A 72,089-nucleotide genomic window follows, 5' to 3' on the forward strand; every position below is an offset into this window, starting at 1 on the left:
GCACATGTACCCCAGAACTTAAAGTATAATAATAATAAAAAATAAAAAATAATTTAAAAAACCAAAAAAAAAATAAATAAAATAAAGTGTGGAAGAGAGTTTTGCAAGGAGATTGTGGAAGAAACTTCTTTGGCAAGGATGACTACAAAGTTGAGTGTCCACTCCAGCTCTTTGTGGGAAGGGGTGAAAGTGTTAATTTCTAACCCAAACTTTATGGGTATTGGGGGTTGGGGACTTGTTTCCACGGAATTGTGTGGACAACTTTGCAGAAGGCAGCACATCTCTGCAGTGTTTCATTACACTATGCCGTTACATTAGTTTTATACCCGGCTGGTTGATATAGTATAGATGTTTGTCACTATCCAAGTCTGATGTTGAAATGTGATCCCCAAGGTTAAAGATGGGGCATGGTGGCAGGTGTTTGGGTCATGGGGACAGATCCCTCGTGAATGGCTTGATGATGTCTTCGAGGTAATAAGTTCTCACTCTATGAGTTTGTGTAAGAGCTGGTTGCTAAAAGAGCCTAGCATCTCTCTTGTTCCCTCTCCTGCCATGTAACATGCCTGCTTCCCCTGTGCCTTCCACCATGAGTAAAAGCTTCCTAAGCCTCACCAGAAGCCAAGCAGATGCTGGTGCCATGCTTATACAGCCTGCAGAACTGTGAGCCAAATAAACCTCTTTTCTTTACAAATTACCCAGTCTCAGATGTTCCTTTATAGCAATGCAAAATGAACTAATATACTGGTTATTTCAAATGATGTGTTTTAAGTTTCAATTACAAACATAAATTGACATACATACAGTACCAAAAAACTTTTTTGTTGTTTCCAGCAATGAAGTGACAACAACTATAACTTATAGGTGATTCTGGATTGCCTATATTAACAGATGGAAGGAAAAACTTGGTCTAAAGAAATAGAAACAAGCCGCAGCTTAAAATTTACCCTGAACTGCTAACTTTATTCATCTTTCAACAAAACAAAGTAGTAGCAAATTCCTCAAGTAGACTGCAAGATGCTTGAGCTTAAAGGTCTTTTGCAGGGACTCAACTGCAAGGACTCAATCACAAGACTTCAGGCTCTTTGTTATTGTTTTATGCCTCGTGTCTTAAATGGTGCCTGGAACGTAGTAGGTGCTCAATAAGTATTTTTCAAAGAATGAATAATATTTACAAGTTTCCTCAAAAACTGCATAACAGTCTCTCCAGAGTTCCTTTGACTCCTTTTAGACTGCATCATTCATCAGGGTGCAAATCAGACACATGCTGTAGGAACCTAGTGCTGTGATGCTACTTAATACATTGCTCATGTCCCTAATGTATGGTGTGGGGACATATTTTGTCCTTGATAGTTTCTCCTTCCACCAAGATCCCAAGATCAAGGAGTTGCTCTATTCCCAGCTACCCTGATTCCATTATAAAGTGTGGAAGAGAATTTTGCTTCCACAATCCTTGTACTCTGGCTCCTTCTCATTAGCTGTTGTTTTTTGTTTTTGTTTTTTGTTTTTTTTTTATATGCCTGTTGGTCACTTGTAGTCTTATTTAGAAAAATGTCTATTCAGGTTCTTGGTGCATTTTAAAATCAGGTTATTTGGCCTTTTTTGTTGTTGTTGTTGTTATTGAGTTGAGTTCCTTATATAGTATGGATATTAACCTTTATCAGATGTATGGTTCACAAATATTTTCTCTCATCCCATAGGCTGTCTCTTCACTCTGTTGACTTTTTTCCCATGGTGTGCAGAAGCTTTTTAGTTTCATGCAATCCCATTTGTCTATTTTTGCCTGCACTGTTGGGGTCATATCCAAAAAACTTTGCCTATACCATTGTCAAGAAGGTTTTCCCCTACAGTTTCTTCTAATAGTTTTACAGTGTCAGGTCTTATGTTTAAGTTGTTAATCCATTTTGAGTCTATTTTTATATGTGGGGCAAGAGAGGAATCTAATTTCATTCTTCTCCATGAGGATATGCAATTTTCCCAGCACCATTTATTGAAGAGACTGTCCTTTCCTCATTGTGTGTTCTTGGCACCTTTGTTGAAGATCAGTTGACTGTAAATGTGTGGATTTATTTCTTGACTTTTAATTTTGTCCATAACTGTATTCTTATTCATTTACTTTCAGTGCCCTACTAAGTGGTTTTTTCCACTCTCAAGCATTTTTAGTCAACTTTCTTGAGCTTTGGCGTGCATAGAATCACCCTATTTTTGATATGGTTACTTTATAATGTTTCTTATCACCCTTTTTCTCAATCCAGACTCTACAACTACATTGACTGGATATGCAGACCACTACACAACTTTTTTCTTTATTGAATCAATCATATATTAGAAACCGACATTCAAAATGATGTTTTTCCAGCCCTGCTTAATTAAATCCACATATGTGGTGGGGATAGGGGTTTTTACCTCTCAAATCATAGGAATTAGTTACCCCATTACTACTACCAGGTTACTATAAAATGCCATATTTTATGTGGAAGAAAAATGCCAAAGGAAGCCTTCAAGCTTTAAACATCATTAAGTAATTTTATTTAAAAATATTACAAGCTTAGAACCCACAGAAATAATTATATGAGGAATAAAGTTTTAAAATAGCTATGTAGAATATAACTAAATTCATAATAACAGCTAGCTGTAGTGTAGGCATCTCAGATTTGTATATACCTAATTTAAGATATTTATATAATAGGACACCCTGAAATAGCTGCTTGGAAGTAACATGGTAATGTGACAGCCCCTTCCTTTTCAGGAGTTCTGCCTGGAATTTCCTTTCCTTTGTTTTCATGATGGACATGGAGCTGCACTCCCCAGATCTCCCTTCAGGGAACAACAGGCTGCCCAGCCGCAGAAAGTGGGGTCAGCAGACAACCTCTGTCTGGCAGCCCCTTGATGGTCTGCTTTGGTCTGGATTTCCTGTACTCAGTGACCAAGTGAGTCAGAGGACGAAGGCCTGATCATTCAGATTCAGCACAGAACAACTCTATAGGGCAATTCTTGCTCCAGAGCTCTTGTCTGGTTGCCCAAGGCTTTTTCAGTAATACATCTGTTTGTCTAACTTCTTCTTCTGCCCAATCCTCCTTCTTTTCCTTTCCCTTCACAGAAAATAAATATCTTGTACCTCACATTCAGTGTCCAGTGTCTGCTCCTGGAATACTTCATCTCTATCATTTCACCCCAACCTGAGTTAGCCTCTCCTCCCTACCACATCCCATTGTCCTTCAGTGTTAGTTGTAAGAACAGAAGGGATAACAAACGGGGGACAGGGGACAGGGGACAGGTGCAATGTGAGTTCAGCCCTCATTTCCCACCTTGCCTCCTGAGTAAGCATAGGAGGCCTAGGATGTGGCATTTGCTGAGCTGGTGGCTTATTCTGGTTTGGGGATAGAAAAGGTCATCTGGAAGTTCTATTGGGGGTACTGTGAGATGCTGGCCATTTTACTTTTTCTTGCTGTTCACTTAAGGCAAAGCTTTGCTCCAAGTGTTCAAAAATGAAGCTTTCACTTCATGCAATATACCAGGTAGCAATCTGCAAATGCACCACCCCCTGAATCTAAAGTAAAAGTTGAAAAAGAAAAAAAAAAAAAAAAAAAAAAGGTGAGGTTGGCATTTTCTTCTCTGGCCCATAGATCCCTACCAGGAGCGCATCCTGTGCATCCCTGAGGTCAAGCCTCCAAGCCCTATTCCCAACCCCTGCTCTCTCATCCAACCCCAGCCCCCATCCTAACATCCTTGAAGATGGAGAACTGAGCAGCTCTGCAGGGCCAGGCTACCAGGAAAGGGCTCAGACCCCTGGCTGTGTGTTTGCCCTGTATCTCCCTCGTTTCTCTTTCCCCTGTCCCCCTGGGTGGCTGGAACTTCAATCTGTTTTCTGAAGCTTTTCTCAGAACAGAAATGCCTTATTAATGCATCTGGGAGACAGCCAAGGAAATGTTTAAAGTTCTGTCTTAGGATACAGAGTTGGGGGCCGTGGCAAGAGAAGACCCAGACCCTGGAAGATGATGCTGCCCACGACTCTCTTGACTCTCAGGGTGTCAGATTTGCAGCCATTATCTTTCTGGTGCTCTGATTCATAGTTGCCTATTCATTAGCACACTGACAATCATAAATATTTATTTTAAAATACAGAACTTGGCCATGAAGGAATTAGGGAAATGGCATTATTTCCTGTTCAACCAGATTATTTGCCCATGGATATTTATCTTATTGGAGAAGCGAAGAGACTTACCTGTCTTGCAATAACAAAAAGGGAGATTCACTCAGTTATACCCTTGGGGGTGGTGGGGGGCAGGGAATAAGGCAGAAGGCAGCACTAGGGCTAGAACCTGCTAGCTGGATGTTTGCAAGCTACAGGGACCTGACTTGACCCTGGAAGAGGGGCTGGGGAGGGGAGCACAGGCTGTGGGTGAAATGTAAAAATCTGTTTTTCCATGCTGGCTAATTAAGATCATTTTGTATGAAGCTATAGCTCCTGGCTAAACTCCAGGAGGCCTGCTCTTACTTCTTGCATCTGTGCCCACATTTTAGAGGTTTTCTGCATGGTCCGTCTGACTGTGTGATCCTGAAGAACGTTCTCAAGAAGCTGTTGAGCATGTGCAGCAGTGAAAGAGGCTACTGCATATGCGCAGAAATGAGACACAAATAGCAACACTTCAGAGACTGTAGACAACATGATTCTTCTGAAGACCCCATGCTTAAAGCTTCTCCTGTGGAATCTAGGGATTTTCTGTGGGGATGCAGTTTAGGTGTCACCTGTTGGGGAATTGAGAGTTGGTGAGATCACTCCTCAGAGCCTGTGTGCCCTAGGACTTTTCTGGTTTATGCTTATTTTAAGAGTAGGTTTGGGAATTAAATCGTCAGAGCTGGTCCAAACACAGCCCTGCTGAAAGCCAAACATTTCACAGGCGTTTGGAAGAGGTGCTGTTATAGTTGATGAGGATAATTGTCACCGCTTTTCCCTCAAGGTTTTTCAGACCAAGGTGATCTCTTCTGTGCTTAGGTTACGGAAGTCAGGGTTTTCAACCAGGTACCAGTGAGCATCTAAGCAGATTCAAAGATGCTTCCCAAGATGAGTGCTGGAGAGAACACACCACCAAGGTTGTTTACCTTAAATGGCAACAATCAACCCTTCTTTCCCTGGGTGCTGAATAACCCATGACTATCTTTCCAGGTAACCAGAGGAACTCCCTGTACCCAGTTTCCTCATCTATAAAAACAGAGATGATAAGAATAATATTGACTTCACAGGGGAGTTGTTGTGAGTGATAGATGAGGTAATACATGAAGTTACTTAGAGGCCAGGCGCAGTGTCTCATTCCTGTAATCCTAACACTTTGGGAGGTTGAGGCGGGCAGATTGTTTGAGCCCAGGAGTTCGAGACCAGCCTAGGAAACACCACAAAACTCTGTCTCTACAAAAAATACCAAAATTAGCCAGGCATGGTGGTGTGCACCTGTAGTCCTAGCTACTTGAGAGGCTGAGGTGGGAGGATCACCTGAGCCCAGGAGGTCAAGGCTGAGGCTGTGATGAGCCATGATCACACCATCAATGAGACCCTGTGAAAGAATGAAAGAACAAAAAAATGAAAGAACCAAAGAACCAAAGAAAGAAAGAAATTTCATCTGCTACACATGGCTGCTAACAGGATTTACCACTGCCTCTGTTATTCAGCATTGTGAATGATGGTGGTCTCCACTGGGTTTGGCAGTGCTTTCCAAATCCAGCCAAAAGCTTGGCTAACGCTATCAGTATTTGAGAGGGGTATGTTAACTAATCATGCCTTGATTCTCTAGTTCTACTCTCTTATTACCAGATAACCAGAAAATCACATACTTGGATAGATTGTTTTGACTTCCTACATTTAGTTATTTCTACCCTACCATATTCTACCAATGATTTGAAGCCACATATGCATAATGAAATATATGTTTTAAAGATTCATATCCAGGGAAAACTCAGAGGAAGAGATTTAAAAAATTATTTTATGTTCATAGGTTTTTGGGAAACAGGTAGTATTTGGTTGCCTGAGTAAGTTCTTTAGTGGTGATCTGTGAGATTTTAGGGCACCCATCACCCAAGCAGTATACACTGAACCCAGTTTGTAGTCTTTTATCCCTCACCCCCTCCCACCCTTTCCAAGTCCCCAGTGTCCATTGTATCATTCTGATGCTTTTGCGTTCTCATAGCTTAACTCCCACTTAAGAGTGAGAACATAAGATGTTTGGTTTTCCATTCCTGAGTTACTTCACTTAGAATAATAGTCTACAATTCCATCCAGGTTGCTACAAATGCCATTAATTCATTCCTTTTTATGCCTGAGTAGTACTCCATTGTGTGCGTGCGTGTGTGTGTGTGTGTATACCACAGCTTCTTTTTTTTTTTTTTTTTGAGACGGAGTCTCGCTCTGCCCACAGCTTCTTTATCATTTTGTTGATGATGGGCATTTGGGCTGGTTTCGTATTTTTGCAGTTATGAATTGTACTGCTATAAACATGTGTGTATAAGTATCTTTTTTGTGTAATGACTTCTTTTCCTCTGGGTAAATACTCAATAGTAGGATTGCTAGATCAAATGGTAGTTCTTTTAGTTCTTTAAAGAATCTCCACACTATTAGTTCTTTAAGTAATCTCCACTACTTTTAGTTCTTTAAAGAATCTCCACACTATTTTCAATAGTGGTTGTACTAGTTTACATTCCCACCAGCAGTGTAGAAGTGTTCTCCTTTCACCACATCCATGCCAACATCTTTTATTTTTTGGTTTTTAGATTATGGCCATTCTTGCAGGAGTAAGATGGTATCGCATTGTGGTTTTAATTTGATCATTAGTGATGTTAGCATTTTTTCATATGTTTTTTGGCGATTTGCATATCTTCTTTTGAGAATTGTCTATTCATGTCCTTAGCCCACTTTTTGATGGGATTGTTTATCTTTTTCTTGTTAATTTGTTGGAGTTCCTTGTAGATTCTGAATATTGGTCTTTTGTTGGATTGTGAAGATTTTCTCCTACTCTGTGGATTGTCTGTTTACTCTGCTGACTATCCCTTTTGCTATGCAGAAGCTCTTTCGTTTAATTAAGTCCCACCTATTTATCCTTCTTTTTGTTGCATTTGCTTTTGGGTTCTTTGTCATGAAGTCTTTGCCTAGGCCAATGTCTAGAAGGGTTTTTCTGATGGTATCTTCCAGAATTTTTATAGTTTCAGGTCTTAGATCTAACTCCTTCACCCATCTTGAGCTGGTTTTGTATGAGGTGAGAGATGACGATCCACTTTCATTCTCCTATATGTGGCTTGCCAAGTATCCTAGCACCATCTGTTTAATAGGGTGTCCTTTCCCCACTTTAAGTTTTTGTTTACTTTGTTGAAGATCAGTTGGCTGTAGGTATTTGGATTTATTTCTGGGTTCTCTATTCTGTTCCATTGGTCTATGTGCCAATTTTCATATCAGTACCATGCTGTTTTGGTGACTATGGCCTTCTAGTATAGTTTGAAATCAGGTAATATGATGCCTCCAGATTCTTTTTGCTTAGTCTTGCTTTGGCTATGCAGGCTCTTTTTGGGTTCCATACAACTTGTCTTTTCTAGTTCTGTGAGGAATTATGGTGACATTTTGATGGGAACTGCATTGAGTCTGTAGATCGCTTTTTGGCAGTATGGTCATTTTCACAATATTGATTCTACCCATCCATGAGCATGGGATGTGTTTCCATTTGTTTGTGTCATCTATGATTTCTTTCTGCAGTGTTTTGTTGTTTTCCTTGTAGAGGTCTTTCACCTCCTTGGTCAGGTATATTCCTAAGTATTTTAGTTTTTTGGCTGCTATTGTAAAAGGAGTTGAGTCCTTGATTTGATTCTCAGTTTTGCCACTGTTTGTGTATAGCAGAGCTACTAATTTGTGTACATTAATTTTGTATCCTGAAACTTTGCTGAATTCATTTATCAGTTCTAGGAGCTTTCTGGAGGAGCCTTAGTGTTTTCTAGGTGTACTATCATATCATCAGCAAACAGTGACATTTTGACTTCCTCCTGACCGATTTGGATGCCCTTGATTTCTTTCTTTTGTGTGACTGCTCTGGCTAGGACTTCCAGCACTATGAACGCCTTTAGGCACATAAACTAGAAAACCTAGAAGAGACAGATACATTCCTGGAAAGATACAACCCTCCTAGCTTAAATCAGGAAGGATTAGAAACCCTGAAAAGGTCAATAACAAGCAGTGAGGCTGAAATGGTAATTTTAAAACATATTAACAAAAAGTAGTTCAGGACCAGATGGATTCACAGCTGAATTCTATCAGATATTCAAAGAAGAATTGATTCCAATCCTATTGATACTATTCCACAAGATAGAGAAAGAGGGAATCCTCCCTAAATCATTCTATGAAGCCAGTATTACCCTAATACCAAAACCAAGAAAGGACATAACCAAAAAAGAAAACTACAGACCGATATCCCTGATGAACATAGATGCAAAAATCCTTAACAAAATACAAGGTAAATGAATCCAACAACATATCAAAAAGATAATTCACCATGACCAAGTGGGCTTCATGCCAGGGATGCAAGGATAGTTTAACATACTCAAGTCAATAAATGTGATATACGACATAAACAGAATTAAAAACCAAAATCACAAGATCATCACACTAGATGCAGAAAAAGCATTTGACAAAATCCAGCATCCCTTTATGATTAAAACCCTCAGCAAAATCGGCATACAAGGGTATACCTCAATGTAATAAAAGTCACCTATGACAAATCCACAGCCAACATAATACTGAAAGGGGAAAGGATTCCCTCTGAGAACTGAAATAAGACAAGGATGCCCACTCTCACCACTTCTATTCATCAGAGGAAGAGATTTAAAAAAAAATTTTTTTTTCAGACAGTCTTGCTCTGTCACCCAGGCTAGAGAGCAATGGTGTGATTATGGCCCACTGTAGCCTTGATTTCCCAGGCTCAAGCAATCTTCCTGCCTCAGCCTCCCAAGTATAATTGATCATATAATTGATTTACATTATAAATAAAATTGAGTGTGGAAATGAATAGCACACAGAAACGATCAACATAAAGATAAACCTGGGATGCAAATTTGCTTTGAAGTTTCTTGGAGAACAAAGGAAAAAGAGAAATGGGATTACCAACAATCTATGCTGTCCAGAAGAAGAAAACACACTTATTCTTCAGGGACAAAAACCCCCACAAGTACATATCCTCATGCTTGGGAAAAAACGTTTTTCATATGAACTACTGGTTTTTCATATGAACTACTGAGAACTGCTGTGCCTAATGTCCTCATCACTCCTGAATGATGAATGTAGTAGCTAACTTGGTATGAGATTACTAGAATGTCCTTCAATGCAATCCAAGTGAATAATGCCAAACATGCTGAAGGTAACGGGAAGCTCAAAACAAGGTGTTACAATCTGAGACCTCTCTTCGGATCCAGCTTAATCCAGGGAAAAACAGACTATGAAGGAGACAAGGGGGGACTGGATGTCCTTACAATTCTCTTCCATTTTATATTGTTTCTCTCAACTGTCTAAACAAAAACCCAAAAAACAAAAAGAATGCAGCAGACAATTTGAGATTATAGTTTTTGGTAGGAGGCTACATTCTATTACAGTTTAACATTTAGAACTTTGTCTTTCATTGGGAATTCGTAATAGCTAATGTATGATAAAATTGCTTTATCTTTTACAAACTGTTTTTAAAGACATAATTTTCAGTAGCCTTTTTACTAGATTCACCTGCTATGTTTTTCTTAGAACTATGTGCTAGGAAGAAATTGATAAACTGGTATGCTTTCAGGTATTAGATAATAAGAGTTTGGTGCCAGAAAACTTGGGAGTGAATTTTAGATTTCACATCAGTTGCTGTCTTTCACCTAGGTTTTCTAGAATAACAATTTTTCTCTTTTCTTACTTAGCTCTTATTCTGCTATCATGGTTTAAAGGATCTTGTACTATTTGTGTCATTTATTCTAAGCCACCTCAGAACCTTTTTCAAAAGAAGGAGAGGCATGAGTTTAACATTAAATCCATGACAGCATTTTGTGATGCAAAGGAGAACATTTAAAATTCATTCACTAAATGTTTTAATCAATATTGGTTTTGGCTGGAAGTAACATAGAACCCGACACAACTTTGACTTAAAGCATTTGTCTCACACATCAACGAGCCTAGAGAAAGGCAGTCCAAGTCTGATATGGGTGTTTAATGACAAAACCAAGAACTCAGAATCTTTTGATCCTTCAGCTCCACCACTTATATGCATGACTTTCATTCTCATGGCCAAAGGTAGCTGCTCACCCCTCACCACCAACGTACCATGTGTGCATACACACTTCCCATAGTGGCTAGCATAGCATAGGTGCTAATAAATAATTTTTGATGGAAAGAATAATATGTATTCCATAACCTGAAAGGACTAGAAGCATATTTTCCTCTGTTTGCACTTTCAACAAACAGACTACTTGATTTTTAAACTAATGGATGGTGTTAGGATTATAAAGCATTAATTACAATTCAGAATATGATCATTTAAATTTCACAATAGTAGTTCAATTTTGTAACTGTTACATTTCACATCAGGATTATGAACTCTGCCAGAGGTACATATTTATGATCAAAGGGAAAATGCAATATTATCTGTCAATCAGCTTTTTTTCTGTACATAAAAGTTTTAAAAAATTGAAGCCAGTTTAAATGTGAGGCATTAATTTCCTTGTTGCTCTCACATGAAATTTAGCAACAATTTGACTTTTACCTATGACATTTACACAAATCGAGTTATATAAACATAGCTTATGTTAGAGATCTTGTATCAGGTTATATCAGATAAGAGCCTTAAAAATAATATTTAACTAAATAAAACTAGTTAAATCATGAATAACACTTTATGCCTTCATATCTTCTGCAGTCTATTTTTGTTTTTTAAGTAAAAGCTTCTGCCCTGAATCTATAATCCCCAAAACTTGTATGTTCTGAGCTTCTTGGCAACTATGGCTTTTGAAACAAGAGTGAATTTTTTTTCTTTTGAGACAAGAATGATTTTCAAAGTAGATCCTTTTCTTTAAACAAATAATTTTATGCCAGTTAACAGAAGGCAATACATTTAAATATAAGTGTACATCATTATAATATTTAACATTGTTTTCTTATACATATTCACTAGTTTATTCTATCATTGAGTACTTACTGTGTGCCACGCACTGGGCTGGATGCTAGGGGATATTTTGTTTTATTTCAATGGTAATAGTTGACTTTATGTCTATGAGCATGTGAGTAGAGCCGATGAAATCCTGACATTCTGGGATATTTGATCCAACACAGTTTTGTTTTTTTATACTATTTTGTTAAGATTATCTCCTATAATGATGCCACCAGGAAAACTAACTTTTATTTACTTTTTTTTTTTGAGAAAGGGTCTCACTTTGTTGCCCAGGCTGGAATACAGTGGTGAAATATGCCTCACTGCAGCCTCTACCTTCTGGATCAGGTAATCCTCCTGCCTCAGCCTCCTGAGTACCTGGGACTACAGGCATGTGCCGCCACACCCAGCTAATGTTTTGTATTTTGTGTAGAGATGCGGTTTTATTTTGTGGCTCAGGCTGGTCTTGAACTCCTGGGTTCAAGCGATCTGCCCACCTCGGCCTCCCAAAGTGTTGGGATTACAGGTGTGAGCCACTGCACCTGACCAAAAGTAACTTTTGAACTGGAAAACCTTTAATAAAGTCATAAGGTTTTTGGTGGTGTAAGTTTGCACAAAGAAAAGTTTCTCCCATTGTAAACATAGCACAGTAAACATCAAAGAGGGACTTGGGTTTGTTTCTACTCTTACCATATAATGGAGTAGACAGGGGAGCATCTACCTGTCTCTTTTTTGTTTTGTTTTGTTTGTTTTTTATTAGTGTTTTTTTTTTTTTATTACACTTTAAGTTCTGGGGTACATGTGCAGAACTTGGAGGTTTGTTACATAGATATACATGTACCATGGTGGTTTGCTGCACCCATCAACCCATCATCTACATTAGGCATTTCTCCTAATGCTATCACTCCCCTATCCCCCCACCATCCGACAGGCACCGCTGTGTGATGTTCCCCACCCTGTGTCCAAGTGTTCTCCTTGTTCAGCTCCCACTTATAAGTGAGAACATGTGGTGTTTGGTTTTCTGTTCTTGTGTTAGTTTGCTGAGAATGATGGTTTCCAGCTTCATCCATGTCCCTGCTAAGGACATGAACTCATCCTTTTTTATGGCTGCATAGTATTCCATGGTATATATGTGCCACATTGCCACATTTTCTTTATCCAGTCTATCATTGATGGGCATTTGGGTTGGTTCCAAGTCTTTGCTATTGTGAACAGTGCCACAGTAAACATACGTGTGCATGTGTCTTTACAGTAGAATGATTTATAATTCTCTCGGTATATACCCAGTAATGGGATTGCTTGGTCAAATGGTATTTCCAGTTCGAGATCCTTGAGGAATTGCCACACTGTCTTCCACAATGGTTGAACTAATTTACACTCCCACCAACATGTAAAAGCATTCCTATTTCTCCATGTCCTCTCCAGCATCTGTTGTTTCCTGACTTTTTAATGATTGCCATTCTAACTGGCATGAGATGGTATCGCATTGTGGTTTTGATTTGCATTTCTCTAATGACCAGTGATGATGAGCATTTTTTCGTATGTTTGTTGCCTGCATAAATGTCTTCTTTTGAGAAGTATCTGTTCCTTTGCCCACTTTTTGATGGGGTTGTATGTTTTTTTCTTGTAAATTTGTTCAACTTCTTTGTAGATTCTGGATATTAGCCCTTTGTCAGATGGGCAAAAATGATGCAAAATTTTTCTCCCATTCTGTAGGTTGCCTGTTTACTCTGATGATAGTTTATTTTGCTGTGCAGAGACTCTTTAGTTTAATTAGATCCCATTTGTCTATTTTGGCTTTTGTTGACACTCCTTTTGGTGTTTTAGAGATGAAGTCTTTGCCCATGCCTATGTCCTGAATGGTACTGCCTAGGTTTTCTTCTAGGGTTCTTATGGTTTTAGGTCTTATGTTTAAGTCTTTAATCCATCTTGAATTAATTTTTGTATAAAGTGTAAGGAAGGGATCCAGTTTCAGCTTTCTGCATATGGCTAGCCAGTTTTCTCAACACTGTTTATTAAATACGGAATCTTCCCCATTGCTTGCTTGTGTCAGGTTTGTGTCAGGTTGTAGATGTGTGGTGTTGCTTCTGAGGGCTCTGTTCTGTTCCATTGGTCTATATATCTGTACTGGTACCAGTCCCATGCTGTTTTGGTTACTGTAGCCTTGAGGCATAGCTTGAAGTCAGGTAGCATGATGCCTCCAGCTGTGTTCTTTTTGTTTAGGATTGGCTTGGCTATGCGGCCTCTTTTTTGGTTCCATATAAAATTTAAAGTACCTTTTTCCAATTATGTGAAGAAAGTCAATTCTGTGAATACCTTGACGGGGATAGCATTGAATCTATAAATTACTTTGGGCAGCATGGCCATTTTCACAATATTGATTCTTCCTATCCATGAGCATGGAATGTTCTTCCATTTGTTTGTGTCCTCTTTTTTTTCCTTGAGCAGTGGGTTGTAGTTCTCCTTGAAGAGGTCCTTCACATCCCTTGTAAGTTGTATTACTAGGTGTTTTATTCTCTTTGTAGCAATTGTGAATGGGAGTTCACTCATGATTTGGCTCTCTGTATGTTATTGGTATATAGGAATGCTTGTGATTTTTGCACACAGATACAGATTTTGTATCCTGAGACTTTGCTGAAGTTGCTTATCAGCTTAAGGAGATCTGGGGCTGAGACAATGGGGTTTTCTAAATATACAAACATGTCATCTGCAAACAGAGACAATTTGACTTCCTCTTTTCCTCATTGAATACCCTTTATTTCTTTCTTTTGCCTGATCGCCCTGGCCAGAACTTCCAATACTATGTTGAAAAGGACTGGTGAGAGAGGGCATCCTTGTCTTGTACTGGTTTCCAAAGGGAATGCTTCCACCTTTGCCTATTCATTATGATATTGGCTGTGGATTTGTCATAAATAGCTCTTATTATTTTGAGATATGTTCCATCAATACCTAGTTTATTGAGAGTTTTTAGCATGAAGGCATGTTGAATTTTGTCAAAGGCCTTTTCTGCATCTATTGAGATAATCATGTGATTTTCATCATTGGTTCAGTTTATGTGACGGATTATGTTTACTGATTTGCATATATTGAACCAGCCTTGCATTCCAAGAATGAAGCCAACTTGATCATGGTGGATAAGCTTTTTGATGTGCTGCTGGATTCAGTTTTCCAGTATTTTTTGAGGATTTTCGCATTGATGTTCATCAGGGATATTGGCCTGACATTTCCTTTTTTTGTTCTGTCTCTGCCAGGCTTTGATATCAGGTTGATGCTGTCCTTATAAAATGCATTAGGGAGGATTCCCTCTTTTTCTATTGTTTGGAATGATTTCAGAAGGCATGGTACCAGCTCCTCTTTGTACCTCTGGTAGAATTCGGCTGTGAATCGATCTGGTCCTGGACTTTTTTTGGTTGGTGTGCTATTAATTACTGCCTCAATTTCAGAACTTGTTATTGGTCTATTCAGGGATTCAACTTCTTCCTGGTTTAGTCTTGGGAGGGTGTATGTGTCCAGGAATTTATCCATTTCTTCTAGATTTTCTAGTTTATTTGCATAGAGGTGTTTATAGTATTCTCTGATGATAGTTTGTATTTCTGTGGAATCAGTGGTGATATCACCTTTATCACTTTTTATTGCATCTGTTTGATTCTTCTCTCTTTTCTTCTTTATTAGTCTGGCTAGTGGTCTATCTATTTTGCTGATCTTTTAAAAAAACCAGCTTCTGGATTCACTGATTTTTTTTTTGAAGGGTTGTTGATGTCTCTATCTCCTTCAGTTCTGCTCTGATCTTAGTTATTTCTTGTCTACCACTAGGTTTTGAATTTGTTTGCTATTGCTTCTCTAGTTCTTTTAATTGTGATGTATGGTGTCAATTTGAGATCTTTCCTGCTTTCTCTTGTGGGCATCTAGTGCTATAAATTTCCCTCTACACACTGCTTTAAATGTGTCCCACAGATTCTGGTACATTGTGTCTTTGTTCTCATTTGTTTCAAAGAGTATCTTTATTTCTGCCTTCATTTAGTTATTTACCCAGTAGTCATTCAGGAGCAAGTTGTTCAGTTTCCACATAGTTGTGCAGTTTTGAGTAAGCTTCTTAATCCTGAGTTCTAATTTGATTGCACTGTGGTCTGAGAGACTGTTTGTTATGATTTCCATTATTTTGCATTTGCTAAGGAGTGTTTTACTTCCAATTATTTGGTCAATTTTAGAATAAGCACGATGTGAGGCTGAGAAGAATGTATATTCTGTTGATTTGGGGTGGAGAGTTCTGTGGATGTCTACTCAGTCCACTTGGTCCATAGCTGAGTTCAAGTCCTAAATATCGTTGTTAATTTTCTGTCTCATTGATCTGTCTAATGTTGACAGTAGGGTGTTAAAGTCTCCCACTATCGTATGGGACTCTAAGTCTCTTTGTAAGTCTCTAAGAACTCGCTTTATGAATCTGTGTGCTCCTGTATTGGGTGCATATATAAGATAGTTAGCCCTGCTTGATGCATTGATTCCCTTTACCATTATATAATGCTCTTGTCTCTTTTGATCTTTGTTGGTTTAAAGCCTGTTTTATCAGAGACTAGGATTGCAACCCTCCTTCTTTTTGCTTTCCATTTGCTTGGTAAATATTCCTCCATCCCTTTATTTTGAGCCTATGTGTGTCTTTGCATGTGAGATGGGTCTCCTGTATACAGCACACCAATGGGTCTTGACTATTTATCCAATTTTCCAATCTGTGTCTTTTAATTGGGGGCATTTAGCCCATTTACATTTATGGTTAATATTGTTATGTGTGAATTTGATCCTGTCATTCTGATGGTAGCTGGTTATTTTGTCCGTTAGTTGATGCAGTTTCTTCATAGTGTCGATGGTCTTTACAATTTGGTATGTTTTTTCAGTGGCTGGTATCGGTTGTTCCTTTTCATGTTTAGTGCTTCCTTCAGGAGCTCTTGTAAGGCAGGCCTGGTGGTGACAAAATCTCTCAGTATTTGCTTGTCTATAAAGCATTTTATTTCTCCTTCCCTTATGAAGCTTAGTTTGGCTGGATATGAAATTCTGGGTTGAAAATTATTTTCTTTAAGAATGTTGAATGTTGGCCCCCACTCTCTTCTGGTTTGTAGGGTTTCTGCAGAGAGATCTGCTGTTAGCCTGATGGGCTTCCCTTTGTGGGTAACCCGACCTTTCTCTATGGCTCCCCCTATCAGTTTCTCCTTCATTTCAATCTTGGTGAATCTGACGATTATGTGTCTTCAGGTTGCTCTTCTCAAGTAGTATCTTTGTGGTGTCCTCTGTATTTCCTGAATTTGAATGTTGGCCTGCCTTATTAGATTGGGGAAGTTCTCCTGGATAATATCCTGAAAAGTGTTTTCCAACTTGGTTTCATTCTCCTCTTCACTTTCAAGTACACCAATCAAACGTAGATTTGGTCTTTTCACATAGCCCCATATTTCTTGGAGGCTTTGTTGGTTTCTTTTCACTCTTTTTTCTCCAATCTTGCCTTCTCAGTTTTTTTAATTGAATTGATCTTCAATCTCTGATGTCCTTTCTTCCACTTGATCAATTCAGCTATTGATACTTGTGTATTCTTCATGAAGTTCTTGTGCTGTGTTTTTCAGCTCCATCAGGTCACGTATATTCTTCTCTAAACTGGTTATTCCAGTGAGCAATTCATCTAACCTTTTTTCAGGGTTCTTAGCTACCTTGCATTGGGTTAGAACATGCACCTTTAGCTTGGAGGAGTTTTGTTATTACTCACCTTCTAAAGCCTACTTCTTTCAATTCGTCAAACTCATTCTCCATCCAGTTTTGTTGTCTTGCTGGTGAGGAGTTGTGATCCTTTAAAGGAGCAGAGGCATTCTGGTTTTTGGAGTTTTCAGCCTTTTTGTGCTGGTTTCTCCCAATCTTTGTGGATTTATCTACCTTTACTCTTTGATGTTGGTGACCTTCAGATGGGGTCTCTGAGTGGATGTCTTTTTGTTGATGTTGCTACTATTCCTTTCTGTTTGTTAGTTTTCCTTCTAACAGTCAGGCCCTCTTCTGCAGGTCTGCTGGAGTTTGTTGGAGGTCCACTCCAGACCTTGTTTGCCTGGGTATCACCAGCAGAGGCTGAAGATCAGCAAAGATTGCTGCGTGTTCCTTCCTATGGAAGCTTCATTCCAGAGGAGCACCTGCCAGATGCCAGCCAGAGCTCTCCTGTATGAACTATCTGTAGGCCCCTACTGGGCAGTGTCTCCCAGTCAGGATACAGGGGTGCCAGGGACCCACTTGAGGATGTAGCCTGTTCCTTCTCTGATATTGAACGCAGTGCTGGGTGATCTGCTGCTCTCTTAAGAGTTGCAAGGCAGGGACGCTTACATCTGCTGAAGCTGTCTCCACAGCCGCCCCTTCCCCCAAGGGCTCTGTCCCAGGGAGATGGGGGTTTTATCTTTAAGTCCTTGACTGGGGCTGCTGCCTTTTTTTCAGAGATGCCCTGCCTAGAGAGTCAGTCTGGTGGCAGTGGCCTTGCTGAGCTGAGGTGGGCTCCGCCCAGCAAGCCTCAGCAATGATGGATGCCCCTCCCCCCACCAAGCTTGAGCATCCCAGGTCGACCTCAGACTGCTGTGCTAGCAGCAAGAATTTCAAGCCAGTGGATCTTAGTTTGCCAGGCTCCATGGAGGTGGGACCTGCCCAGCCAGGCACCAGAGAGAATCTCCTGATTTGCTGGTTGCAAAGATGATGGGAAAAGTACAATATCTGGGCTGGAATATTCCTCGCTATACAGTCTCTCACAGCTTCCCTTGGCTAGGAATGGGAAATCCCCCGACCCCTTGCACTTCCTGGGTGAGGCGACACCCCACCCTGCTTTGGCTTGCCCTCCGTGGGCTGCACCCACTGTCCAAACAGTCCCAATGAGATGAACCGGGTACCTCAGTTGGAAATGCAGAAATCACCCACCTTCTGTGTCAGTCTCACTGGGAGCTGCAGACTGGAGCTGTTTCTATTCAGCCATCTTGCCAGCAACCCCTTTGTTTGTTTTTTTGAGATGGAGTTTCACTCTTGTCACCCAGGCTGGAGTGCAGTGGCATGATCTCAGCTCACTGCAACCTCTGCGTCCTGGGTTCAAGTGATTCTCCTGCCTCAGCCTCCCAAGTAGCTGGGATTACAGGCCCCTGCCACCACCCCGGCTAATTTTTGTATTCTTAGTAGAGATAGGGTTTTGCCATGTTGGCCAGGCTTGTCTGGAACTCCTGACCTCAGGTGATCCGCCCTCCTCAGCTTCCCAATGTGCTGGGATTACAGGTGTGAGCCACCATGCTTGAGCTACCTGTCTCTTTGTTAGCCTTTTTTTTCTGATTTTTCAGTTTTTATGGAATATTTGACTTCACTTTGCTAGGACTGTTTCTTGTGCTAAAAGCAGTGATCCCCCAGAGTAACTGTCAGAACTTCTACTGTAAATTTCCAAGTTCCAAAATAATGCCTGAATATGTTTGGGGCCCTTGTGTTTGATCCACTGCCTTTCCTATTGTCTTATATGAATCAATTGCTTTTTTAATGTTTGATTTTATATCATTGTAAATTTGAATGGTACAGCTTTTCTCCCCAAATAGCCTTTTTTTTTCTTTTTGTTTATATAGTCTATTCAGACCATATTATCTACAGTCACAGTGATATATTGAAAATGAAATCAGCATCTCTCTGTGAGAAAAGCAAAAGAAAAACAAATATATTCCAAAGGATAAGAGTGTTGTGATTAGGTGAATTCATGTTGACAAATTCTCACAGAATTTGGAATTTAAAGCTACTTGGTTTTCCTGCAAACTTGGGTTTCTGTTTGGACTCAAGGAAAGTTGTGATTTTGTATCAGGAATAGTTTATTTGACTTTTCCTTCATTGTTAAGGTAGAAGTGACTCTTTCCAGCTTTCCACATTCTAGGTGGATGAAGCAATGACAGATCGACCTCTGGGTGTCCCAGGAGGCTGCCTTGAATCAATGAGCTTCTTGGACCTTTGGCTCCTGTTGACTTTGGCCAATGGAATCACTAAGGCAGGGAGGAGGGAAGAGGCAAGTGACAATCTGTAGATCTGTCTCAGTCTCTGCTTCTCAAGGCTCTTTCTGTCTCAAGGTTCAAATAAACATTTCTCCACCTGCCACTTCAGGTCTTTGGGCAATAATGGTGCCTTGTTGCTTCTAGACCTGAATTATTTAATTATCTGTTGTGATTTTCCTAAACCCTCCTTACACATTTAAAAATAGTCCCTTCATTAAAGTCTCCTTAAAATACCCAGTTTGCATGTGCCATCTGTTTTCTGCTGGGATCCTGTCAGAGACAAGAGTTGGACTTTATTTTCCAAAATACTAATGTTTTTCAGCTGCAAAAATGATTAATGTCATTGTAAAAAAAAAAAGTCAAATAATTACAGACTTTTTTAAAGTATAAGTAATCTTAAGTCCCATGGCCCCAGAATAAATATTCTTAATATTTTGGTATACATTTTAAAAAACTCTCTCTATATACTTATATATAATTTTTATAAATTGAATCCCATTATATATTCTTTTTATGGTATACTTTTTTCCCATTTAACATTATATTATGGGTTTTTTTCATGTCAACAAGTTATAGACCAATCTCATCATATTTAATGGCTACATAGTACTTCATTAATTGGATGTGTCACAGTTATTCAGTGAATCTCATATTAATGGAAATTAACATAGCATATATTATACTGATAGTGGATATCATATTGAGTAATATTCAACTGGAGAATAATATAATATTCTGATAAACATCTTCCTGTATGTAGTTTTATAAAAGTTATTTGCCTATTTCCTTTTTAACTCTTTAAGATAAATCTCTGGAAATGAAATTGCCATATAAAAGTGTGACAGTCAAATGCCCTCCAAAAATAGGGTTACTGTATAAACTTTCATTTTACATCCAGCTAAATAATAAATAATAAATAGCAATTAAAATTTTAGTATAAATATGTCCAGTATAATACTTGGGACATAATTATACTTTGAAAAGTATTTGTTGTTTATCTGAAATTCAAATTTAGCTGCGTGTCTTGTATTTTTATTTGCTAACTCTGGCAACCCTACTCCAAAAAGCAAGAAACAACTTGTACTGTTTATATACACCTTCACCAACTTTGGGCATTTCAATTATTTTAATCTTTGCCAATCTGATAAAAGAATCTCATTGTAGTTTGCACCTCTTTACTTACTAGTAAGAATGACTATCAGGTGAGTTTGATCATATGTGAATTCTATCTCAAATAACAGTTATTAAACATGATTGAATTGAATATGATTAACCCAATCAAAAGCTGAAAAAAAAAGATTGAAGATCTTTTCACATACTTAGCAACCATATTCTATTTTGAATTTATCGCTCATTCTTCCTGGCTTATTTTTCTAATGGGCATACATTTAAAATGTTTGACTTTTTAGATCTTTTTCAATTTAACAAACCTCTGTTATCTAAGTTACAAATATTTTATCTCTGCTCTTATACTTCAATAGCACATAAGTTTAAACTTTTTTTAATTAGTCAAATCCATCAGTCTTTTTATTGGTGATTTGAAGTTATAAAAACCTTTTTATAATATTCTGTGATTATAATAACCGTTTTCTTTTAGCATTTTTTTTTAAATTTTACTTTTAAAGTTTACATTCTAGTCCCACCTGACCTGCAGTTCCTGGCATATACACTGATGTAACACATACAACTGACTACTTAACGCCTCCTCCTCAGTTTCTGATGGGTATCTCAGAGCTCACTTGGCCAAATCTGAATGATTTGTGTCCCTTCCTCTACGAATCTTCAGTTTCTTCAGTCTTCCTGTCCTTAAGAGATGGCACTGCTGTTTCTGCAGCTACTTGAGCCAAAAACCTATCCTTAGTCCTCCCTTTCCCTTACCTCCAACATTCAGTCCAACAGCAAGGTCTGTCACTTCTACCTCCAAAACACATCCCAGATTCGTCCATACTGCTAATGCCTCCCAAACCTAGGCTGACAGCGTCTCTTTCCTGGACTGCTGTAACAGTCTTGTCACTGTGATCACTGTTCCACTTCCTCCCTGCCACCCCCACAATCCATTCTTTCTATAGCAGTCAGGGAGGTTTTAAAAAACTGCACACCCAAATTACATAACTCCCCTGCTTGAATCTCTATCATCACTTAGGAAATAAAATCTACAGTCCTCACTGCAGTCTTCAACTCTCCACAATGCCCAGTGCCACTAATGCCTCTCAGACCCCAGGCCTTCTCCTTTCCCTCTGGCTCCAGTGTTCTTCAAATACCTGCTTTGGGGCCCTCTGCTACTTTTCCTGCCTAAATCTTCACAAGGCTGGCTGCTTCTTTCCATCTCAGTGAAAATATCACCTGCTCGCCTGGCGCTCCCTGACCTACCTCTCTAAGGCAGCCTCCGTTATTCCTCCTTCTCTTCCGTTTTATTAAGTAATACCCCTCACCATTAGCCAACATTTAAAAAAAAATTTATGCTGTCAGAAAGTAAATCAAATGAAAAGACCTCATGAAGCAGTGGGACCCCGTGGGAGGGCTTTAAATACAGGCTGCCATGAGGAGATGGGCCAGGGGTCAGCCTGTAGCTCTCAAGGCCAAGGTCAAGTTCTGTGCCTCATAGCTAAGTCAGAGCAGGCATTCCTCATCGAAGTCTAATTTTGCCTATTAGAAAAATGCTTGAAAAGAGCTGACTGCTGACTCCCTTGGAATGGGGACAGATGGGAAAGGTAGGGTGGCGCACATAAGACCCAATGGGGAGGAAGCTCTGCATTTCCTCCGTCTTTTTTGCATTAAACTTAGAAGGAAAAAAAAAATCCTATAAATATATATCTTCTCTTCTGAATTTCCTGCCTGTCTGTAGCCAGCTCTCAGCAAGAGAAGCCAACTTCTCTTAACCTCAGTGCATAAGGCCAATAGGCTGACAGCTGGATCTCAATATTTACATTCTGTTATCACATCTGTTGAGGAACCCCAGGCCTCAGTAGCCAAACTGAATTATTCTGGTTTTATCTCCCTACTACTAGGTTCTGAAAACATACGTCCTCTTTTTGAAAGCACAGGTTTTGTGAAGGTCAACATCTGCCCCCTAGCCCGACCCCCCAAAATGCTTTAAAGCTTTTTCAGCCCAAGAGTTAACCCTTGCCTACCTAGATCCACTGCCGTTCAGTGTATTTGAAGTGCACACTGATTGACACGACATGTTGGAAGCCAACAGTAAAACAATCTGCCATCCGTAAGGCACATCTCCAACATGTCAGTAAACAAGGAGAACAGACATTAAGTGAACATGAGCATGAGTCGGCTGTCAGCAACTGCAAAGGGAAGACACCTTGAAGTCTGGAGGCCTGTCTGTGACTTAGATTTTGTAAAAAAGGAAGTGACAAGGGAAACTTTAAGATAGGCGGCTGACCACCCAGTGGAGAGAGAGTGCTCCACAAACCATGAGAAAGTTGCCTGATACACACTTTCATTGGGGGCAGGGGGGAGGGGAACTCTTCACAACTGTAATCTCAGCACTTTAAGAGGCCTAGGCAGAAGCATTGCTTGAACCCAGGAGTTCAGGACCAGCCTGGTCAACATAGGGAGAACCCATCTCTATGGAAAATTACAAAAAATTGGCCGGGTGTAGTGGTGCATGCCTGTAGTCTCAGCTACTTGGGAGGCTGAGGCAGGAGGATGTCTTAAGCCTAGGAGGCGGAGGCTGCAGTGAGCCATAATTGCACCACTGCACTCCAGCCTGGGCCACAGAACGAGACCCTGCCTCAAACAAAACAAACAAACGAAAAACTTTATGCAAATATTCTTGGCTGAATATTGCCCACAGTAACAAATGCTGGACAGCTTAAATGATTTGTTGTGTTCTGGAGTCATATTTTTTCCTTCCTTTACTTTCCTTTTTCTTCTCATATTCATATCTTCATAAGATATGCATAGATGCAGTGTAGCCCCAATCCAGACCTATTTCAAGTGGCTCATGTTCTGCATTGTATAGGGGTTGGTTTACACAGAGACAATGCTTAGCAGGCAGCCTTGCTAAAGAATTTGCCTGCCAGGCGTGGTGGCTCATGCTTATAATCCCAGCACTTTGGGAGGCTGAGGCAGGAGGATGGCTGAGCCCAAGAGATCGAGACCAGCTTGGGCAACATAGTGAGACCCTGTTTGTACAAAAAAAGAAAGAAAAAATTAGCCAGGCACGGTGGCTCATGCCTGCAGTCCCAGTTACTCTGGAGGCTGAGGTAGGAGGATGGGTTGATTCTGAAAGGTCAAGGCTGCAGTGAGCCATGATCACACTGCTGCACTCCAGCATGAGCAACAGAGCAAGACCCCATCTCAAAAAAGAAGAGAAGGAGAATTTCTGTCTCTGTCAAATAATGTCAGCATTTATATGTCTGTTTTACAAAACGTGAAGATGGAAAGAAACATCTTTGGTTTTTCAGTTTGGTCTCTCAACGTAGTTTCTCCTTCACACACGCCAGGCATCATTTCAAGCATGTTTCCTCCACATTCACTCTCCCTCGATCCCATGTTCAAGGTTGCCACGATCAGCCACTGGGGTCAGAGTGGAACTTGTTCAGAGGCTGATTCACAGAGCCTGTGGACCCGTGCTCCCTCACATGCTGGGTCAGCATCCAACAAGCGGGTTTATTTGTCCATGCTCACAAAAGGGAGGGGCAGAAAAGCTCTTCAAGTTTCACTTGGCGGCATGAGGGCCAGAGCGACTTCCTTGTTAGTCCTGAGTAAATGAGAAGGTACCACATTTCTAACTACCAGTTAGCGCTTTTCTTTATTTTCTAATTTTTATTTATTCATTCATTTATTTTTGAGGCAGGGTCTCGCTCTGTCACCCAGGCCAGAGTGCAGTGGCGCCATGGAGTTTGAACACACTTTGATACAAACTTTTGCCGTATTTTGAGCTGCAGCAGCAATTAATTGTATTCTGCATCTTAAACATGGACCTTAAGGGACACTTAAGGGAACTTTTTAAGGGTCATATTTGGGTTTTGCAGAACTCCTCTGTTTAGGGAATTCTCGATCTTGTGAGAGTCATAGTGGGAATGCTGCTGAAAATTTCCAATCCTCATGTTCTCAGCCTCCTAAGCAGCTGGGGGCAGGAATGTGGCCTAAGCTTACCTGACTGAATCTCCCCATGCATGAATCAAGTGCGAGGGACATAAGGCCAAGGCAGCCTGGCCAGCATGAGGGGACAGCATGGGCCTGGCTGTGTTGGCCGTGGGGCACTGAATGGCACCCAGGGGACATGGGGAGGATGCCCATTGACCCCACAGCCTGGTTCTTTGCAGTATTTAGGTTGGTCCCTGCTGCTTCCTATCATCCCTGGCTCCTGCTCATTCCCCAAAGCCAGAGCTCCAGCATCCCCTGCAATCATTTGAGCTTTCCAGTATCATGTCAATACTTTCCAAAAATTGTCCAGGGTCACAGGCCAGGGAAGTAAAAGAACATTATTTACAGGGCAGGGCTCCAAAGCTGGTATATCCCTGGGAAGTGTCTTGGCATAAACGCTAGTTGGATCTCAAGGCCCTGCCTTCACCCACAAATTCTCTTCTTCACCAGCATTTTGCATCTGCCTAAAAAGGCAGATGATCACCTCAATTCTTTTTGGTAACAGCCTAAATCAAAAACATCATCATTAAAATGAAACAACACAAAACTAAGCACCAATGTTCAGTTACTCCTCCTACCTCCCAAAATGGTGAGCTCAGATTTGTGGGGTGTTTAAGAGATGGGTTCTTGTTTATTTTTATTTTTAAAATAGAGACAGGGTCTTGCTCTATTGTCCCAGGCTGGCTTCTAACTCCTGACCTCAAGCAATCCTCCTACCTCAGCCTCCCAAAGTGTTGGGATTACAGGCATAACCCACCACACCCGGCCAAGAGATAGGTTCTTGACGCTCAAACTGTCATTTCATTTCCCCTGACTCTCTCACCAGTATAGCTTTAGTGGTTTTAAATGTCCTAACTTATAAATAACATAGATAATATATATTAGGTATTTTGTCACTTTTACTTTTAGGCCAACTCTCTGCAAGCTGTTGCCTCTTTTCTCAATAGCTAATTTTAATTATAATAAAGATTTTTTGAAGCCATGTCCTAAGCACTTTGTATTTCCAAGAGGGTTAAGAAGCTGCAGTGCTCATACACCTAGCAAATGGAGGAGGCAGGGTCTGAGAAAGGTTTAATCAGGGTTCTCCACTTGCCTGTAGACTCATAGACTGGTTCTGCACGAAACGTGTCACGTGCCTATTTTTTTAAGTGTGAAGGAGGTCTTTTGTAACCGGGCAGGCACAGATGCTACCAGTGTGAATTATATCCTTTGGTTCTCTGTAGAGATGAACAAGCACTTGCTTTGTCCGATGTTCAAACTCAGGTTTCTCTAAATATGACCTTTATTTTCAGTGGTGTTTTACTCTGCTTTTCAAAATAATAATTGTTTGAATGGGAAATTAATTAAGGTAACAACTTCCTCCCCTAGCAAAGTCTCCAGAAGATCCCTGTGAGCTCCTAGGAGAGCTTATACCCATGTCCAGCTAATGATCTTACTTCCATCATGCTCTTTTTGTCTCCTACTCCAGCCTTCTTCTGCTGGGCAGTGACTATTGGCCAGTGCTGTCCCCTCGGGGGGGCCCCGCTGCCCTGGGTGTGGACATCTAATCTGCCTGCTGAAACTGCTGCCGTCAGGTGGGGCCCCTTCAGCACTTACTTGCCTTTCCTTTCAGTTTTCTACATTTTCTACATATGAAACTCTCCATCTGGAATGTTTAAAAATTACAATAATAGAAACTAGAAGGAAAAGTTGATTCATATACTCTTGATTAAATTTAAATATGCTATTTATGTTTTTAAAATCTTAAGTGTTTGGAATTGTTCTGCCTCTCAGAAATGAAGTATGACCTTTTTTGTTCTTCTTGTTTCTTTTTTCCTCTCTTCTCCTCTCCTGTTCTTTTCTTTTCTTTGAGACAGGGTCTCACTGTCTCTTCCAGGCTGCAGTGCAATGGTGTCATCTCGGCTCACTGCAACCTCTGCCTCCCAGGCTCAGCAATTCTCCTGCCTCAGTCTCCTGAGTAGCTGGGATTACAGGCGTGCACCACCATGCCCAGCTAATTTTGTAGTTTTAGTAGACACGGGGTTTCACCATATTGGCCAGGCTGGTATTGAACACCTGACCTCAAATGCTGCACCCACCTCGGCCTCCCAAAGTGCTGGGATTATAGGCGTGAGTCACCACGCGCAGCCTTTTTTTTTTTTTTTCTTGAGGCAGCTTTTAGCAGTTTACTTTGTTATACTAAAAAACTAAACTTTTTTTTAGTTGACACATAGTAGTGCACATATTTACAGAGTACATAGTGATGATGGGGTACAAACAATGTATATGAGATCATGGTAATTAGCATACCCATCATTGCAAACACTTACCATTTCTTTCTTTCTTTCTTTTTTTTTTTTTTTCATGAGACAGGGTAACTTTTTCACCCAGGCGAGAATGCAATGGTGTGATCTCAGCTCACTGCAGCCTCAATCTCCTGGGCTCAAGCAGTTCTCTCACCTCAGCCTCCTGAGTAGCTAGGACCACAGGTGTGCACCACCATGCCTGGATAATTTTTTTATAGAGACAGGGTTTTACCATGTTGCCCAGGCTGGTCTCAAACTCCTGAGCTCAAGTGATCCTCCCACCTTGGGCTCCTGAAGTGCCAGGATTACACGTGTGAGCCACCCACTGAGAGGCGAAGTCAGCTGGACTTCCTGGGTCGAGTGGGGACTTGGAGAACTTTTCTGTCTTACAAGGGGATTGTAAAATGCACTAATCAGTGCTCTGTAGCTAGCAAGAGGTTTGTAAAATGCACCAATCAGCACTCTGTAAAATGGACCAATCAGTGTTCTGTAAAATGGACCAATCAGCAGGGTTCTAAAAGTAACCAATCACAGGGAGGATTGAGAAAAGGGCATTCTGATAGGACAGAAATAGGACATAGGAGAGGACAAATAAAAGAATAAAAGTTCACCACCCCAGCCAGCAGCAGCAACCTTCTTGGGTCCCCTTCCATGCTGTGGAAGCTTTGTTCTTTCACTCTTCGTAATAAATCTTGCTGCTGCTCACTCTTTGGGTCTGTGCCACCTTTAAGAGCTATAACACTCACTACGAATGTCCACGGCTTCATTCTTGAAGTCAACAAGACCACAAACCCACCAGAAGGAACCAACTCTGAACACATCTTGGGGGCTTGTCTGGGATATCGCCATGTGGTGAGTACCATAGGACCCCTTTCACTTGCTATTCTGTCCTATTTTTCCTTATAATTTGGGGGCTAACCACCAGGCACCTGCCGGCCAGTTAAGAGCCACTAGTGCAGCTGCCGGACTAAAGACATGGGTGTCAGGCTTTCTGGGAAAGGGCTAACAACCCCCGACTCTTCGGAGTTGTGAGCGTTGGTTTGCCTAGAACCAGGTTCCACTTTTCCTGTACTTCTGGGCTGAGCCGAGGGTCAACAGAGAGGAAAGCCTTTCAGCACCAGGGTCCTGACAAAAAGTTGGTTGACCCTGCAGCCATGAGCGGAACTCTCAAAGTCATGTTGCCCAAGCGAGACTTGCCCATCTATCCTATCTATCCTGACCCTTGCCTCCCGGGTCCTAACACCTGCCAGACAAACTTCCTCCTGCCTCTCTTCTCCGAGGCTAGTCCCGCTTCTAAAAACCACTCCCTGTCTCTGGTGCTTTTCTAGTTTCTCCTATAAGAATGATTTCCAGTAAAAATTTCAGGACTCTGTTCCTTTCTTTTGGCACCCAGGCTTACCAATCAGAAAGACATAATTTTTGCCCAAAGCCCCATCGGAGGGGGGACTATCTGGAATACCATCTATCCTTTTAGGATCCCTCCTCAGACAAGCAGGCCTAACAAAGGCTATTCCCGAAGCTAAAATATGGGGAGCCTCAGAAATTATATCCTTTCTATTCATATGATGAGAAGTGAGGAAAAAAGACGTCACTCTTCCAACCCTAGAGATCCCTTCCTTCCCTCAGGGTATGGCCCTCCGCTCCATTTTGAGGCATAACATCTTTATAGGACAAGGGTAAAGTGCCAATACCAACAGGAGAAAACATTTAGGACTCTAACAGGTGTTTGAGAATGTGTTGGTAAGGGCTACTAAATCCATTTTTCTCAGTCCTCTTTGTGGTCTAAGAGGAAAGGGAAGAGTGCAGGTTTTCGAGAATGCGTTGGTAAGGGCCACTAAATCCGACCCTCCTTGGTCCTCTTTGCAGTCTAGGAGGAAAACTAGTGTTTCTGCTGCTGTGTCAGTGAGCACAACTATTCCGATCAGCAGGGTCCAGGGACTGTTGCGGGTTCTTGGGTCGGGTGGAGACAAACAAACCAAAACTGCAGGCAGTTTTTTCTTTCAGATGGGAAACACTCAGGCATCAACAGGCTCACCCTTGAAATGCATCCTAAGCCACTGGGACCAATTTGACCCAGAAACCCTGAAAAAGAGGTGGCTCATTTTTTTCTGCACTTTGGACTAGCTCCAATATTCTCTCTCTGATGGGGAAAAATGGCCACCTGAGGGAAGTCTACAATACAATATTATCCTGCATCTTGACCTTTTCTGTAAGAGGGAAGGTAAATGGAGTGAAATACCTTATGTCCAAGCTTTCTTTTCATTGAAGGAGAATCCACAACTATGCAAAACCTGCAATTTACATTCCACAAGAGGACCTCTCAGCTTACCCCCATATCCTAGCCTCCCTACAACTCCTCTTCCTATTAATGATGAGCCTCCTCTAATCTCCCTCACTCAGAAGGAAACAAGCAAAGAAATCTCCAAGGGACCACAAAAACCCCTGGGCTATCAGTTATGTCCCCTTCAAGCTGTAGGGGGAGGGGAATTTGGCCAACCCAGGTACATGTCCCCTTCTCCCTCTCTGATTTAACACAGATCAAGGTAGACATGCGTCGGGGGTGGCTTCCCCAGGGGAAGTTTTCAGATGATCCTCATAGGTACACAGACGTCCTACAGAGTCTAGGGCAAACCTTCAACCTCACTTGGAGAGATGGCATGCTATTGTTAGATCAAACCCCGGCCTTTAATGAAAAGAATGCGGCTTTGGCTGCAGCCCAAGAATTTGGAGATATCTGGTATCTTAGTCAAGTAAATGATAGAATGACAGCCAAAGAAAGGGACAAATTCCCTACTGGTAAGCAAGCCGTCCCCAGTATGGATTCCCACTGGGACCTCAACTCAGATCATGGGGACTGGAGTCATAAACATCTGCTAACCTGTGTTCTAGAAGGACTAAGGAGAATTAGGAAAAATCCCATGAGTTATTAAATGATGTCCACCATAACTCAGGGAAAGGAAGAAAATCCTACCACCTTCCTCAAGCGGTTACGGGAGGCCTTAACAAAATATACTCCTGTCACCCGACTCACTCGAGGGTCAATTAATCCTAAAAGATAAGTTTATTACCCAATCAGCTGCAGATATCAGGAGAAAGTTCCAAAAGCAAGCCCTGGGCCCTGAACAAAATCTGGAGGCATTATTAAACTTGGCAACCTCGGTGTTCTATAATAGGGACCAAGAGGAACAGGCCAAAAAGGAAAAGCGAGATCAGAGAAAGGCTTAAGGCTGCATCCTTAGTCATGGCCTTCAGACAAACAAACCTTGGTGGTTCGTAGAGGACAGAAAATGGAGCCGGTCAATAACCCAGTGGGGCTGGTTATCAGTGTGGTTTGCAAGGACACCTTTAAAAAGATTGTCCAATAAGAAAGAAGCCACTCCCTCACCCATGTCCACTATGCCGAGGCAATCACTGGAAGGCACACTGCCCCAGAGGACAAACGTTCTCTGGGTCAGAAGCCCCCAACCAGATGATCCAACAACAGGACTGAGGGTGCCCAGGGAAAGCACCAGCTCATGTCATTACCCTTACTGAGCCCCGAGTACGTTTAACCATTGAGGGCCAGGAAACTGACTTCCTCCTGGACACTGGTGTGGCCTTCTCAGTGTTAATCTCCTGTCCTGGATGACTGTCCTCAAGGTCCGTTACCATCCGAGAAATCCTGGGGCAGCCTGTAACCAGGTATTTCTCCCACCTCCTCAGTTGTAATTGGGAGACTTTGCTTTTTTCACATGCCTTTCTTGTTATGCCTGAAAGTCCCACACCCTGATTAGGGAGGGACATATTTGCCAAAGCTGGAGCTATTAGCTACATGAATATGGAGAACAAGTTACCCATCTGTTGTCCCCTACTTGAGGAGGGAATCAACCCTGAAGTCTGGGCATTGGAGGGACAATATGGAAGGGCAAAAATGCCCACCCAGTCCAAAATCAGGCTAAGAGACCCACCACTTTTCCTTATCAAAGGCAATATCCCTTAAGGCCTGAAGCTCATAAAGGATTACAGGACATTGTTAGGCATTTAAAAGCTCAAGGCTTAGTAAGAAAATGCAGCGGTCCCTGCAACACCCCAATTCTAGGAGTACAAAAACCGAATGGTCAATGGAGACTAGTGCAAGATCTTAGACTCATCAATGAGGCAGTAATTCCTCTATATCCAGCTGTACCTAACCCCTATACCCTGCTCTCTCAAACACCAGGGGAAGCAGAATGGTTCACTCTTCTAGACCTCAAGGATGCCTTCTTCTGCATTCCCCTGCACTCTGACTCCCAGTTCCTCTTTGCCTTTGAGGATCCCACAGACCACACGTTCCAACTGATGTGGACGGTCTTGCCCCAAGGGTTTAAAATAGCCATCGTCGTTTGGTGGCCCAAGATCTAGGCCACTTCTTAAGTCCATTCACTCTGATCCTTCAGTATGTGGATGATTTACTTTTAGCTACCAGTTCAGAAGCCTCATGCCAGCAGGCTACTCTAGATCTCTTGAACTTCCTAGCTAACTAAGGGTACAAGGCGTCTAAATCGAAGGCCCAGCTCTGCCTACAACAAGTCAAATATCTAGGCATAATCTTAGCCAGAGGGAATGAGGGCCCTCAGCAAGAAACAAATACAGCCTATGTTGGCTTATCCTCACCCTAAGACATTAACACACTTGCAGGGATTCCTTGGAATCACTGGCTTTTGGCAACTGTGGATTCCTGGATACAGCGAGATGGCCGGGACCCTCTATACTCCTTGATTAGAGAGTCAAGGAGACCCAGAGGGCAAATACTCATCTAGTAGAATGGGAACCAGAGGCAGTAACAGCCTTCAAAACCTTAAAGCAGGCCCTAGTACAAGCTCCAGCCTTAAGCCTTCCCACAGGATAAAACTTCTCTTTATATGTCACAGAGAGAGTGGGAATAGCTTTGAAGTCCTTACTCAGACTCATGGGACAACCCCACAGCCAGTGGCACACCTAAGTAAGGAAATCAATGTAGTAGCAAAAGGCTGGCCTCACTGTTTATAGGTAGTTGCAGCAGTGGCCATCTTAGTGTCAGAAGCCATCAAAATAATACAAGGAAGGATCTCACTGTCTGAACTACTCATGATGTAAATGGCATACTAGGTGCCAAAGGAAGTTTATGGCTATCAGACAACCCACCTGCTCAGATATCAGGTGCTACTCCTTGAGGGACTGGTGCTTCAAATACGCACATGTGCCACCCTCAACCCTACCACTTTTCTCCCAGAGCATAGAGAACCAATTGAACATGACTGCCAACAAATTGTTGCCCAGACTTAAGCCACCAAGAGGATATCTTAGAAGCCCCCTTAGCTAATCCTGTCCTTAACCTATATACTGATGGAAGTTCATTTGTGGAGAATGGCATATGAAGGGCAGGTTATGCCATAGTTAGTGATGTAACAGTACTTGAAAGTAAGCCTCTTCCCCCAGGGACCAGTGCCCAGTTAGCAGAACTAGTGGCACTTACCCGAGCCTTAGAACTGGGAAAGGGAAAAAGAATAAATGTGTATACAGATAGCAAGTATGTTTATCTAATCCTACATTCCCATGCTGCAATATGGAAAGAAAGGGAGTTCCTAGCCTCTGGGAGAACCCCCATGAAATACCACAAGGAAATCATGAAGTTATTTCACGCAATGCAAAAATGCAAAGAGGTGGCAGTCTTACACTGCTGAAGCCATCAAAGAGAGAGAGGAAGAGACAGAGCAACAAAGAGGAGAGAGAGAAAGAGAGGAAGAGACAGAGAGACAAAGAGGGTGTCAAAGAGAAAGAGAGAGATAGAAGTAGTAAAGAAAAAAACAGTGTACCCTATTCCTTTAAAAGCCAGGGTAAATTTAAAACCTATAATTGATAACTGAAGGTCTTCTAGGTAACCCTATAACACTCCAATACTACCTTGTTGTCAGTGTAAACAAGGGCATAGCCTGAAAGCACTGAGGCCCACTGATAACCCAGATAGTGTTTCTATCAAAAATCCTTAAGCGAGTAACCCACAGATGGCCCAAATGCATTCAATCTGTAGCAACAACTGCTTTGCTAACAGAAGAAAGTAGGAAAATAACTTTTAGAGGTAACATCATTGTAAGCACACCTCACCAGGTTAAAACTATCCTAAGTCCAGGAAAAAGAAAAAAAAAAAAAGGTAGCTTCTAACTCAAAAATCTTAAAGTATGGGGCTATTCTGTTAGAAAAAGATGATTTAACCCAGCAGGTTTCCTAACAGGGGATGTAAATCTTAATTAATTACCATAGAAAGGTCTGACCAGATCTAGGAGGAACTCCCTTCAGGACAGGACAATAGATGGTTCCTCCCAGGTGATTAAAGGAAAAAGACACAATGGGTGTTCAGTAAGTGATAAGGAAACTCTTGTAGAAGCAGAGTTAGGAAAATTGCCTAATAGTTGGTCTGCTCAAATGTGCAGCTGTTTGCACTTAGCCAAACCTTAAAGTACTTACAGAATTAGGAAGGAGCCATCCATACCAAGTCTAAGTTAATATGGACTGCACGAGGTCATATTAATAGCAAAGAATAATTGAAACCCAAACTTACAAGGTTTTCAACAAAAGTAAAGTTTGCTAAAAGTTAACTGTGTAACATGTATTATCCTAACTTCCAATCATGTGGAAATCAGACCCTATCAGTGCTCCTCAAAGCCCAAGTCTGTCAGCGCGGGGCCATACAACTAATACCCCTACTTATAGGTTTAGGAATGGCTACTGCTGCAGGAACCGGAATAGAGGTTTGTCCACTTCACTATCCTACTACCACACACTCTCAAATGATTTCTCAAACAGTTTGTGAGAAATAACAAAATCTATCCTTACTCTACAATCCCAAATAGACTCTTTGGCAGCAGTGACTCTCCAAAACCGTCGAGGCCTAGACCTCCTCTCTGGTGAGAAAGGAAGACTTTGCACCTTTTTAGGGAAAGATTGTTGCTCTTACACTAACCAGTCAGGGATAGTACGAGATGCCACCTGGCATTTACAGGAAAAGGCTTCTGAAATCAGACAATGCCTTTCAAACTCTTATACCAACCTCTGGAGTAAGGCGACATGGCTTCTCCCCTTTCTAGGTCCCGTGACAGCCATCTTGCTGTTACTCGCCTTTGGGCCCTGTGTTTTTAATCTCCTTGTCAAATTTGTTTCCTCCAGGATCTATACCATCAAGCTACAGATGGTCTTACAAATGGAACCCCAAATGAGCTCAACTCATAACTTCTACTGAGGACCCCTGGACCAACCCACTGGCCCTTTGGTCTACAGAGTTCCCCTCTGGAGGACACTACAACTGCAGGGCCCCTTCTTCACCCCTATCCAGCAGGAAGTAACTAGAGCAGTTGCCGCCCAATTCCCAATAGCAGTTGGGGTGTCCTGTTTAGACTGGGGATTGAGAGGTGAAGCCAGCTGGACTGGGTCAAGTGGGGACCTGGGGAACTTTTCTGTCCTATAAGGGGATTGTAAAATGCACCAATCAGTGCTCTGTAGCTAGCAAGAGGTTTGTAAAATGCACCAATCAATACTCTGTAAAAATGCACCAATCAGAGCTTTGTGGCTAGCAAGAAGTTTGTAAAATGGACCAATCAGCACTCTGTATAATGGACCAATCAGTGCTCTGTAAAATGGACCAATCAGCAGGATTCTAAAAGTAACCAATCGTGGGGAGGATTGAGAAAGGGGCATTCTGATAGGACAGAGACAGAACATGGGAGGTGACAAATAAGGGAATTAAAGCTGACCATCCCAGCCAGCAGTGGCAACCTGCTGAGGTCCCCTTCCATGCTTGGAAGCTTTGTTCTTTTGCTCTTTATGATAAATCTTGCTGCTGCTCACTCTTTGGGTCCGTGCCACCTTTAAGTGCTGTAACACTCACCGCGAAGGTCTGCAGCTTCATTCTTGAAGTCAGCAAGACCATGAACCCACTGGAAGGAACCAACTCCGGACCCATCACCAGCTATCATTTATTTGTATTGGGAACATTCAATATCCTCCTTCTAGCTATTTGAAACTGTATAACATATTGTTAAGCATAGAACACTAGAATTTATTCCTATCTAGCTGTAATTTTGTATCCTTTAACAAAAAGAATATTTTTTTAAAGGATCTCTCTTGTGTAAAAGGATCTCTTCCTATCTCCTTCCTCTCCCTAAACTTCCCAGCTTCTAGTGCCTTTTACTTCTGTGAAATCCACTTTTTTAACTTCTGCATATGAGTGAGAACGTGTGGTGTTTAACTTCCTGTTCCTGGCTTATATCATGTAACATAATGTCCTCCAGTTCCATCTGTGTTGCCACAGATGACAGGATTTCATTCCTTGTTAGGGCTGAATAGTATTTCATTGTATATAGGTACCATATTTTCTTTCTCCATTCATTGGTTGATGGACGCTTGGGTTGATTCCTTATCTTGGCTATTGTGAATAGTTCTGTGATAAACATGGGGGTGCAGATGTCTCTTAGAAGTGCGACCCTTTCTGTTCCAGCAAATGAATTCAATCAATTTTGGAAAGTTTCTCTTTTCTCTCTGGATGTCACTGGGTTTTTAAAAATCAACATACTTGTACAGAATCTACTTTGAAGTTTGTAAATGAGCACCAACCAGCTCACCAAGGCAAGCAGAGTGGACAGGTTATTACAGATTTTGTGTTTTCCTATTAGATGGACCAAGTTCTTTATATAGTAAGCTATTCATTCTTTGCCATCTGGTGGCAACTATTTTTCCCTGATATGTTCAATTTTAGTACTTTAAAACTTTCTTCTTTTTTTCTTTTTTAGCACTTATGCCAATTTAAATGAATTATTTGTATGAGTCATGGTTCAATGTTTGTATAATACATAAACTTCTTACCATCTCTATGTCCACCATGAACACCTAGTGACTGCCACATCTCACCTGGCCTCTATCAGCAGCCAGCTCCCCGGGACTCCCTGCCTCCCCTCCCATCCCTCCTAGTTCCTTCTCCTCACAGCAGCCAGAAGGAACCTGTTAACTACAAAATTGTGTTCGTGACACTGTCTTCTTCAGAGACCTGTAAAGGGCCGGGCATTGGGGCTCACACCTGTAATCCCAGCACTTTGGGAAGCTGAGGCAGGCGGATCATGAGGTCAGGAGATCGAGACCATCCTGGCTAACATGATGAAACCCCGTCTCTACTAAAAATACAAAAAATTAGCGGGCCATGGTGGCGGCCACCTGTAGTCCCAGCTACTCGGGAGGCTGAGGCAGGAGAATGGTGTGAACTTAGGAGGCAGAGCTTGCAGTGAGCTGACATTGCACCACTGCACTCCAGCCTGGGTGACAGAGCGAGACTCCATCTCAAAAACAAAACAAAACAAAACAAAACAAACAAAAGCTGTAAAGACTTCCCTCCTGTCATCTTCCCCCAACCAAGCCTTGCGAGTCCTTCTGGATCGGGTCCCTGGCTCTAAGTGTACAGGAAGCAAATTGGTTTCTATATTTTGATCTTGTATCCAGGAAGGTTGGTGAGCACATATCTTACTTCTAATAGTTTTTCTGTAGATTCCCTCTGAATGCCTGTCATGGGCATATCATCTGACAATGCCAGTTTTGTTTCTTCTTTTCAAATCTTTATATCTTTTATTTCTATTTTTACCTTACTGGGTAGAACTTCTCTAATAATATTGAATAGAAGCAATGATAGCTGGCTTTCTTGTCTTGTTCCTAACTTAAAGAGCATGCTTTAAACTTTTCACCATTAAATATGTTTGCTGCAGGTTTTTGTTAGACATACTTTATAAGAAGGAATTTTCCTTTTACTGTATTTTGCGGAGAGATTTTTACAATTATCAATGCATATTGAAGGATAATGAAATCAGCCTTGCCCTGTCAGATATTAATATATTAAAAAGTTATAATAAAGATTGTGGCAGTAGTACCAGGATAGATAGAACAATGACAGATTAATACACAGTCTAAAACTAGATGCAAACATACACAAGAACTTAGATGATTTATTCTGGCTCCCTTTGTTTTATATTGTTATGTTTTCCTCTTGATTGTCTTTCTTTATTTTCTAGACTAGATCTCTTTCTAAAAATCACCCAGGTTGGAGTGTAGTGGTACAATCATGGCTCACTGCAGCCTCGACCTCTCAACCTCCTGAGCTCAAGGGATCCTCCTGCCTCAGCCTCCAGAGTAGCTGAAACTACAGATGCATACCACCATGCCTAGCTAATATTTTTATTTTCTGTAAAGACATGCTGTCATTATGGTGCCCAAGACTAGTCTATGATGCCCAGGCTGGCCTCCCATCTTGGCCTCTCAAAGTGGTAGGATTACAGGTGTGGGCCACTGCACCCAACGTTACTCTCTGTTTCTATAAGTTCAACTTTTAAAAATCCCACATATAAGTGAAACCATATAGTATTTATATTTTTGTGTCTGATCTACTTTGTTTAGCATAGTGTCTTCCAGTTTCATTTATATTGTTGCAAATGGCAGGATTTCCTTTTTTAAAAAAAGGTGGAATAGTGCATTGCATGTGCACACGCACACACATACACCACATTTTCTTTATCCATTCATCTATTCATGGACACTTAGGTTGATCTCATATCTTGGCTACTGGGAATATGGAGTGATTTCATTTCCTTTGAATATATGCCAAGAAGTGGGAATGCTGGATCATATGGTAGTTCTATTATTAATTTTTTGAAGAGCCTCCATACTGTTTTCCACAGTGACTGTACCAATTTACATTCCCACCAATGGTGCACAAAGGTTCCCTTTTCTGTACATCCTCAACAACACTTGTTATCTTTTGGCTTTCTTATAACAGCCATTCTAACAGGTGTGCAATGATCTCTCACTGTGCTTTTGATTAGCATTTCCCTGATGATTAGTGATGTTGAGCACCTTTTTATAAATCTGCTGGCCACTTATATAATTCTTCTTTGGAAAAATATCTATTCAGGTCCTTTGCTTATTTTAAAATGCAAACCTTTTAAATAAAAGATTATTTGGTTTTGTCCTATTGAGTTGTGTGTGTTCCTTATGTATTTTGGATATTAACCCCCTCTTATCAAATACATACTTTGCAAATATTTTCTCCCGCTCCATAAGTTGTCTCTTTACTGTGCTGTTTTCTTTGCCATGCAGAAAGTTTTCAGCTTGATGGAATCCAATTTGTCTATTTTTGCCTATACTTTTGAGCTTATATGCAAAAAACTCTTTGCTTACACCACTGTCAAGAAACTTTTCCCCTAAGTTTTCTTCTATTAGTTTTACAGTGTCAGGCTTTACATTTAAGTCTTTAATATATTTTGAGTTGATTTTTTAATATGGTATGAGATAAGGGTATAATTTTATTCTTCTGCATGTGGATATTCAGATTGTTTTCCCAACACCATTTATTGAAGAGACTCTCCTTTTTCCATTGTGTTTTCTTGGTGCCTCTCTTGAAAACTACTTGACAATATATGTATGGGTTTCTTTCTGGGTTCTGTATTCTGTTCCATTGGTCTATGTGTCTGTTTTTATGCCAGCACCATACTGCTTTGATTATGGGACATCTTTCCGTTTATTTTTACCTCATTCAATTTCTTTCGTCAGAGTCTTACAGTTTCAGTATGCAGATCATTCACCTCCTTGGTTAAATACATGTCTGGCTATGCGGCTCATATCTGTAATCCAAGCACTTTGGGAGCACTTTGGGAGGCCAAGGTGGGAGGATTGCTTGAGATCAAGAGTTCAAGATCAGCCTGGGCAACAGAGTGAGACCCTGTCTCTACAAAAAAAATTTTTTTAATTAGCTGGGTGTGGTGGCATACACCTGTAATCTCAGCTACTTGGGAGGTTGAAGTGGGAGGATCACTTGAGTCCAGGAGTTTGAGGCTGCAGTGCCACTTTACTACAGCCTAAGTGACAAAGCAAGACACTGTCTCTAAATAAATAAATATATAAATAAATAAGTAAATATATAAATATATAAGTAGATTTACTCCTATGTAATTTTTTGGTGCTACTATAAATGAGATTGTTTCTTAATTTCTTTTTTAGATAGTTAAATGAGATTGTATATGAGATTTTGGTGCTATTGTAAATGAGATTGTTTCTTAATTACTTTTTTAGACAGTTAAGTGTTAGTGTGTAGAAATGCAACTGGTTTTTGTATGTTGATTTTATATACTGCAACTTTATCAAATTTGTTTATTATTTCTAGGAGTTTTTTGGTAGAGTCTTTAGGGTTTGCTATACATAAGATCACATCATCTGCATAGTGAGTGCTGGGCTACCCTAGCTATACCTGGGCCCTGCCAAGAGGCCCACCTCTTCCTTGTCCCCCCAGAATACAAAAGGAATCAGTACAGCTGAGTGGCTGGGAGAGGCTGCAATCAGGTAAGAGAAGAAGGACTTACAGCAATGAGGGCTTGAAACTTGACAAAGGGCCTTAAATTATACTAACCACTTCTGGGACTCCATCAGGGGTCCTCTTGAGATGCCTCTCTGGAGGCTCTCTCCTTCCAAACTGGCCCACAAGTGCCCCCAATGCTCTGAGTGAATCACCTTTCTCTCTTGACCGTGGTCAGTTCTCCATGTGTGCCCCCAAGACAGCAGATGTGAGCCTTTGCAGACAGCTAGACTCTGCGGGATTGGGAGAAGAAACACAAAACTGAAAAGAAAATTATAGATCAACATCCATGGTGAACATAGGGACAAAAATTCTCAACAAAATAACAGAAAACTAAATTCAACAGCACATTAAAATGGTTGTGTACAACATGATCAAGTGGGATTTATCCCTGGGATGCAAGGATGGTTCAATATATGTAAACCAATAAATGTGATACACAGCATTAACAGAATAAAGGATAAAAACCAAATGGTCACCTCAGCAGATGAAGCAAAAGCATTTGACAAAATTCAACATCCTTTCATGATAAAAATTCTCACCAAATTAGGCATAGAAAGAATGTGCCTCAACTCAATAAAGGCCATATATGACAAGCTCACATCTTATTCAACAGTGAGAACCTGAAGCTTTTTCTCTAAGATCAGAAACAAGACAAAGATGCCCATTCTCACCACTTCTAGTCATCATAACACTGAAAGTCCCAGCCAGAGCCACAAAAAGAAATTAGGCCACAAAAAGAAATAAAAGGCATCCAGATCAGAAAGGAAGATGTAACCCATTCACTGTTACAGGGTTATTCAATTGCCACTCATTTACAGAACTTTATTCACTGGGAATGTATTCCTGAAATTCAATATGCACAAAAGTTACAGGCTTACACATGAAGAAGGCCAATTGAAATGATGATGATGATAAAGATTAGCAATGATAATGGCAATATTTATTAAGCAAATAAGTTAATTAAGAAAATATAATAAGCAAATTAAGAAAATATAATAAAGTCCCTAGCTAACTCATAGGCATTGGAATCAGTAACCCCTCAAGCAAAAAGTTGCTGTGTCTATTTTCAGTGCCTCAGTAGGGGTAAGCATTGCTTGCATATATCAGATCTTGTCTTGGTACCTACAGTCTTGACTGAGCCACCTGAGGGTTCAACTCCTAGAACTTGAATCTGTCTAGTAAGTCTGGTTGTACGATGCAACAGTTGAAGAGAGACACTTGTCAATAACAACACCACCAACAACAAAGAATTTAAAACCACCAGAAAGAGTTTTCAGTAATAGTTGTGGAAAATTAAAGATACTTGTGATGTAGGAAACAGAAGGTTTTAAAAATCTACTGTTGTATCCAAAATAGTTTAGTTACCATATATCCTTACTAACAAGAAGTTAAAGTAAAACAAGAGAAAGTGTTGAATATAATGCAGACTTCTGCTAAATATTCAACCAGCCTATACGATACATCTCTTTTTTTCCCACATATTTTTTTAAAGAGGAGAGCTCAGGGTCAGGTAGACCAGAGGGTAAATTTAGCTCAAGAGTCTTGGGCAGGCACAAGCTTCAAGCATGCTGGGCTCTCAGCAGCAGACTGGTTTGCAATGGGCAGAGATGTTACAGGGAAACTATCCCAGGTCAAGGTTCAGTATGTGTAACAACCCCAGGATTTATCTGGGCTTGTACTGGCATCAAAGATGGTCCAGCTCAGCTGGTAGAGGATGACAACAGAACCATGGCCATGCTAGTCCATAAATGGTGCTGGGAAAATCAGTTCACCATTTGCAGAATGAAACTGGACCCATATCTCTCACCATATAGAAAAAGTAACTCAAGATGGATTAAAGACTTAAGTGTAAGACATGAAACTATAAAAATCTTGGAAGAAAACCTAGGAAATGCTCAGAATTCTGGACACTGGCCTGGACAAAGGATTCATGACCAAGTCCTCAAAAACAAACACGACAAAAACAAAAATTGGCAATTGGGAACTAATAACACTGAAGAGCTTCTGCACAGCAAAAGAAACTATCAACAGAGTAAACAGACAACCTACAGAATGGGAGTAAATATTTGCAGACTATTCATCTGACAAAGGATTACTCTGCATAATCTATAAGGAAATTAAATCAACAAGAAAAAACCAACCCCATTATAAAGTGGGCAAAGGACATGAACAAACATTTTTCAAAAGAAACATACATGCAGCCAACAAGCATATGAAAAATTGTTCAACCTTACTAATCATCAGTGAAATGCAAATCAAAACCACAATGAAATACCATTGCACAGCAGTCAAAATAGCTATTATTAAAAGATCAAAAAATAACAGATGTTGGTAAGGTTGCAGAGAAAAAGGAAGGCTTTATAGACTGTTGGTGGCAATGTAAATTAGTTCAGCCATTGTAGAAAACAGTTTGGAGATTTCTCAAAGAACTAAAAATAGAACTACCATTGATACCCAGCAATCCAATTACTGGGTATACAGCCAAAAATAAATAATTCTGCCAAAAAGACACCTGCATTCATATGTTTGTTGCAGCACCTTTCACAATAGCAAAGACATGGCATCAATCTAGATGCCCATTAATGATAGACTGGATAAAGAAAATGTAGTACATACATGCCATGGAATACTACATAGCCATAAAAAAGAATGAAATAATGTTCTTTGCAGTAACGTGGATGGAGCTGGAGGCCATTATCCTAAGCAAATTAATGCAGGAAAGAAAACCAAATACTGCATGTTCTCACTTATAAGTGAAAGCTAAACATTGTGTACACACAGACATAAAGATGGGAACAATAAGTACTGGGGCACCAAAAAAGGGACAGAGGGAGGGAGGAGAGAAAGGGTTGAAAAACTACCTATTGGGTACTATTTTCACTATTTGGGTGACAGGTTCAATAGAAACTCAAACCTCAGCATCACACAATATATCCATGTAACAAACCTATACATGTACTCCCTGAACTTAAAATAAATAAATAAATACATTTTTAAAAAGATTCATGGCAGTGTCATGGTTGCTAGTGGTATATATGTGGTTCAGAAGAAAAACCTTAGCCATCTCCTGTGGGACATAATCTTTGAGGAAGAGTGTCTGGCAAGGGGTAGGCTGAGTATCAGAGCCTTGAACAACTGACTTGAAGTTCAGGGAAGGCACAAGTTCTTGTACAAATAAGAAGGCCAAGAGGAAAGCCTAGTGAACACAGCAAGATTAGGAGGAGGCATGTGCATGCTCAGAGTGCCCAAATACTGTGTAGGTTTTCTTGTAGAAGATTCATCCTCTATCTTGGCAGCAGATGGATAAATCGACTCAATATGGCAGCCTCACTGGGATTGACTGGTAAATTCAGTGGTGTTTCTTTAGCCTGTAGATAAAGGTCCTCATTGACTTGAGTGGGACTAAACCATTCTGGCTATAACAGATTTTACCTCTTTCAGGGTTGAAAAAGTGTTGGAGTAGGATAGGAATTCTATTGTAATGAATGAAGAACATGCAGTTGAGGTACTACTATCTGTAGAAAGTCTTAGGGAAAAATTTGGTTGCATGACTGCAGCCCACAAGGTGGTTTATCCAGCTTACTAGACTTAAATGGAGCACTATGCGGTCTACGCCAGGGCCATGCTGTTTGATATGATCCTCAGTGACCTGGAAAACGACACCCTGACTTCCCTGCTAATGATCTGAGACCTGGGCATTCTTTTGCTTTCTTGCAGCCAGCTTTCTATAAAGCAGGGATTTCATTTGTCTCTTGTTAACAATACCAATATGTTATAAATGTAAAGAAGACATTCTCATAAAAATGTGTTGTATGTAGGCATTTATGCATAAAAACAAAATCTATGTCATGGAGGAAAGTGAAAGATTTGTTAAGGTCTGTTCATTAGCACTTCACAACTACAGACCAGGTGCAGTGACTCACACCTGTAATCCCAGCACTTTGGGAGGCTGAGACGGATGGATCACCTGAGGTCAGGAGTTCAAGACCAGCCTGGCCAACATGGTGAAACCCCGTCTCTGCTAAATACACAAAAATTAGCCGGGCGTGGTGGCACACACCTGTAGTCCCAGTTACTTAGGAGGCTGAGGCAGGAGAATCGCTTGAACTTGGGAGTCAGAGGTTGCAGTGAGCCGAGATTGCGCTACTATACTCCAGCCTGGGCGACAGAGCAAGACTTCATCTCAAAAAAAAGAAAAAGAAAAAAGAAAAACTTCACAACTGCAGTCATTCATTGCTTAACGATAGGGATACATTCTGAAAAATATGTCTTCAGGAGATTTTGTCATTGTGCAAACACTCAGAATGTGCTTAAAATGAACCTAGATGGTCTAGCCTACTACACACCTAGGCTACATAGTATAGCCTATTGCTCTTAGGCTACAAACTTGCACAGCAAGTTCCTATACTCAGTATTGTAGGCAGCTGTAACACAGTGGTATTTGTGTACCTAAACATATATCTAAACATAGGAAAGGTACAGTAAAAATATGGTATTATAATCTTGTGGGACCAGCATCATACATGCAGTCCATCATTGACAAAAACATTGTTGTGTGGCACACAGCTATTCATAAAAATAATCTCTGTAACTCCACCCTGTTTCCCCAGCATCAGAATCATATCTCCCATTTGGTGACTTCAGGTGCAGCCAAACAAAACTCATGACCTTTCCCCATAAATACATTGCCCTTTCCCATCTCACATCACCTCATCCTCCTCTTCACTCAGGCTGGACCATTCCTCTCTTTGTCAACCTACATGAATGGTCATTTCATTCCAAAATTTTCAGTAAAACTCAGTTTTCTTATGAAGCTGATCCTACCTATCTTCTCCCATATACCACCACACTTCGTGTATTTTAGTCCATTGAAATACAAACTGCAAGTGTGGAGAATGGAGAGATGGCTTATTAGAGAAGGTAGAATTTGAATTGACTTAAGATGAGTAACATTGTAATATGTGTATCTGGGGGAAAGGGCATTCCTGTCATCATCACCACCATCATCATCATTGTCATCACCATCATCATCATCACATATTCATCATAGCTAGTTTTTATTCTATGCTTACTACAAGCCAAACACTGTTTTTAAACATTCCATATGCCTTATTTCACTTAATTTTCATAGCAACATTATCAGATAAACATTATCATTAGCCCCATTTTTTTTTTTTTTTTTTTTTTGAGACAGAGTCTCACTCTGTTGCCCAGACTGGAATGCAGCAGCATAATCTTGACTCACTGCAGTTCAACCTCCTGATCTCAAGCAATACTCCCATCTCAGCCTCCCGAGTAGCTGGGACTACAGGTGTACACCACTATGCTGGCTAATTTTTAAAATTTTTGTAGGAGACAAGCTGTCACTAGTTGCCCAGGCTGGTCTTGAATTCCTGAGCTCAAGGGATCCTCCCGCCTTGGCCTCCTAAACTGCTAGGGTTACAGGCGTGAGCCATTCTGCCCAGTCAAAGGACCATTTTTTGGATGAATACACTGAGGCACTGATAGATTAAGAGACTTATCTAAGATTGCTCAACCAGTAAGCAGTGGAACAAAGTCTGTCATACAGAGGCTGTGCTTGCAACCACTAAGTGGCACTGCATGAAGAGTTGATTAAGCAAACCATAGCAGAAAGGGGAGATGGGCAGGGTTTGAAGAGAAGTCATAGGTTAATATGACTAGATGCTAATAGGTTAATATGACTAGATGTTAATATGACCAGATGCTAATATGGGTGATTCTATCTCTGGAGAGAGAGAATCAGGCTAAGTTACAGAAGGCTTTGAATTCTTTCACTAAATTTGCTTTTATAGGAGTTACTGTGTGGAGTGTAGAGAGCTGCAAAGGATTTTTTTCCTCAGACAAATGTTATAAAATCTGGCTTTAAGTAGGTAAGTTTGGGAGCAGTGAATAGAATCTACAGATAATGGAAATTCACCAGAAATCAGCAGTTTTCTTCTTTCTTTTATACTGTATTTAGCTAGTGAAGAACTTGGCATCCAGTTTAATTTGACTCCAATGCAGACATTTGAAATGATGTTTTCTGGCACCCCCAACAAACAAGAAGAAATAAGAATTCAGGTTATTTTGCATTGTTTTGTTTTTTGCGACAGGGTCTCACTCTGTCGCCCAAGATGGAGTGCAGTGGCACCATCATGGCTCACTGCAGCCTCTACCTTTTGGCTCAGGTGATCCTCCCACCTCAGCCTCCCGAGTAGTTGGGACTACAGCGGTGCACTACCACACCCAGCTAATTTTTGTATTTTTTTAAATAGAGATGGGGTCTTGCTGTGTTGCCAAGGCTGCTTTTGAACTCCCGGTCTCAAGCAATCCTCCCACCTCAGCCTCCCAAAGTTTTGGGATTACAAGCGAAAGCTACCGTGCCCAGCCAAGAATTAAGTTCTTTGTGGACCAGTAAGTATATAAAAATAGTGACTCTTGCTAATTTATGAAATTATTATTGTCCACATCTCCTTTTTCCATGATATACATACACTGGCTCCTCTAATTACTGGATATGTTTATCAGATGCATCTTTATTAAGTAAAGTTAAAAAAAAAAAAACAGAATGTTTTGTTTGCATAAATCTTTCCCCTTCATTGCAGGCAGGCTGCAATTAGCAGCCAAGGCAATATTGAAAGGGGCTTAGAAAGAACAATCAAAGATGTGTGAATTATGTGTATGAACTAAGCCTAATTAAATCTCTTTGCTGAGAGGAATGGAAGAACTAACAGTTACTCACACTTTTCAGCTGCTCACAGCCAGCTTCCACAAGTGGAATCCTCTGAAGCAAAACTGCAAAAGGCAGAAATTCCGCTCTGGACAAACTTGCTGAAGTTCAACTCTGCATAGTTTCCAACCCTTGTTTGTGGTATAGCTATCTCAGTAAAACTTGATTGTTTGTGATTAACTAACCTAACACATTAAATTACTGAGTTGTTTAACAAGATACAATTTGGTTAATATTTTGGTAGCAAATCAAAGAGTATATCCTATATATGTGTTATATTGATTTCTCCTCTTTTCCTTTAAAATAAAATGTATTTGTCCACAGAACCTCCAACTATTCCAAATATGAGTTCTTTTTCAGAATTCTAAATTCTCTGTTTGCTTGATTCAGGAAGTCTCTGTGTTTTTTACCTCAGGGGAACATTTTTCAGCGAATGCAATTGAGTGTTCATACCAAGAGCTTATGCTTAGAATCTGGCATTTCTCCGGGAATCACTGACCTTGTGCTACTGCCTTAAGAGCAGACCAAGTATTGTTTTCTAGGCCCAAATTACTTCATTTTCCACTATGGCTTAGAAGCATGAGCCTCAATCCAGCTCTTGCCTATGCTTCTTGAGGAGGATTTTGGTTTTTCTTTGTAGGTGGCTCTGTCCAGGCTAAGATGGGACAGCTCTCATCTAAGGGACCTACTGCTCTAGCCTATCCACTTTTATAACAGAAAGGCAGACAGGACATTCAGAAATGTTATTAGTACTATAAATATGTCTTGAATCAGCTGTCGTTTCTGTAAAGCTGTTGCCAGAGTGTAGAGTCTTGAATTACCTATCCAGATACTACTTTTGCCAATGCTTCTTGCCTACTTCCCAGATTTCCTTCCTAGTGGAACAATCCCAATAACATAACATTCTGGCTTCTCTCTGCTCTAGGGAGCTAAACTGACTGGGGAATTTGGAAGGAGAAACTAGGTATACATAGGGAGACTCCCCTGCTTTCACTTGGTAGAAGTGAGACTGTTCTCTGCTTCTCCTGGACCCTTTGTGGGAGGACTTCTGTGGTCCTGGGCTGCCTGGCACCATGTGGATTTGTCACTCCGTTTCTGAGGTTCAGTAGTGGGGAGTTCACTTGCCCACACTTAAAGGTCACATTTTCCAAAATCAGCCTTTTGAAAATGAAAGTGGTATTTATGTCTTTCATCTGCTGACTGATACGTTTCTTCTGTTTTTGTTTTTTAGAGATGAAGTCTTGCTCTGTTACCCAGGTTGGAGTGCAGTGGTGTGATCACAGCTCACTGCCTTGATCTTCTGGGCTCAAGCAGTCCTTCCACCTCAGCCTTTTAACTAGCTGGGACGACAGGTGTGTGACAACATCTCGTTAATTTATTTTTTGTAGAGATAGCAACTCATTATATTGTGCAGTCTGGTCTTGAACTCCTGGATTCAAGCGATCCTCTTGCCTTGGCCTCCCAAAGAGGTGGCATTACAGGAATGAGCCACTGTGTCTGGCCTGTTTTATTTTTCAATCAATTCAGAATGTGATTGGTAAAGAGGAGTGTCATTTATTGGGCCCCATATAACACCCAACAACTACTAAAGTGGTACTGAGAAAAGCCATATTTAATAAAGACAGATTCCCAAGACATTCACGCATTCCTTAAAGTTGTAAAAATTCTAGCCTAGTGTCACATTATATTGACAATATATATCTAGAGCAAGTTAATGTCAGCCCTCTCAGAATTGCCTTCACTGAGTCAAACATTAACGTCGACTTTTTACTGGAAGTCACTATGAAAAAGAGCTAAATAATTAACATATGTTTCTGCTGACTGTTAATGACAACATTGTCTGTTATATGTCTGTTACTCAATGCTCCTCTTATTTATTCCATGTGGCAAATATACTTTAGAATTTAGAAGCAGGAGAATATTGTTTTTACCCAAGAATTTGTATGCTTACTCAGAAAGACAAAGATAACTATGTAACCTATCCTACTTCCTTCTTTTGACTTTGCTATCAGGAAATTCCAGGCCCCGTATATTGCTCAGGCACAGTAACCATCACAGCTCAAATAAACAGCATGCTTGTTTCCTCCTTTTCACAGCTTTAATTTTTAATTTCCACTTAAATAATATGCACACAATCAGTTTTGTAGGCTACCCCCAAATTCTTTAAAATATGAATCAGGCACAGTTGAAATAAAACAAGAGAAAAATAAAAGTGAAGGACTTCTGGTTTCTATCCAGCAAGCAAGGAGCTTAGGAGTCATTACTTCTGAACTCACAACAACAACAAAAAGCTGAACAAATTGAATATCAACAATTCTTCTTTCATCTATGAGAGAATTGAGGTCACAGAGCAATAGATGCACTCATACTACTTCCTGGAGCAGAAACCCAGGGGAAGAGCTTTGGGACTGTAATTGATGAATTGCTGGAGGCTCAGTTTGGATAAGTCTGAGGGTTAAAAAGAGTCTTAGGAGGCCCTGCACACTGTTGTGAGTTTTGCCCTCAAGAGCCCTTCCAGGTTGTCACAGTGAAGATTAGAGAAGAATCCCCACGTGCTTCTGGCAGAGGGAGGAAAAATATACCATTTTGAAATATATCCAGGTAATTCTGTTCTTCTTCTAACAAGGTCTTTTCTCAAGACAAACTAGTTTACCAGAGCCTAACTAACGGGTTTTACCAGAGCCTAGCCGATGTGGAGGATGGGAAATACCCAATTCTAGCCCATTCTAGCCTTCTTGTCTCCCCTAACCAGGAAACAAATAAAATGAAATTGAGAAGCACCTGTAAACATCACAGCCAAGGGGCACAGGCTCACTAGAAGACTGAGCTCTGATCAGAGCACTATGGAACACTTCCATTCCCTCTAGGATCTTACCACCTCATCAATAGGGCTCTTGTATAAAAACAGGGGAATATAAGTGAAATAAATACATTTCTCAAGCCTTATTTAAGAAGAAGTCGGGGCCGGGCTCGGTGGTTCACACCTGTAATCTCGGCACTTTGGGAGGCCAAGGTGGGCGATTCATGAGGTCAAGAAATTGAGACCATCCTGGCCAACATGGTGAAACCCCATCTCTACTAAAATACAAAAATTAGCTGGGTGTGGGGGTGCATGCCTGAAGTCCCAGCTACTCAGGAGGCTAAGGCAGGAGAATTGCTTGAACCCAGGAGGCGGAGGTTGCAGTGAGCTGAGATTGTGCCACTGCACTCCAGCCTGGTGACAGAGTGAGACTCCACTCAAAAAAAAAAAAAGAGAAGTCTCTAGGGAAACTCAAAGACAACAGCAAAGACTAAAACAAGAAAACCAGAGAAAATTCTAGCCTTTGACACCCCAGCTACAGCAAATGGTAGACATAGTCTAACCCCTAACCAGATCAACATAAAAATTCACACTAATGGCCTATTTACCTCATTTCCTTTTGCCCAGTACATCATGTCCAGCTTTCAAGAAAAAGTAGTTTGAAGAGACAGAACAGGCTTTGAACCAACCTCAGATATGGCAGAGATACTGAAATTTTCAGAGCAGAAATTTTAAAAATGATGATTAATATGCTAAAGACTATAATGGAAAAAGTGGACAACATGGAAAAACAGGTGGTTAATATAAACAGAGGAATGGAACCTCAAAGAAACAATCAAAAGGAAGTGCTAGAAATAAAAAATACTGTAATAGAAAAGAAGAATGCCTTATGGGCTTATCAATAGATTGGACATGGCCAGGAAAGAATCATTGAACTTGAAATGTTGATGGAAAGTTCCAAAACTGAAAGGCAAAGAGAAAAAAGAATAAAAAATCAAAGCATAATATCTGCATTGGTCTGTTCACACACTGCTATAAGAAATACCCGAGACTGAGTACTTTATAAAGAAAAAGAGGTTTAATGGACTCACACAGTTCCACATGGCTGGGGAGGCCTCACAATCATGGCGCACGGCAAAGGAGGAACAAAGTTACCTCTTACATGGCGGCAGGCAAGAGAGCATGTGCAGGGGAACTGCCCTTTATAAAACCATCAGATCTTATGAGAATTATTCACTATTACAAGAACAGCACGGGAAAGACCCACTCCCATGATTCAATTACCTCCCACCAGGTCCCTCCCATGACACATGGGATTATGGGAGCTATAATTCAAGATGAGATTTGTGTAGGGACACAGCAAAACCATATCAATATCCAAGAACTGTGGAACAATTACAAAAGAGATAACACGTGTTTCATGGAAATAAGAAGGAGAAGAAAGAGAAAGGATGGAAGAAATACTTGAAGCAATAATGATATGTTCCAAAATTAATGATAGACTCCAAACCACAGATCCAGGAAGCTCAGAGAACATCAGGCAGAATAAATACTAAAACAAAAACAAAAACAGACTCTATGCTAGGCATATCATATTGAAACTACATAGACAAAAGGAAGATATTGAAAGATACCAGAAGGGGAAAAATCTTACTATGAAGGAGAAAAGATAAAAATTACATGGAATGTCTCTTCAGAAATCATGCAAGCAAGAAGAGAGTTGAGTGAAATAATTAAAGTATTGAAGCAAAAATACCACCAATCTAGAATTCTGTTTCCAGCAAAATTTTCCTTCAAAAGCAAAGGAGACTTTGTTTCCTGCTCCTTCTGGCACAGAGATAGTGCCGAAGATCTGGGACCACTTAGCTGCAAGTTGCTTCCAGCAGGTACCTATGGCTCCTAACAGGGCATGCCCACCACGTCTGTCTACTATCACAGAGAGAGCTTTGACCCCTTGGGCTGAGAGGCCCCAACCTTTCCTCAGGCTAAAACTACATAGCATTGAGGTGCCAGCCAGATGCCTTCCTACAAAGGATCTGTGGTGGCACAGGGCAACTGACATGGTTCTTTTTCTTCCAGTCCTAGATACTTTTGGAGTCAAGGGTTATGGTGCAGACATGGCCAAGTCCAAGAACCACATTGCACATAACAAGTCCCCAAAGTAGCACAGAAATGCCATCAAGAAACACCAGTTGCAAAGATATGAATTTCTTTAGAGGGTGGACCCCAAGTTCCTTTGGCTCTTTGCCAAGCAGCACAAGAAGGATCTGAAGATGCAGGCTGTGTCAGTCAGTCTTGTATTGCTATAAAGGAACACTTGACACTGGGTATTTTATCAAGAAAAGAAGTTTATTTTGGCTCACAGTTCTGCAAGCTGTATAAGCATGGCACCAGCATCTGCTCAGTTTCTGATGAGGCCTCAGGAAGCCTTTACAAAGGGTGGAAGGTGAAGGGGGAGCAGGCATCTCACATGGCAAGAGAGGGAGCAAGGGAAAGAGGAGGAGGTGCAAGGCTCCTTTAAACAACCAGTTCTCTTTGCTGGGTGTGGTGGCTCACACCTGTAATTCCAACACTTTGGGAGGCTAGGCAGGTGAATCACCTGAGGTCAGGAGTTTGAGACCAGCCTGGCCAGTATGGTGAAACTCTGTCTCTACTAAAAACACACAAAAAAGTATCCAGGTATAGTCCCAGCTGCTTGGGAGGCTGAGGCAGGAGAATTGCTTGAACCCGAGAGGCAGAGTTTGCAGTGAGCCAAGATCGTGCCACTGTACTCCAGCCTGGGTGACAGAACAAGACTCCTTCTGGAAAAAGAAATAAAATTAAATAAATAAATAAATAAATAAATAAATACAAGCTCTCACATGAACTTAATGGAGTGATAACTCACTCATCACCATGGGGAGGGCACCAAGCCACTCATGAGGGATCCACCCTCATGACCCAAACACCTCCCAGAGGGCCAGCTTCCAACACTGGAGGTCACATTTCAACATAAGATTTGGAGAGGACAAAGCACCCAAACCATATCATAGGCCAACAATGGCAAAGCCATGAGTATGAGTGCAGAGGCTATCAAGGCCTCATAAAGCCCAAGGACATTAAGCCCAAAATCCCAAAAGGTGTCAGCCTCAATCTCAATTGACTTGCCTACATTGCCCACCCCAAGCTTGGGAAGCATGCTTGTGCCCACATTGCCGAGGGTCTAAGGCTCTGCCAGCCAAAGGCCAAGACCAAGGATTAAACCAAGGCCCAGGCTGCATCTTCAGCTTCAGCTCCAGCTACAGTTCTAGCTCCAGCTCTGGTTCAGGCTCCCAAAGGTGCCAAGATCCCCACAAAGGCTTTGGAATAGAAGCCTCTGTCGGGCAGCATGAGGACAGCAGGACTGGTGTGACCCCTGAGCTGCCATCTGCATGGGGCTGGTGTCTTCCTGTGCTATTTGTACAAATAAACCTGAGGCAGGACAACAGCAATAACAAAAAAAGAACCTGACATGGTGGAACTGGTTGAACTGGGACTCCCTGGTAGAAGAGAAGAGCAAACAGGTAATTGCCAACCCAAAATTAAAGAAGAGGGAATGGATTTAGAGTCTCAGGAGAAAGAGGAGGTGTTACAGGTACTGATGTTTCCCCGGCAAGCCCAGCATCCCATGGAGAAAATGGAGGAGTTTGTGTACAAGGTCTGGGAGGGACACTGGAAGATCGTCCCAAATGCTGGCTCCCTGACTTGCTGAAGTACAGTGATGCCTGCTACATGATAATGGACCACCCACGCCCTCCCTCAGGCTTACTCCAAGAGCACTCCACTCCATTCAGAAACTGGCAATGTCTAGAGACATCTGCTTGGTTTCATGCTGGAAATCTTCACCATGCTCAGACCAAATATTCATTTCATGGCCCTATCCACAGGAGAAGGTGGCTTGGAGAATGATCTTGTTGGGTGCAGTGCTCTGTCTCAATTTCTCCTAGCTCTTTCATACCACCTATTCTCATTCAGAGAAGGTTTTGGACATATTCCAAACTGGGCTATTCAGACATCACTCTCCTGATGATGGGGAGCCTTGTCTCTTGGCGGTATTAGTCCTTGTACTGTTCCCCAAAACCATGGCACATCCACCTCTCCATTGCCCATGTCCTGGGCATTTCTGCATCCTTGTGACACAGAGGGACCCGCTTCCACTCCTAAGCACTGGCAGACAAGAGCAACAGTGTTCCTGAGACTTGACTTGGGTGGTGGTATGCCTACCATGGACTTTACTACCACTAAGGGCTGTGTCAAGGCCACCACAGTGGGCCAGATGGGCTGGTTCTTCCTCATGGCTGTGATGGACATCACCAGAGTTGCCTTAATGCAACTCGAATTCCTGAGCAGTATTTTCCTTGAAAATTTGACATGTGGTTCTGGTCGCATCCAATTTTCCATGTCCTGATGATGGTAGCAGCTTTTGTACACATCTGTAAAGTCTCCAAGCCTGGCATGGTAGCTTACTCCTGTAATCCCAACACTATGGTAGGTAGAGACAGGAGGGCTGCTTGAGCCCAGGAGTTTGAGACCAGCCTGGGCAACATAGTGAGACTCTATCTCTAGAAAAAATATTAAAAGTTTATGGGTGTGATGGTGCACACCTATAGTCCCAGCTATTCAGGAGGCTTAGGCAGGAGGATTCCTTGAGCCCAGGAGTTTGAGGCCACAGTGAGCCACAATTGTACCACTGCACTACAACCTGGGTAACAGAGCGAGATCCTGTCTCAAAAAAAAGAAAAAAAAAAAAAGTCTCCAACTTACAGAAATCCTGTTATGGACTAGAAAGTGGCTATACTGATGCCTGCTTTGAGCCTCACACCTGAGGAACTTCCCAAGTGCCTTTTTTAAAGGGTATGTATGGCCCTCAAATGGCAGAATATCAAGAATACAGAAAATAAGAAAATATAGTTAACATAGAAGCCCTGTGAGGAATGAATGGATGCCAAACAGACAAATACAAAATCTAAGAAAACATAGGTAAAACACTCAATCCATCATTTCTTCCCAAAATGATAAAATTCCTTGTGGCACTGTGGGACCCATTTCCCACTGTCAGGGTAAAAGTAACGCCCCAATTCCAGGGCTAGCCAGTTCTTAGAGGTAGTGTAGCAGTGAAACAGCAAAGGAACAAGCAAAGGAAAAAAAACAGCAAAGGAAAAAAAAAACTTCATTTTTGCTTAAGGGGCCTTTACCCATTGGTGAGTATAGGCAGGGATAATTTTAGAGCACTGAGATAAAATGCAAAAACAGCAATTATGTAGCTTTTGAAGCTAACTCTGGAATTAAAGGAGAAGTATGTAAACAACTATGTTTTGTCAAAGTGTTGTAGGAACAAGGAAGTTTGGCTAGCATCATATAGGAGACCATTACCCAAGGACAAAAGTTTCACAAACCTCCCTGGACCCTTGCTGGCGCCTAAACATCTGCCGTTATCAGTCCCCTCCTTTCCTAGACATAAAAGACAAGGCAAAGCCTGCATAATTCTAAGATGGTACTTTCGGATGCTAGCCTGCCATCTTCTCAGTTTGCTGGCTGTCTGAAATGAAGTCACTTTCCTTGCTCCAATTCCTTGCTTTCAACTTACTGACTGTTGTGCAGTAAACAGAATGAGTTTGGACTCAGTTGCGGTAGCAAAGCTTGCCTTTCATGTTCAAACCAACTATTCACAGTCTATACACCCCACACATCTCATCTAATCCACACTCCAAGTCAATATTTCCCCTGCCCTAAATCATCCCAGGGCCAGGTAGCAGGAAACTGGAGACCACTATATGACCAAAAGCCCACCAGAGTTATTCATACTAGCCAGTCCTAAACGGTTTACTCTCCCCCGCACTGCCTTTCCCACAGAAACCCCAATAAAGGCTGTGGCCTATGGCTCTCCTTCACTCCTTCCTTCCTTCTGACCGAAACCGGTGCTTTCTCCCATGGTCCTGTGTGGCCCTGTGTGCCCCCTTCTCCTGGGAAATGTAAGTAATAAATTCTTCTGTCAATAGCATTAGCCTCTCTGTGTCATCAGTCACCTCATAAATTAAAATCTCATGGGTACAAATGAAACACTGGGATTCTTCAAAAATTCTGTTTCTGGAAGAAAATATCCCACTCTAATCCATCTATTCTTTGTAACCTGGCTTATAATAGAACATTCATATTTTGTTTGTTTTTGTAGCACACCTTCTAAAAACAATCTGGTCCCATCTTTCTGGGGCTAGATCTGTTTACAAACAGGAAGGAGTAGATGTTTATGGTATTCATGGAAACAATACCACAACATGAACAATAACAATGCTAGAATATACTAGAATGTGTGATATAAATGATGATTCTGTAAAGGAATGCAGACAAAAGAGAAAGCTTCCTAGAATAAGAAGCTTAACTTCAAGAAGGTCAGGATTTGAAAATATGGTGAAAACTAAGGGGAAGAAAATCCTATTTTTAAATGAGAGAATTTTCTTATTATTCTTTTCATGACTTAGGAGCTATGTCTGCTCTGGTAGCCATTATTTTTCCATTATCAACAAAAAGAATATGCCCGGGGAGAAAATAACAAAGTAGTAGTTTGACACCATGTTGTATTAAACAATCTGTCATACTTTCTTGCTTCTTAAATATTAATCTAATTTAAAAACAGATTCTAAAATATTTCTTAGAGAGGTAAAGCTGTCAGGAACAAGTATGGAGACACAAAAAAGCCAGGTATTGGCCCAAGTACAATATTTGATGGTGCCTGAGGATCAAAGGTCATGAGAATGTGAGTAACTCTGGGGAAATGAAGACTAGAGAAAGAGAAAGAGACAATGATAGGAAGAAGAAAAGGAACTTCAAAAATAGTAAGAGACAAAGTAAAAACAGTGAATAGTATATTTCTTTCTTTACAGGTTATTAAGAGATGGTATGAAAAGAAAACTTATAATCTTGATGATAGAGTAGTCATTTCAATTAGCCAAACTTCCAAGTAGTGAAATAAATTGCACATAACTCAATTTCGCATAATGTGATGTATATATAATTTAATTTCACATAGTATAATGATATATAATTTTATATAATATAAATTCAATACTAGAAGTTCTATTTTGCTTGTTCTATTGAATTTCTAGTATTGAATTTATATCGTCTATTGTATTATTAATTTTATTATTTATATCATTATTTATGACTAGCAGTTCAATAGAACAAGAAAACTTCCATGAATAACAAACAATAAATCAATGTTTCCTTATTGTATGTAATTCTAAGATCCCCTTAAATAATTTCACTTATGTTAATGAATAATCACCCTAGGAAATGTATACTGTACTAAAATATAATTAGTGTAAATATTGAGAAAAATAGCAATGTTGCTTAAAGGATTTGCTTGTGAAAAAGAGGTTTTCTAGAAACTATGCTAAAATCTAAGATACCAATACAGAAAAAAGTTAGTAAGGATATTATTGAAACATGCAATATTATAAAGGATATAGTGTAAACTGATAGATTATACAACTTTCAACTCCAAACTACACAGAAGTCAAAAAGTAGTAACTTCAGAGAGGGCAAAAGCATAAAAACAAACTACACAGGACGGGAGAATTGCCTCTCAAGTCTCTCAGCATGAAAAACCATATAAACAAATTTATTTAAGTAAAAAACAGTGTGCTATTTGAAGAGCATGGTGATATTTAACAAATGTTAACAAATACATATTCATCAAATATTTACTAAGCTCCGGCTGTGTACAAGACAGACTATCTCTGCTTTCATTAAGCTTGTATTCTACTGGGACAGATAGAGAACAAAGAAGTAAATAATCAAATGAAGCATATAATTTCAGATTGAGATAGATGTTATAAAAACAACAAACCAGGAAACAAGACAGAGAGTGGCTGGGGTGTGATGAGTTGGGGTGCAATTTTAACTGCGATCAGAGAAAAATGTCTGCGAGGTTATATTTGAGGAAAGATCTGAGTCATGAGGAGAAGCCAGCCATATGAACATCTAAGGGCGCAGATTTCCTGACCAAGGGTGTAACAGCTATGAAGTCCTCTTTGTAAGATAGATGGAAAGACAGGCGGATGGATGTATGGACAAAAAGACAAATTGATAGATAACAAACATATACAGAACACTCCACCCAACAACCACAGAATATGCATTTTTTTCTCAAGCACACATAGAACATTCTCCAGAATAGACCATGTTAGGTCATTAAAAAAACCTTAGTAACTTTTACAAGATTGGAAGCATATGAGGTATTTTTTCAGATCTTATGAAATAAACTAGACATCAAAAATAGAAGAAAAACTGGAAAAACATTCTTAATCAATAGGTCAAACAAAAAAATCACAAGGGAAATTAGAAAATAACTTGAGCTGGATGAAAACAGAATAGAACATACCAAAATGTATGAGATGCAACAAAATCAGTGCCAAGAGAAATTATGGCTGGGCACCGTGGCTCATGCCTGTAGTCCCAACACTTTGGGAGGCCAAGGCAGGTGGATCACGAGGTCAGGAGATCGAGACCATCCTGGCTAACACTGTGAAACCCCGTCTCTACTAAAAATACAAAAAATTAGCCAGGTGTGGACTACGCACCTGTAGTCCCAGCTAGTCGGGAGACTGAGGCAGGAGAACTGCATGAACCCGGGAGGCGGAGGTTGCAGTGAGCCCAGATAGCGCCACTGCACTCCAACCTGGGCGACAGTGCGAGACTCCATCTCAAAAAAAAAGAAAGAGAGAAATTATAGCTATAAACTTCTACAGTAAAAAAGAAGAAAGGAAAGCTGGAAAAGCATTCTTAATCAATAGGTCAAACAAAAAATCACAAGGGAAATTAGAAAATAACTTGAGCTGTCTCAAATCCACAACCTAATTTTATACCTAAGGAACTAGAAAAGGAAGAACAAAGTAAACCCAAAACTAGCAGATAAAAGAAAACAATAGGCCAGGCACAGTGGCTCATGTCTATAATCCCAGCACTTTGGGAGGCCAAGGTGGATGGATCACCTGAGGTCAGGAGTTCGAGATCAGGCCGACCAACATGATGAAACCCCATCTCTGCTAAAAATACAAAATTAGCCAGGTGTGGTGGCACATGCTTGTAATCCCAGCTACTTGGGAGGCTGAGGCAGAAGAACTGCTTGAACCTGGGATGTGGAGGTTGCAGTGAGCTGAGATTTTGCCATTGCACTCCAGCCTGGGCAACAAGAGCTAGACTGTATCTCAAAAAAAAAAAAAAAAAAAAAAAAGAAAAGAGAAAGGAAAACAATAAAGATAAATAAAATAGAGCATAGAAAAACAAGTAAAAATCAACAAAACCAAAAGATGGCTCTAAAAAGATCAACAAAATTGACAAATCTTTAGCTAGAATCACTAAGAAAAAAAAAGATGAAACTCACATTATCAAAAATGAAAATAAAAGTGAGAATATTATTATCAGTTTTACAGAAATGAAAAGACTTAGAATACGATGAACACTTGTACATCAATTGATGGGGTAGTCTAGATGAAATGGACAAAATCCTAGATATATACTCTACCAAAACTGAATCTTAAATAGAAAAGTTGAGTAGACCTACAACTAATAAGATTGAATCAGTAATCAAATGACTCCTAAAAAAGAAAAGCCCTGTACCAGATGACTTCACTAGTAAATTCTACCAAACATTTAAAGAATTATCAAATTTCTCAAACTCTTCCAAAACACTGCAGACAGGGAACACTTCCTGACTTGTTCTATGAAGCCAGTATTACTATGGTACTGAAGTCAGACAAAAACACTACAAGGAAAGGAAACTACAGACCAACATCTCTGATGGATAGAAAATCCTTAACAAGATAATACCAAACTGGATTCAGCAGCACATTAAAAGGATTATATACCATGAGCAGGTGGGACTTATTCCCAGAATACAAGGATGGTTTAACATATTAAAAAAAAGCATCAATGTAATATGCCACATTAATAGAAGGGAGGAAACAAACCCCACATGGTCATCTCAGTTAATGCAGACAAAGCATTTGACAAAATTCAACACTATGATAAAAACACTCAATAAGCTAGGAATAGAAGAAAATTTCCTTAATATGATAGAGGTCATTTTCAATGTATGCATTTACATCTATAAATTTCCCTAGCACTGCATTCCACAAGTTTTGGCATGTGGTGTTTTATTTTCGTTTAGCTCACGGTAGTTTTTAATTCCCTTTGTGATGTCTCTTTTGATGCATTGGTTACCTAAGAATATTTTGTTTGGTTTGCACGTATTTGTGAAATTTCCAGTTTTCTGTTATTGATTTCTAGTTTTATTTCATTATTATTGGAATACTTTGTATGACTTCAATCTTTTAAAATTTATTAAAATCTGTTTTATGGTTTTATGGCCTAACATATGGTCTATCCTGGGGAATGTTCTGCATGCACATGAGAAAAATGTGTATTCTGCTGTTGTCAGCTATTTTAAATTTATTCTCTATTTTAGTAATCATGTGGGATGTTGAACTTTGTCAAATAATTTTTCTGCATATATTCAAGTAACTATGTACATTTTGCCTCTCTGGGCTATTAATAAGGTATAATACATTCATAGTTTTCCTAATATTGACTCACCTTTGTAGTCCAGGAGGAACTCAATTGGTAATGAGATATTTTTTTAAGTACTACTGAATTACAACTGCCCTTGTTTTATTGAGATTTTTACATAAATATTGATACATGAGGCTTGCTCTATCTTGTCCAGTTTTGATGTCACTGTTAAACTTCCACAAATATAATATGAAGGATTTCCTCTTTTCGTGTTTTGAAACATTTTAAATTCTGTCCAATTTACCTGTCCCTTAAATTTTTTACAGAATTAACAGTGAAACCAAGTAGACCTTGAGATTTTAAGAAGAAGCTCTTCTATAGCTTTTTCAGCTGCTTCCATTGATCCACTAGCCAGTGGATTATTTGGCTTTTGTCTGTATTTCTGTCTTTAAAGAACCAGCTCTCCTCCACAATTCTACTGTAGTTCTTTCTTCTAAATATATGGTTGGATTTTGTGCATTTTTTCTTTTACATACTCTGTGGATTTCTGTATTGGGTGAACTTATTCCCATTTATACACATTAATATACGATATTCATTTAGTATTTATTCCACTTCATCTTAGGTTTACTAGTATCACTACTGCTACCATATATATGTATAATCTTTTTTGTATTTGGTTTTACAGGGGGGTGTGTGTGTGTGTGTGTGCACTTCTTTGGATAATTTTGAAAGCTTGTTTTCTGCAATTGGGGGATTTTCTGAGGTAGTCATAACTTTACTATCACTAACTCTCTACTTCTTGATTTAGCAACTTCAGACTGCATCTGTTGATTTCAAGTTATACAGGAATATCAAAGAAATGATCACAAATAAACCTCCTCCCATTTCTCTCCTTTCCCCTCCATGCCTGATTTTTTGTTGTTGTTGTTTGTTTTTACTTTTATTTTACTTTTATTTACATGTATTCAGTGGTACATGTGCAGGTTTGTTATAGAGGTAAAATTGTGTCATAGGGCTTTGTGGTACAAATTATTTCATCACCCAGGTACTAAGCTTAGTACCCAATAGTTACTTTTTCCGATCCTCTCCCTCCTCCTACCATCTATCCTTAAGTAGGCCCCAGTGTCTGCTGTTCCTTTTTACGTGTCCATGTGTTCTCATCATTTAGCTCCCTCTTATATGTGAGAACATGCGGCATTTGGTCTTTTGTTCCTGCATTAGTTTGCTAAGGATAATGGCCTCCAGCTCCATTCATGTTCCTGCAAAAGAAATGATCTCATTCTTTTTCATGCCATACCTGATTTATATTATTATGTTATCATTTTTCACATTGTCAAAGTTTATAACACATTCTGTAACCACGTTTCCCATCATTTTTTAGTCTTAATTCTGTATTTAAATTAATTGAGTCCTTCTTACAGACTTTTTTAGTGTGATATTTCTCTTTCCTTCTTAGTTGTTTGGTTTTGATTTTTCATGTTTTTTCTAAAAGAGCATGTGGTTCCTGGGTTTGTTTATAGTTAAGGCTATTTGTCTGTCTCTTGCCTTTATATTTGAATGTCAGCTTGATTGAGAAAAATACTCTTCTTTCTCAATATGTGTCAGATATTGAATAATTCTTAGAGAAGTCTGAGGCTATTCTGATTTTTTTTTTTTTTCCTGGTAAATAATTAGTATTTGGGCCAGGTGCGGTGGCTCACACCTATAATCCCAATACTTGGGGAGGGAAAGGCAAGAGGATCACTTAAGTCCAGGGAGTCCAGGAGTTTGAATCCAACCTGGGCAACATAGTAAGAGGCCATCTCTACAAAAAATTTAAAAATTAGCCAGGCATGGTGGCCCATGCCTGTATTCCCAGCCACTTGGGAGGCTGAGGTGGGAGGATCACTTGAGCCCAGGAGATAGAGGCTACAGTGAGCCATAATCACACCAGTGCCCTCCAACCTGGGTGATAGACTGAGACCCTGTCTCGAAAAATACACAATAATAATAAGTATTTGTCTGGATACTTAAATAATTTTGTCTTAATGAAATGCAAACCAACTAGGTAGTGTTGGTGCTCCTACATCAATTTTTTTTTTCAAGGAAAAGATGTTCTAGATTAATTCTTTCCTCTAATCGGGACAAAAAAAAAAACTCTTCTGTTGCTTTTTAAGTATATTTTCTGATTCATTTGTCAGTTTCTCTAATTCTAAGACATTGATTGCTTTTATTATGATTAGTCTTTGTCTTTGAGACATCTTATCTTCTGTTTAAATTGCTTTGTGTCTTTGTCTTTAAAAACATCTTCAGACACTGTTTTTGCCAAGCCTTTCCCATATCAGTCATTGGATCTTAGGTTGTGTCTGTTCTGTCCTTTGCTGTTTCTAATTTTTTAATGGCTCTGTAAGAAAGTTGTTTTGGCCCTTAATTTGCTTCCTAAACTATGTGTCATTGTTTGCATTAAAACAGACCCAAGAATTTGAGTGCAAGTAGTTTATTTGAGAGGCAGTTCCAGAAAACATTAATGGAGAGCAGGAAAACATAGCATGAGAGGGAAGAAATCCAATAATATTATCCAGCAAGTTACCACTGTGGACAACTAGAGCTAAAACCTTCTGGGGAGCTCTTTGAATCATTGTGGAACATGTCTGAGTTATCTCAACCAACAGGCAAAGAAGCAGAAGCATTTACCTACCAACTCCTTGTCTGTCACTGTCTGTAAGCTGTTACTGGGGAGCTGTCATACTCTGGCACTTGTCACTTGCCCAGAATGTAGATTAAACAGACATTCTCTGCTTTGGTCAGAAAAAAGACCTTGGGCAATCTCAGGTCTTTACAGAAATCACAGGTACATAAAGAAGAGGCATAGGGCCAGGCGCAGTGGCTCATACCTGTAATCCCAGCACTTTGGGAGGCCATTGTGGGTGGATCACAAGGATAAGAGATCGAGACCATCCTGGCCAAGATGGTGAAACCCCATCTCTACTAAAAATACAAAAATTAGCTGGGCGTGGTGGTGCACACCTGTAGTCCCAGCTACTCGAGAGGCTGAGGCAGGAGAATCGCTTGAACCCAGGAGGCAGAGGTTGCAGTGAGCCGAGATCACACCACTGCACTCCAGCCTGGTAGCAGAGCAAGATTCCATCAAAACAAACAAACAAAAACAAGAGGCAAAGAGGGGGCAAGGTAGAGGGAATGTGCGTGGAACATTAGCAGCAAACTCCCTTTTCACCTTTGCATTGTTGTTTTCTCTCATTGTTTATCTTGCAAATTTTTAAAATTTTCATTAAATTCTTCTATAGCTACACTATCCAATATAGTAACCAAAAGCCACAAGAGACTATTAGCAATTGAAATGCAACTACTCTTAGATGTGCTGTAAGTGTAAACTCTATACCAAATTCAAATACGTTGTGTAACTAAATGCAAAATATCTCAATGATTTTTGCATTGATTATATGTTGAAATAATATTTAGGTATATTGGGTAATTACAATGTATTATTACAGCTAATTTCATCTATTTTCTAAAAAGCATTTTATTGTGGTTACTTAAAATGTTTAAATTACATATATTCTTCCAGAACAGATTTTTTTATCTCTATCTTGCATGTTACATTTCATTTTTTTCTTTTTACTTAGGGGAGGGGGATTTAATAAGTTTACCCAGACACCATACTATTTTGTTTTTTTCTTTCACCTTACTGTGCATATCTGTCCAGAAATGCCATTTCTGTATCTATAATGTGGGTATATTCTTTTAACTCTTAGCCTGAATGACAGAGTGAAATTCTGTTTCTAAAAAACAAGCAACCCACAATATTTCAAAAGACTCACATCAAACCTCTGAGATGAAAACTACATTGTCTGTGATAAAAAAATTCACTGGATGGTATAGATGGCGGATTTGACATTGCAGAAGGAAAGATGAGTGAACTTGAAGATTTAGCAACTGAAACTATCCAAAAAGAGAGAGAGAAAAGACGGGAAAAAAATGAAGAAAGCATCAGTGAGGACAGTAAAACTTCCAGTGGCTCGATGTAAATGTAATTGGAGCCTCCAAAGGAGTGAAAGAAGGGGGTGAGGAAGAGAAAGTAGGTAAGAAAAAGTGTCCTGAATATTTCCAAATTAGACAGAATTATAAACCACAGACAAAAGAAGATCGGCGAGCCCTAAACCCAAGAAAAATGACAACTACACTAAGGTTTATCACAAATTGCCAAGATCTTTGACAAAGAACAATGATTAAAAACAGCAAAAGAAAAAGACAGTCCTCACTTAAGGTCATCAATAGATTCTTGGAAACTGTGACTTTAAGTGAAATGACATATAAAAAATCCAGGGTTTTTTTGGTCATCACTGTGATAATGAAATGATGTTTTTTAAGGATCTGCTGTACATCATTTTCCTTTAAGTCCTTCAGGAAGAAGAAGATATTAGATGGAAAACTACATCAAGAGATAAAGAGCATTAGAAATAATAACTATGTGGCTAAATAAAACAGAATGCTTTTTACCACTTAATTATATTTAAACGATAATAAACTGCTTGGAGCAGAAATCACAGTACTTTGTGAAGTTTATACAATCTGCAGAAATAAAATGTTTAGCAATAGTATAACGGCTTGAGGGGGCAAATGGAAGCATACTGCTATAAGGTTCTTACACTAAATAAGAAGTGGCATAATATACCTTAAAGGTTAAAAGTAGACTCATAAGGACATATACTGTAAAGTGTAAATTAACATCTGAAATAATACAAGTTGTAGCTAATATGCCAACAAAGGAAATAGAATACAATTTTATCCAAATATTTGAAAAAGAAATAATATTAATTTTATACAAAACTCAAATAATTCAAAATAAGGCTGAACAAGGCAAAGGAGGATGCAAAGAATAGGTGGGAAAAATAGAAGCCAAATAACAAGAAAGTGTGTTTGGATCCAATCATACAAATTAAATTAATGGTCTAACCCGGGGTGGGGGAGGGGGATGATTTTCGGATGAAACTGTTCCATCTGAGATCATCAAGCATTAGATTCTCATAAGCAGCACGCAGTCTAGATCCCTTGCATACACAGTTCGCATTAGGGTTCACACTCCTGTTAGAGTAGAATGCCACCGCTGATCTGACAGGAGGTGGAGCTCAGGTGGAGTTCACGGACAAGTACCAGTCTGTGGTCCGGGGTTTAGGGACCACTGGTCTAACCACCCAAAGTAAAAGGCAATGTAAAAGGCAAAGATTATTGTATAGGATTAAAGAAGAAAGATCCAACTATGTGCTACCTTCAAGAAAGCCATTTTAAACACAAAGACTCAGGAAGGTAAAAGTCATGAGATTAAAAAAAGATATAACATGTTAACATTGGGCCGGGCGCGGTGGCTCAAGCCTGTAATCCCAGCACTTTGGGAGGCCGAGACGGGCGGATCACGAGGTCAGGAGATCGAGACCATCCTGGCTAACGCGGTGAAACCCCGTCTCTACTAAAAAATACAAAAAACTAGCCGGGCGCGGTGGCGGGCGCCTGTAGTCCCAGCTACTCGGGAGGCTGAGGCAGGAGAATGGCGTAAACCCGGGAGGCGGAGCTTGCAGTGAGCTGAGATCCGGCCACTGCACTCCAGCCTGGGCGACAGAGCGAGACTCCGTCTCAAAAAAAAAAAAAAAAAAAACAAAAAAACAAAAAAAAAAACATGTTAACACTAACTAAAACTGGTTATACTCATATCAGAGGCTATTTTAGAACAAAGAAAATTTCCAGGAATAAAGACGATCATAAAATCATAAAAGGATCAATTCAATAAGAGGATGCAAAAATTCGAAATGTTGATATACCTAATAGAAATTTTTTTGCTCCTAATAGTACAAAAAATGATAGAGCCACAAGAAAAAATAGACAAATCCACAATTAAAATTGCAGGTTTCAACACACCCTTCTGTCTATATTTGATAGAAGGGTGTTGAAACCTGCAATATCCTTTCTGATAGAAAATTGAAAAGGCTATGGGAGACTTGCATAATATAATCAACCAAACTGACTTAACTGACATTTATAGAACATCCATTTAACAAGTGAAGAGTATGAATTCTTGTCAAGTGCATGTAGAACATTTACCAAAGAGTATATATTCTGGGTCACGAAACAAGTCTTAATAAATTCAAGTTTTCAAGTCATGCAAAATATGACTTCTGACCACAATTTAAGTAAATTAAAAATAAAACACTGTATAACCATAAAATGCAATAATAATTGTCTACTAAAAGGAATGAAATATTGATACATATTACAACACTGATGAATCTCAAAAACATTATGCTATGTAAAAGATGCCAGTCACAAAAAAACAGGTATTACACAATTCTACTTACATGAAATGTCCACAATAAACAACTGTATAGAGAAAGTAGATTTGTAGATGTCTTAATCTAGGGAGGTAGGGATGGGGGTGCAGAGGAAGAACAGGGAGTGGCTATTAATGGGTACAAGGTCTCTTTTGAAAGTAATGAACATGTCCTAAAATTAGGTGGTTGTGATGTTGTACAACTCTGTGAATGTAACAAAACATTTAATTTTATACCTTAAATGGGTTGAATTGATAGTATATGCATTACATATCAATAAAAGCCATTAAAAATACAATACAGAACTATCTCAAAAATTCGCCAATATTTTGAAATTAAATGGCACACTTCTAAGTAAGCCATGCGTTAAAAAAATCAAAGGGTAAAGGAGAAAGTACTTTAAATTAGATGAAAATAAAAATAAAATGTACAACTCATACAGTACTTAGAGGGAATTTGATAGCACTACATATCCATACCAGAAGAGAAAAATGTTGTCAAAATGACCCAGCTGTCACCCTAAAAAGCTAGAAGAAAGTCAATGAAACCCAAAGGAAGCAGAAGAGGAAGCAGAAGAAAGGAAATAATAAAATTCAGAAAAGGAATCAATGAACTAGAAATCAGAAAAAACAGAAGAAAATTCATGAAATCAAAGTTTAATCTTTTTATAGATCTTTCAGAAGATCTATAAAATTGATAAAATTATAACTGATCAGGGGAAAATAGAGAAAATACAAATTTCCATTAACAAAAATGAGAGAATGCTGTCACTACAGATTCTACAGACACTAAAAGGGTAATTAGGGACAACTGTATGCCAGTAAATTCAAGAATGTAGGTGAAATGACAAATTCCTTGGAAGACACAAATAACCAAAACTCACTAAAGAAGAAATAGTTGGGGCCGGGCACAGTGGCTCATGCATGTAATCCCAGCAGTTCGTGAGGTCAGGAGTTCGAGAACATCCTGGCTAACACGGTGAAACCCCATCTCTACTAAAAATACAAAAAATTAGCCGGGTGTGGTGGCAGGTGCCTGCAGTCCCAGCTATTAGGGAGGCTGAGGCAGGAGAATGGCGTGAACCCAGGAGGCAGAGCTTACAGTGAGCCGAGATCACGCCACTTCACTCCAGCCCTGGGCGACAGAGTGAGACTCCGTCTCAAAAAAAAAAAAAGAAGAAATAGCTAACACGAATAACCCTATACCTATTAAAGAAATTGCATAAGTAGTTAGAAACTAATTGCATTATTAGTAAAACTCTTCCCACAGAGAAAATTACGGGTTTTGTTGGTGAATTATTTCAATTTTTTTAAACACTATTTTAGAAAACTCTTCCAGAAGGGAATACTTCCCAACTTCTTCTATGAGATTTTGGTATTACTCTGATAATGAAACCAGACAAAGATATTACAAGAAAATAAAATAACAGACCAATATATCTCATGAACATAGATGAAAAATTCTTTAAAAAATTTTTAGCAGATCAAATTTAGTAATGTATAAAAAGGATAACTCATCATTAGTAAGTGAGGTTTATCCCAGGAATGTGAGGTTGATTAAACATTTTAAAATCAAACAGTGCAATTTACCATATTAACAGATGAAAAAAGAAAACCTACATGATCATCTCAATAGACCTGCAAAAAGTATGTGATAAAATCTAACATCAATTCCTGAGGAAAACTGTCAGTAATAAGAGGAAACTTCTTCAAAATGGTACATTTATGAGAAATTAGAGCTAACATTATACTCACTGACAAAGGACTGAATGCTTTCCTCTCCAGATCAGGAAGAAGACAATTATATTTACTAACATTAATTCTATTCAGCATTGTACTGAATTTCTAGGTTCTAGCCAGTACAAAAAGGCAAAAACAAAAGAAATAAGCCATCTAAATTAGAAAGGAAGTAAAACAGTCTTTATTTATAAATTACATAAGTATACAAAATAAAATCCACTGAACTACTAAGTTTAGCAAAACTGAAGGATTCAAGACCAATATATAAAAATCAATTGTATTTGTATAAATAAGCAATGAACAATCAGAAACTGGAATTTTAAAAATTAGGGTAGTATAAAAAGTATGGAACATTTAGGGAAAAATCTGATAAAAGATGCGCAGGATCTGTCCCTGAAAATGACAAAACAGTGCTGAGAGACATTTGAAAAGACTCAATGAAGTGGAGAGATGGATACCGAGTTCTTGGTCTGGATCACTCAATGTTGTTGTCAATTCTCCCCCAGTTAAGGCAATCATACTCAAAAATCACAGCAAGTTTGTTGTTGTTTTGTTGTTGTTTGTTTTGTTTTGTTTTGCCTTAGAAATTGACAAACTGATATATGAGATACCAAGGATCTAGAATAGCCAAAATGCCATTGAAAAAGAGTGACAAAGTTGGAAGTTTTTTACTATATGGCTTCAAGAATAAGGCATTATAATAGAGACAATGTACTATTGGCATTGCTATGGTTTGGATGTTTGTTCCCCGCAAACCTCATGTTGAAATTTGATCCCAATGTTGAAAGTGGGACCTAATAGGAGGTGTTTGGGTCATGGGGGCAGCTCCCTCATGAATAGATCAATGCCTTCCCTTGCAGGTGAGTGAGTTCTCACTCTATTAGTTCCCATGAGAGCTGGTTGTTAAAAAGAGTCTGGCACCTCCTGCCTCTCTTACTTCCTTTCCTGACACATGGTCTCTGTACACACCAACTCCCCTTCACCTTCCACTACAAGTGGAAGCAGCCTGAGGCCATCACCAGATGCCCAGTCTTGGACTTTTTAGCCATCAGAATCATGATCCAAATAACCCTTTCCTCTTTATAAATTACCCAGGCTCAGATATTCCTTTATAGCAACACAAAATGAACTAAGACAGGCATCAAGATATGCAGGTAGATCAGGGGAGCAGAATAGAGCCTGCGAGAAATAAACCCACACATACATAACCATTTTTTTTTTTGACAAAGATGCAAAGGCACTTTATTGGCTAAAGAGTTGTCTTTTCAACAAATGGTACTGGAACATTTGGCTATCCATGTCGAAACAAAAACAAGCAAAAAACTTTGATCTGTATCTCACACATTTACAAAAATGATCTTAAATGGATCACAGACTTAGATGTAAAATATAAAAGGGTAAGAATTCTAGGAGAAAATTTTTGTGACTTAGGGTTAGGCAGAGATTTCTTAGCTATGACACCAAAAGCACAATTCATAAAACAAAACAATTGATACATTGCCAAAATTAAGAACTTTTGCTCTTAAAAAGATACTGTTAACAGAATGAAAGGACAATCCACAGGCTGAGTGGAAAAACGTGCAAATTGCATACCTATTGAACACTTGCATGCAGAATGTATAAAGAACTTTCAAAACTCAGTAAGAAAACAGACAACCTCATAAAAATGGAAATACTGTAAACAAACACTTCACCAAAGAAGATATGTGACTGACGAAAGTGCACATGGTCAGATACTCAACATTATTAGTCAACAAGGTAATTTGAACTTTGAAAATCCGTAAGAAAATACTATATACCTATTAGAATTACAAAAATTGAAAAGACTAACCATACCAAGTGTTGGCAAGGATGTGGAAAAAAATGGAACTCATATACTGCCAGTGGGAAAGTAAAAATGTTATAATCACTTTCAAAAACAGATTGAAAAATTTCTTTAAAAGTTAAACATATGCCTATCATATTGCTCCATCATTCATATCCTAGGTATTTATCCAAAGTAAAAGCATATCTCCATACAAAGACTTGTACATGAATGTCCATAGCAGCTAGATTTGTCATATCAAAAACTGAAAACAATCCATGTGTCCACCACGGATAAATAAGTTGTATATCCATACAGCAGAGTATTACTCTGCAATACAAAGGGATGAACTGCTGATACATCCAACAATATCAACAAATCTCGAAATTATGCTGAGTGAAAGAAGCCAAAGACAAGTACATACTTATGATTCTACTTATACAGAATTCTAGAAAGTGCAAAATTAATCTATAGTAATAAAAAGCAGATCAGTGGTTTCCTGAGACTGGAAGGAGGGTTAGAGAGAGAAGATTAGAAAGAGACAGGAAGAAACTATTGGAGGTGATAAATTCATTATCTTGATTGTGGTGATAGTTTCTTGAGCATCTAATTGTAGACTTTAAATATGTACAGTTTACTGTGTGTCATTTATACCTCAATAAAGCTGTCAGAAAATGTATTAAAGTAAACGATAAATACCACCATCAGAAATAATGCATATTTTGTTTAAGATATAGAGGGTTAAGGCAGTATGTGGTTTTTAAAAAATCATTTGGAATTTCAAAGGTTTTAAGACATAACATAAAGATAGATCTTTTTTATAGGATTATTGGTTTAATGAGATGTTACCCCAAGGCAAAGCCAATATTTATTAACCTCCAATGGTCAATTTTCACCTCAGGAAAATAGTGGATTTATAAATATATATAGCTGTTGTAGAGGACTTTTGATGCTACATATTGAGATGAGTACAGAAACAAAGTATATTACTGAGTCTGAAGACTGATACAACTTTAAAAATATGTTTCAAAAAGCATTTCAGGATGACAGTAGAGAAAAATAAAAATAAGCATGAAGACTTCTGAGATGAGGTACTGTTTAAAGGCACTGGATGTTTTTAATTTGGCAGAAACATGAGAATCAGATTGAACTCTGTTATTGGAATAATAATTATTACAAAATAATGCGAGAAAATTTATACTTTTTGACTACAACCACTTCCCCTCTGCCATGTATGGAAACAAAGAATTCCAAGACAGGTAGTGTTCCTCAGACTGAGAGTTGAGGATCTTTAGAATGTCTGAAGGAAGTTTTAAAGTAAAGCAAGCAAGGCTGAGACATTCATGCATGTTGGATAGGGTTATGGGCTCAAGATGAATTCGCTTTCTCTACTGCATTCGTCATTAATTAATTAATCCAATCAACAAATATGTGTGGAGCATCTACGATGCACTGACACTTGGTCCAGTGCTTTTCAAAATTCTGATCTACAGTGAACAGAATCTCTCTATTTTTAGCATCCTTTCTGAATGGTCTTTTTTATTTCTTGCCATAACAGAGTCATTCCTCAGGGATACCATGTCTTCTACAGTCCTATTAAGTGAAAGACCCATCTAAACATCTTTCTTCTTCCTTATCAGTACCAGCATATTATTCCCTCTTCTTTTTGTAAAATTCAGTTCTTTAGCTGCCTCATCTTCAGTGACTTCTCCTTCACCTCAATAACCCCCGGCCAAGAAGCACCTAGATTAGGAACGGCATTGTATCAATAGCGCTAATTCATGTATGCCCCTTCTCACCATGACTTTCTGTAGTTGTAGTTCAACTACTTGGACTATAATGGTTTTTGTCTTTACCTCTTTCCTTTCTTCCTTTTCTTTTTTTCTCTTTTCCCCCTTTTATTCTCATCTTTTAAACCTATATCCCTCTACATTCTAGCCATCACCTTTCTTTTCTGTTCACTTCTTCCTCCACTCAGTTTAAAATTAAACATTGTGTTTAGACACTTTACTAAAACCTCTGACATTACTTCTAACTTTTGAAAGAGTTTAGTTAAACTCTCACATTATGTCTAACTTTTCTGTAGATTCTTTGGGGTATGCAAATAATGACATTCTTTATTGTTTACTTTCCAGTCCTGTACCCTTAGTTTATTTTTCTTATCTTATTGTTCCTAAGACATACAGTAAAATGATGTACAGGTGTGATGTAATAATCCAAATATTCCCTTTCTCTCCACCTCCAAGGCAAACTCCCTAGTCTATGACACTATTTTCTTTCACTTGATCAACTAAATCTCCCTCCAAAATGGACTCCCTAGAATTACTCTGTTCCTTCCCAATCCTTTTGCATTTCATAAGCAGAATGATCTTTTCAAAATACAATTTAGGTTATGTAATAGCCTTGTCTTAAACCCTTCACTGGTTTATAACTGCACCTACAATAAAATCCAGAAGCTCTAACAGAATCTACTTCTTCAAGGCCTTCTTTTTTTTCACTAGATTTTACTCACTCTGCTTTCTTTTTCACTTTGTTTTTCTTTTTTCCAGAAGATGACAAAGCTTTCCTACCTCAGGTCCTTCTAATGGCTGTTCTTTCTGCCTGGAATGTTCTTTGCCTCACACTTTTCCTGCAAAACTCCTACTGATCCGGGGAAGCCCTCCCACAACTCCAGAAATTCAGAATTCAGTCAGCTCTCTTTCTCTCTCTCTCTTTTTTTTAGAGACAGAGTCTTGCTCTGTCGCCCAGGCTGGAGTGCAGTGGCACAATCACAGCTCACCGCAGCCCTGAACTCCTGGGCTCGAGGGATCTTCCATCCTGAGTAGCTGAGACTACAGGCACACGACACTGTGCCCAGCTAATTTTAAAATTTTCTGTAGAGATGGGGTCTCACTATGTTGCCAAGGCCAGTCTTGAGCTCCTGGCTTCAAGTCATTGTCTCACCTCAGCCTCCCAATGTGCTGGGATTACAGGCGTGAGCCACAGCACCGGCTCGCTCTTTTAAAAGTTTCATGCAACTCTTCATTTTTCCTTCAAAACACTTACTACCTCATGTAATTATATATATTTATTTATATGGCTACTTAATATATGTCTCCCTCATTGTACTGAAAGCTCTGTGTGTTTACCCCATCATCCCTAGCCTGTGGCACTTTGCCCAGAAAATAGTGTGCTCTTAATATTTATTGAATGAATAAACAGATGAATGAGGATACAAAGAAGACACAATCCTGGCTC

Source organism: Macaca fascicularis, chromosome 9, assembly GCF_037993035.2.
Source record: "Macaca fascicularis isolate 582-1 chromosome 9, T2T-MFA8v1.1".
NCBI classification, from domain to species: Eukaryota; Metazoa; Chordata; class Mammalia; order Primates; family Cercopithecidae; genus Macaca; species Macaca fascicularis.